A 72,089-nucleotide genomic window follows, 5' to 3' on the forward strand; every position below is an offset into this window, starting at 1 on the left:
GTACTTGCTGACAGGGAATTGTAGCTTGATAGGGCACTCAGGGGGCAGATACACTAAAAGCATTTTGGCACAGTGAAGTGTATTTCCTGGACAGATGTGTTCCATTTGTGATAGAAGGGCCTTGCACTTCTCACAAGCTTTAACATGCCAGTTACAAGTAAGCTAGGCCATGTTGTGTCAGCTACTGTTATCACAGGAAGCTCAATGTTGTCACCCACTTAAAGTGACATTGCTCCAAGAAAACCGGACCTGAGTTGTATTCTGAGAAAAAGGCAGAGATTCTATTGGTTTTGGTGTGGGTGCTTGGAAAATTTTTGACATAAAATTTAATTTTGATTTTTAAAATTTATAACACCAAAGCCACTTGCTAATGGCATTGGTATTATTGACGTTCAGCAAGGTTGGTTTATGATGGTATTACTCAGGAAGAAGGAAAATATTTTCTTATATTTTCAAGTGGAAAAGTAATGCTTAATGAAATAATGTTTAATACATTAACGAACTCAAAAAAGTAATATTTTGTTGTACATTAAAAATCTTGAAGATAGAAATTATTTTCCTCCAATTTTCATGCTATGCATATTTTCTGAGCTTTGTCCTGGTTTCTGTTATTTTCTTTAAGGATGAATAAGTAGATTTATATTTTCTTCACCTAGAGAACCCCTTTTCATCATAAAATCTTATAAAAAGGTCCCAAACATAACTACATTGTCCATTGTCCCAAGCTGCCCTTTTACACTAGCTAAAAGGTAAAATGAGCCGATCGAGTAACAAGCTACAAATTGATGCAGACAGTGAGAACAGAGAACTGGTTTTCTGCCCTGTAATGTCTACAAAAAAGCAGAAAATATGGTTAAAAACACTGGCAGCAGCCAGTTACCGTAATGGCCAGCACTTCCAGGAACAAATACATTCCTAATGAATTTGTGAACACTGCATTTACCGCAACAACAGCAGGTTTTCTCACACATGCACTCCACAGCACCTTCCTGCACAGGGTTTATTGACCTGCAAACACTGATGGAAGAGATGGCTGCCAGGGAGTGAAAGGCAGAGAGCCATACAAAACATCTTGGAAAGACCTCTGAGAAAATTCTTTTAGTGTCTAGGAGACAAACCCTTCTTCTCTCTGCCAAAAATCAGTTTTTTTGGTAAAAAGATTCAGAGAGAAAAAAAAATTATATGGTTTTCTAATGACATAGTCACGCAATCACTTCCAAGACCTATACTACCTGCAGAGATTTTGTTTCATTCTGAGGCAGCTCTAGTTTCTTGATTGTAGTATAAACATACATGCTGACTGACTGAGAAGGGGTTTTTGCTTTTCACTGATCATTGATACAAATCTTTGCCTTCTTCATGTGTATTAAACAGTAAGTCTAGTGTGAAGAAGGATGTTTCCACAGGACAAAACCTTACTTAAATACTAATAGTTTGGATCTTGGGAACCGGCCAGCATAATTTGTTTCACATCTAACTAATGCTAGAGTATCAAAAGTCACCAATGTATGAATATTTTAATCACTTCAATGTCCCATTGGTAACAACATTATTAGATGTTAATATGCCCCCATGAATACAAAACCATAATAATCTTCCTTGGAGGAAAGATTCTTTTTTTCCCCCCCAAGTTTCAGTATGCTGATTTATTGGAGGGACAGAAGGAAGACATACTTTCTGCTCTGTCAGGCTCTACTCCACTGACTTTTGTTATAAAGATGAATACCACTCCTCTGTTCCATAAAATTTTTTCACTTAATCTTCACAACACTGTAGGAAGATGAAAGTTGGGTTGACTTGCTTTTCTCCTTATGCCCAGTTCTTCACTGATTAATTAATGATCGAAGTCTCAAAACTAGACAGGGATGTCTCTGCTTGCACTGACCTACTGATTCTTTTTTCTTTTCTTGTCCTGGGTACCCTACAGTACATAATCTTCTTTGCAGGGCACTAGATCTCTGGATATTTGATGAAAGCTATAAAGCTTCCCTCAGCAAAACACACAGACATTGGACTCTTACTATTTCCCTTGGAGGAAAGGTTCTTTATACATGAAAATAATTCTTTTTCAGGAAGCATTGTTATGCTTGATGAATTGCTTAAGGCGAAAACATTGAAGGCCTAGTTAAAAAAGCATTACTATCTTATTTTTCCCTCTGTAAGACCCAAACTTCTTAGAAAATATCCCAGTAAATTCAGTAAATTTGTTCTGGTAAATGAATGAGTAAAATTTCCATATAGTCACCTTTTCTTTTAGGGTTTGAAGTTAAAGTCAGTCACAGAGATTTTCAATCAAGAAATGCTTCATTTGTGAATAATAAAAGCCAAAGTTGACATTACATGGTACGCTCCAGGAAAATGACTCAGTAGTTCACTGTGTTCTCTTGCTACCTCCCTAAATGAGACACAGATCTAGACACTGGTGCCAGTACAGTTTTAAGACAAACAGTCAATCCTTAAGAAGGTACACTGTATATATGGCCAGAGTAAGTAAATTATACAATTGACACAAATGTGCATTTATCATTTCATTTTGCCCCTGATACTACTGAATCAACTCAAGGCCAGATACAAAGAACCTGTTTACTACTAGCACCAGATATCATATTTATGTTATCCTGTTTTCTTGTGGCTGGTAATCTAACTACTGAAAAAATGACTCTTCCTTCAAAAGATCTTTTTGATTTGTTAAGTTAAAACTCTTTCCCATTAACTATGAACAATAACTGTCCAGGTGACATCAGAGAAATTGAGACATATCTTTAATGCATGATACAAGGGAAAAAAATTATCTAACAAAGACTTGGAAACATCTCAGAGGTCTAGCTCTATAAATTGTGAAAAGTACTTACCGCCATGTGTTTACCAAAACATTCCCAGTTCCTATTATTTGGACTGAAATGTTATCAACTCTTATCTTTACCTTGGCTATTGCTTATTAACCTATCACTCCGGTTGTTAGTTTAAGTAAAAAGAGTTATGCAGGAGAATGAGAGAGTCAAATATGAACCTAGTTGAATGACAAGAGATAAATACCCATGGATTTTCATGTAAATAGTGCTTCCAGATGACACATAATTGTAGAATATAAAGGGCACTGAAGAAACATATTAAACTTCCAAATATCTCCTATCTTAAAAATTTTATTTCTTAGAATGTGTTTGGTAGCAAACTTTCTCTTTCAATTTCATTGAAGAGTTTCAGAAATAATGGCGTGAGTTCTATTTTGAAGGCCTTAATTCTGCTGTGAATCCGTCTGGACCTGGGCTTTTCTTGAATAGGAGATCTCTTATTGCAGTTTCTATTTCAATGCTGGATATGGGTCTGTTTAGAGGTTTAAATCTTCATGGTTAAGTTTGGAGATATCAATTTTTGCTAGGAAATGGTCCATTTCTTCCAGGTTCTCAAATTTGTTGGTGTAAAGGTTTGCAAAATAGTCCCTTATTGTGTTCTGAATTTTGGTTGTTTCTGTGGTGATGTTACCTGTTCCATCTCTGATCTTTATTTGGGTGTTCTGCCTTCGTTTTTTGGTCAGATTTGCTAAGGGGCTGTCTATATTGTTAATTTTTTCAAAGAACCAATTCTTCATTTTGTTGATTCTTTCGATGTTTTTTTTTTTTTGACTCTAAGTCATACTTCCTTAACAAAGGCCAAGAAATGAAACAAATCAAAGAAAGGTTGGACAAATGGGACTGCATCAAACTGAAGAGCTTCTGCAGGGCAAAGGACAAGGACATAGCTTGAAAGATAAGCAGAAAGCCCACAGATTGGGAAAAGATCTTTACTGGCCATACAATGGATAGAGGTCTCATATCTAAATATGTGCAGAACTCAAAAAATTAAATTCCTCCAAAACAAAACCTAAAAGAACCAATAGCCCTCTCATCATGTGGGCTAAAGACTTAAAAAGAGACTTCTGTGATGAGGAAATGAGAATGGTCAAGAGACATATGAAAAAGTGCTCTACATCACTGGCTATAAAAGAAATGCGAGTCAAAACAGCATTGAGATTCCACCTCAACCCAGTAAGAATGTCCATTATCAGGAAAACTAACAATAACAAATGTTGGAGAGTATGCACTCCAAAGGGAACCCTACTTCATTGTTGGTTGGAATGTAAACTGGTTCAGCCACTTTGGAAAGTGGTATGGAGATTCCTCAGAAGGCTAAATGTAGAGCTCCCCTATGACCCAGCAGCCCCACTTTTGGGCATCTACCCAAAAGATTACTAACAAGAACACACTAAAGCCACCAGCACAATTCATTCATAGCAGCACAATTTGTCATAGCTAGAATCTGGAACCAACCCAGAAGCCCCTCAATAGACAAATGGATCAGGAAAATGTGGTACATATACACAATAGAATTTTATGCCTCTATCAGAAAGAATGACATTGCCCTATTCATGGAAATGGAAGGACATGGAAAAAATTATATTAAGTGAAGTGAGCCAGAACCATAGAAACATGGACTCTATGATTTCCATCATAGGGAATAATTAGCACAGGTTTAGGCTAGTCACAGCAGAGGATCACAAAAGCCCAATAACTATGCCCTTATGAATGCATAAGATGATGCTAAGTAAAATGAACAACATGTTATGGAAATGAGTGTTATATCACTCTTGTAATTACTTTCAACATGCCATATGAAACTATAGCCTTTATTGTTGATGATCTTCTTGTATCCCCTTCCTGTGGTTGTCCCCACATTATCATTGTATCTCATCTGAGTACTCTGGATTCTGTATATCCTGATATTAGAACTAAAGAAGTGAAAGGGAATATCAAAATCAAGAGACAAAGGATAAAAAGACAAACGACTACAAAAGCAATACTTGCAAAACTGTTTGGTGTAAACCAACTGAACAACTCATGGGGTGAGAGGGAAAGGGGGAGGGGGAAGCAGGAATGAGGGAGGAGGTAACAAACAGTACAAGAAATGTACCCATAGCCTCATGTATGAAACTGTAACCCCTCTATCCATCACTTTGACAATAAATAAGTAATTATTAAAAATTATATTTAAGAACATATGATAAAAAATTTATTTCTGCAAGTCTCACTATGTCGTAGCCTAATTTAACCTCTAACTCACAATCTGCTTGTTTCTTCCAAGTGTTAGAAACAGAGGTATGTACCACCACCTCTAACCAAATCACTTCACCCTCCACTTTTAATTTATTTTATTAAACGTAAAACACCTCTTTGCAGATGTATTTATCTCAGTGGTTCCTACCATCTTGGATTACTCATCTAAAGGACATAGTTTTAACAAGTATGAAATAGGTTTACTTTGTTTTACAGTTGTTTGTACTTCTTTATATTTCTTTTTTTTTTTTTTTGGTCTTCAAAGCCTGCTGGAATAATTATTCCATGAACAAATATCATTGCATGAAATTTTTCTTTCTTTAGTATTATTTATTCAATTGAGGTATCACATCCTACATATTGTTGAATGATAATAAACAGCACTGAGACAATTTACCAAGAAAGGAACGGGTTTCATAGAATATTTCTTTGTTTTTTGGAATATGCTCCTGTGCATCCCCTCTGGGGATGCAACATTAGGCCCCACAAAAGATTTCTTCTGCCAGGCACCAAGCACTCACACTGGTAGTCTTGGCTATTCTGGAGGCTGAGATTTGAAGATCAGGATTTGAAGCTGGTAGGGGCAGAAAAGGTCATGAGACTCTTACCTCCTATTAATAACAGAAAAAGCTGGAAGTGGAGCTGTAGCCCAAATGGTAGAGAAAAAGGAGCTCATATACAGTGCCCAGGCCCAGAGTTCAAGGCTCAAGATCAGCAAAAGCAAAAAAGAAAGAAAGAGGGCCTGAGAATATGGCCTAGTGGCAAGAGAGCTTGCTCTGTATACATGAAACCCTGGGTTCGATTCTTCAGCAACACACATATAGAAAAAGGCTAGAAGTGGTGCTGTGGCTCAAATGGCAGAGTGCTATCCTTGTGCAAAAAGAAGCCAGGGACAGTGCTCAGGCCAGGAGTCCAAGGCCCAGGACTGGAAAAAAAAGAAAAGAAAAGAAAAGAAAGAAAAGGGGGATAAAACTGTCTTCTGTCTTGTCTGCTTGTAGTTTTATTTTTCTTCTAATTAATTTACTCTTGTTATTATAGAGGTGATGTACAGAAGAATTACAATTACATGAGTCAAGTAATGAGTACATTTCCTTTTGCACATGGTTGCCTGTTCCCTCACTCATACATTATTTCTATGCAGGCCCACACTTATGGTTTCATTTTATAGACCTAGAATGTGATCTGTGTTTTGTGATCACATTTTTCCTTTTAAAAAATTGCTTCAAATATACTCGTTAAGGTTGTAGCAAGTAATTCAAATGAAACAAGTTTAATTAAGAATCTACACATAAATGTGCAAGTGAAGTGAATGCACCAAATCTAGTATTAAAGAGAAGGTGAACAGAGAGTAATAACATCTAAAACCATTAAGCTTCTTGGCAGGAGGATACAAAGGACTATGAAGGAAACTCTCTTGCCAAAGGCATGGTTTTTAAACAAGGAAAGATTCAGGAAAAAAAGAGTCATTACTTTCTCACACACCTGTTTTCTAACCACGGCTCCTATTTGCTGATTACTAGGAGAAGCCAATGGGCAAAGGAGCACAGAAGAGGCCCCAAGTAGAAGGTATTCTCTAGTGATACTGAAAATGGGGAAGAGAATAGAGAATATGTGAGAGGACATAGATAGCAAAAGCCAGCACACCAGGTAAAACAGTGTGTGCTTGAGAACTAATGCTGTTGGTAATGAGAGGACCAGAAGTCTTAGAATAATGTAAGCTGAGATTAATAAGGTAGAGTGGATTTTGATATGGTTTGGTCTAACAACTGTATCTTATATACTTGAAACCGAGACAAGAGAGCCATATACATCAGCTTCACATAATTAAGAAACCTCAGAGACACAAACAATATTATACTTAATTTGGGCTGAGTTACTAACATCTAGATAAAAGAGTTTCCAAGCAAAGATGATCAATTTAAATTTTCTTAGATGATTTAGGAAAAAGTGTTATCATGGAAGCAATAGTTTTCATCACTTATCATTGAGTGTTTAAATTTATTATTCTCTGTCCTGGTAGCCAAATCACTTTATTGTTTCTCACCCCTAGCCTTACACAAACTGAAAGTAAATGAAATTTAAAGGTAGGAAGTCATTTAAGGCTAATAAAACTACATTCACTACCAACTTCTAGATTTTACCTCTAAAACTCATCTTGTACAATTTTATTTGTTGACATGTTGATAGAGATGTTTGTTCTGAAAAAGAACTTTCCTATATAGAATAGTTTAATATATTTCTACTTTTCACCAACCTTCTTATATCAAAAACATTATGAAAAGGTAAAAATGTTACCTTTAGTAAAATTCTGAATTGCCAGAATATTCCCCAGAAGAAAGTAGTTTGTTAACAGCCATCTGGGAATGGAACATTTAATTAGAATTTCATTTTAAATATATCTGATTAAGTGATGCAATAACATTTTGAGAAGGGTAATTAGTATATTTATTTCCAAAATGACAATAGGTCTCCAATAGGTAAGTTGCTTTAAACTTATCAACTAAGCTGGGTGTCAGTGTCTCCCACCTGTAATCTTAGCTGAGATCTAAGGATTGTGGTTCAAAATCCCCCTGGCAGGAAAGTCTATGAGACACTTATCTCCAATAAACAACCAGAAAACAGAAAGGGGCACTATGCTTCAAAGTGGTAGAGTGTTAGCCTTGAGCAAAAGAGTTCAGGGACAGATTCTGGACCTTCAGTTCAAGCCCCATGACACACCCCTCCCAAAAAAGTTATCAACTACTTCTTCCTTTCATTATGAAATTAGTCCATCTTTATCATATTATCTTACCTTCAGAAAATCCAGTGATGACTCAGATATATTACATCTTCTTGCTTTTCATTTTTCATGCTTTTTCATCTATATTTAACTTTAGGCAATTATATTTTTTCATATCAATATTAATCTCTCTAGGCTTATGCTTCTATCTACATTTGTCAGAAATGTTGCATTTCCAAGAGTGTAAAGAGTTAGAAGCTTAATTCATTCTCTACTAAGTACACAATCTATTACTGAAAGAAAGACTGATGTGGGTATATTGTAACATATTGAAATCATGGTAATCAATTCTGCCAGACATGGATTAGCGATTAACTTTCCTTTTGGAGGGAATGCTATTTTGAAGATTTTGGTAGCTCTGAAGTTCCTGTGAACAAGGGGATACACAATCTGAATTATGGAAATTCACCTTCTACATTCAGTCACATTACTTTAAGACTTTATTCTCAGTTTCACATCTCTTCCTATTTCCAGATGAATCTGACTTCTGAAGAAATGTACGAATTTTGTGGTCCACCTACTCCTGAAGAAGTAAATTATAAATTGAATCAGGCAGTGTGATATTTCTATAGCCCACTTCTAAAGGTTTTCACAGAATCTTGAAATAGTTTTAAGGCACACTATTTATTCTTGCTTCATGATATTTATATTTGCATGATGTTATAAATATAAATTCAAATTCATTTTGAAACGAGACAGTGAATAATACCACCCAAACTCAACATTTTAGGTTTGGGAAGAAAGATGTCATTGTCTAAGGTGTAAACTCTCTATGCAGTTTGCTGAAGACAAGAAGTAAAAACGAATGATGATTTCTTTCAATGTAAAAATACTAAATAACCAAGATACTGACTAGTGGTCAGCTCAAAGTACGATGAAGGCATACCAATATTATTTCTGATAAAAATATGTATACATTGTGGTTCACAAATCATGATGGTTTCACGGCTGCTCTATGATTGTCCTTTGGATATTAATGTTTCTAAGGTTCCAAGCTTCCATTATTTTGGTGACCCATCTTGCACATATTGAATCTCCAAATGTTGAACTTGGACACGAGTGAAATATAGGAGATGGATAGAAGGAAAGAAATGAGGTTAATTTATGAGATTCATCATACTTTTGAAAGGCTTGTTGATAATTTTGCAGAGTTTTCTGCATGCTCTTTTATCCCTCTGCCCTCCATCTCTCTTGATCCCTTCATAATATTTTTTTCCTTCTATAATGTATATCTGAGGTAGTTGCTCAGGTCTGCAAAGAACAATCATTACAGTGGGAATGAAAGCATTATTATTACCATTACTATGAATCTGTCTATAGAATAAACCTCTTTCTTCCAGATTAAAAAGAAAGATCAGAGATCTATATATTATATGACTCTTCACATGGAAAAAGGTCAATGTAGAAAACCTAGAAAAGGTCATCCATGTTCCAAATTTGGGTTTGACATCAATCACATCTTTTTCACAGTTTTCTGTCTTTGGTTTCTTATTCTTGCATTTTGTTGTGGATTGGAAAAAGAAGAAGATGGAAAAAAAGGTGATGATACCATGTAATTTTAGGACACAATCATATATATATACATACATATACATATAACTACATACACACTATATATATACATATATATATACCATATCTCTCTATATATAATATCATACACATGAACACACACGCACATATTTCACTGACAACAACTTAATAATAAGATTCAGAATTTGAAAGTGATATTTGGTGTGGAGAATGCCAATTGAACAGGAAAGACACTGTATTACAAAAGAGAAGAGAGGGGAGAAAGATGGCGCCGACACAGTAGGGAGGCACCCCGACTCACTCCAACTGAATAGCGAGCTGGGAACTCTAACACCCAACACCCCATCAAGAACCCAGCAAAACCAGCAGCCAGAAGCAGTGGAGATATGCAGGAAAACACAAAGGAGTAAAAAAGAAGAGCTGAAAACCTACACAGAGCTGGAGAATCTCTGGGGCACCCTCCCCCCACCAGCTGACCCTGGCTCAAACAGGAACAGGCTGGGAAAGGGGAACCCGGCGATTGGCAGACAGGCTGCTGGGAGCGCAGAATTCAGACAGTGGGAGACCCCACGGTCACTAGGGAAGACGCGGACCAAGACATACGACGGCGGCAACAAGGAGTTCGGGTCCACACCTGGTTCAGACGGTCGGCGGCTGGGGAACCCAGCGCGGCAGAAGGGGGGAACTGGGGACGCCACCACGACACTTTGCCACCCCCTGAAGGACCAACAGCTGTGCGGGACACCCACACAATCCAGGATCAGTGAGTCCCCCATTACCCCCTCCCCCAACGGGAGACAGCTATCAGAGACCCAAGCCCTACAAAGAAGCTAGATCTCCCTCCCTCCCCCTCCCCACCCCGAGGGAACAAAGAACCCCAAATCAGGCGGGAAGCTCCCATCAGGCGCTGGGAAGTCAGTTTAGCAGGGGAAGGGTGGAGAAGCCCCAAGGACACACAGGATCCTGAACTGGCCGAATTGGCCCTGCCCTGTTCACAACAGGGGCCGGGGTACGGCCGGCAGTGCAAGCCCCACCCGAGGCGCCTGGATCTCATGGACTCTTACAAGTAAAATCACAGGAGCTGGTGTGCAATACCAGCACAGCAGGGACATCTGGGCCTGATCACATGCCCCCCTCGCAGCCGAGGTGGGCGGGGCCCCAGCGACAGCGCTGGCTCTGGTAGGTGTACCCTGCACAGGTGGGCGGGGCCACAGCGGCAGCACCTGCTCTGGTAGACGTGCCTACACAGGACAGAGGGCAGAGCTATAAACCAAACCTGAGAAGCCACCCACAGATCTCCAGATGTGCAAATCACAAAGAAACATAATACAGTTCATCAAAGAGCAAGCCAACTCGCCAGCTCCAAAAAGCAGCACAACTGAAGAGGAGATGGAGAATAAAAAAGCAAATGAGGCCATGTTAACAGGAATGAAGGAAAGCGTCAGAAATGAAATCAGAAAACAATTCCAGGAGTTTAGAGCAGAAATCTTGAAGGACACCCAGGAAGCCAAGAAAGAAATGGAAGCAAAAATGGATACAATGAAAGCCTTCTTTAAAAAAACCTTAACATCCTGAGAATTGACATGCATGAAAAAATAGATTTAAAATACAACTCTTTAAAGGAAGAAATTTCCACGATCAGAGCTGATCTGACAACCATAAATAGCTCTCTGATATCTATAAACTCCACAATTGAAACCATAACACAAAGAGTTAACCATATGGAATCCAGAATCTCTCACCTGGATGATGAAGCAGCCGACAACAACCAGAAAATGACCACACTCCAAGAAATGGTGAAGCTTCAGGGCAGACTAATCCAGGAACTAATGGATAAAGACAAGAGATATAATCTGCACATAATTGGAATAGAAGAAGGAGCTGAATACCAGAGCAGAGGGCTTAAACATGTCATTAATAAAGTTATTGCAGAAAACTTCCGCAATCTCACAGGGGACCCCATCCAGGTAACCGAAGTCTATAGGACACCTGGCCGGCCAGACCCCAGAAAAGCCACCCCAAGGCACATAATATTCAAGACTTCAGACCTCAAGATTAAAGAGCAAATTCTGAATTCAGCCAAAGTGAAGAAAGAAATTTTCTACAATGGGAAGAGGATTCGAATAACAGCTGACTTATCCACACAAACTTACCAAGCACGAAGTGAGTGGAAGAACACCATCCAAGTACTTCAGGCTAAAAATATGCAACCTTGGATCAAATATCCAGCGAAATTGGAGTTCACATTCAAAGGGAAAACCAGATCTTTCCATAGCAAAGAGGATCTAAAGAAGGATGTGAATAAAAAACCAGCCCTACAGCGAATTCTAAGAGGGGAAACCCTCCTAACAGAGATCGTACAAGAGACACAGATAGAAACAGAAAGAAACTACAATAGCCAAAGTCCAACAGAAAGAACAGCTCACTAAAGACAAGAAAAATAAAAAGAGGAAAAAGCAGCCCAACAAGAAAATGGAAGGAGAAAAAAACACTCATCCTTGATGTCTTTAAATATAAATGGTTTAAACTCTCTGATAAAGAGGAGCAGACTGGCAGGATGGATCCGCAAACAAAAAGTGGACATCTGCTGCCTACATGAGCCCCACCTTACAACAAGAGACAAAAACAGGCTCCCAATGAAAGGATGGAGCAAAATCTACCAAGCAAACGCACCTAGCAAAATGGCAGGTGTAGCCAGCCTGATCTCAGACAAGCTGGACTTTTCATTAAAATCAACTCAAAAAGACAAAGAAGGATACTACATATTAATACAAGGAAAAATCCAGAATCAAGACATCACAGTGATAAATGTATACTCACTGAACAAAATAGACCCTACATATGTCAAGCAAATTCCCACAGAATAACAGAACAAGATAGACGCAAACACAATCATCGTGGGTGACCTTAATACCCATTATCTCCAAGAGACAGATCCAACACCCAGAGGATTAGCAAGGGAGCTGAGGACCTAAGTAACACAATATCCCAAATGGATCTGACAGACCTATACAGAATCTTGCACCCTACAGAGACCCAATACACCTTCTTTTCAGCAGCCCATGGATCATATTCCAAAATAGACCACGTCATAGCCCACACAAAGAACCTCAGCAAATACAAAAGTATTGACGTCATCCCATGTATTATATCTGATCACAGTGGATTAAAGGTAACCCTCAACAACAAAGGATACCACAGAGGCTATACACACTCTTGGAGGCTAAACCCCACACTGCTATCTAACACTTGGGCCACAGACCAAATTAAAGATGAAATCAATGAATTCATAAGCCACAATGACAATGATAACACATCACAAAGAAACCTATGAGACACAGCTAAGGCAGTACTGAGGGGCAAGATCATTGCCCTCAGCACTCACATTAAAAGAATGGAAGCAGAGCAGGTGAATAACTTCACGATGAAACTAAAACAACTAGAGAAACAAGAAATGACAGAATCTAAAATGACTAGGAGGGGAGAGATCACAAAGATTAAAGAAGAGATAAATCTAATTAAAAATAGACCATTCAACAAATAAATAAGACTAAAAGCTGGTTCTTTGAGAAAATAAACAAAATTGACAGACCCCTTGCAAGACTTACAAAAAAAAGAAGAGAAGAGACTCATATACGTAAAATCAAGGACTACACCGGAAAAATTACAACAAGTACACACGATATTCAAGCAATCATAAGGAGCTATTTCCAAAACCTCTACTCAGCAAAAAACAATAATTTTACAGAAATGGATCAATTCTTAGAGAAGTACAAACTGCCCAAACTGAACCAAGAAGAAATAAATCAACTAAATAAACCAATAACTTACAGTGAGATACAGGAGGTAATCAAGAACCTCCCTACTAAGAAAAGCCCAGGCCCAGATGGATTCACCAATGAATTCTACAAAACCTTTAGTGAGGAGCTAATACCAATACTCCTCAAACTCTTCCGCGAAATAGAAACAGAGGGAGAAATCCCAAACTCATTCTACGAAGCTAATATCATACTCATTCCCAAACCAGGCAAAGACCCAACAAAAAAAGAGAACTACAGGGCTGGGGATATAGCCTAGTGGCAAGAGTGCCTGCCTCGGATACATGAGGCCCTACATTTGGTTCCCCAGCACCACATATACAGAAAATGGCCAGAAGCGGCGCTGTGGCTCAAGTGGCAGAGTGCTAGCCTTGAGCGGGAAGAAGCCAGGGACAGTGCTCAGGCCCTGAGTCCAAGGCCCAGGACTGGCCAAAAAAAAAAAAAGAGAGAACTACAGACCAATATCACTAATGAACACAGACGCAAAGCTCCTCAATAAAATATTATCTAACAGGATCCAGAAACTGATCAAGAAAACCATACATCATGACCAAGTAGGCTTCATCCCTCAGTCACAAGGATGGTTCAACATCCTTAAATCAATCAACATAATTCACCACATAAACAGATCTAAAATTAATAATTATATTGTTATCTCAGTCAATGCCCAAAAAGCCTTTGACAAAATACAACATCCATACCTATTAAAAGCTTTGGAAAGAACAGGAAAGATGGAACATTCCTCAAAACAATAAAAGCCATATACAACAGACCAACTGCTAATATCATATTAAATGGAGAGAAACTTAAATCATTCCCCCTAAACTCAGGAACAAGACAACGATGCCCACTCTCCCCACTTCTGTTCAACATAGTGCTGGAATCCCTAGCCATAGCAATAAGGCAAGAGGAGGACATCAAAGGGATCCACATCAGCAAGGAATAAATCAAGTTATCCCTATTCGCAGACTACATGATCTTATATCTGAAGGACCCAAAAAACTCACTACCCAAACTCCTAGAACTGATAAACCAATTTGGCAAAGTAGCAGGATTCAAAATCAATCCACAAAAGTCAGCAGCTTTTCTGTATACCAGCAATATACAAACAGAAAAGGAAATTATGGAAACAATTCCATTTACAGTAGCCAAAAAAAGAATAAAGTACCTAGGGATCAACTTAACCAAGGACGTGACAGACCTATTTAATGAAAACTACAAAAATCTAATAAGGGAAATCAAAGAAGACACAAGGAGATGGAAAGACCTCCCATGCTCATGGGTAGGCAGAATCAATATAGTGAAAATGGCCATATTGCCCAAATTGTTATACAAATTCAATGTAATACCTATCAAAATCCCAGCCACATTCGTCACTGAAATAGAGAAACCAATCCATAAATTCATATGGAACAGCAAAAAATCTAGAATAGCTAAAGCAATTCTAGGCAAAAAAAGCAGTGCAGGAGGTTTCACAATACCAGACTTCAAGCTCTACTACAAGGCCATCATAACAAAAACAGCAGGTTATTGGTATAAAAACAGATCGGAAGACCAATGGATTAGAATTGAAGACCCAGAAATAAAACTGCACTCTTACAGCCAACTGATATTTGACAAAGGAGCTAAAGACATACAATGGAATAAACATAGCCTCTTCAACTACTGGTGCTGGGAGAACTGGGCAGCCATATGCAGAAAACTCAAAGTAGACCCAAGCCTATTACCATGCACCAAGATCAACTCAAAATGGATCAAGGACCTCAATATCAGACCTGAATCCTTGAAACTACTGAAGTACAGAGTAGGAAAGATGCTAGAACTTATAGGCACAGGAAGGAACTTCCTGAATAGAGTCCCAGGGGCATAACAAATAGGGGAAAGACTCGACAAATGGGACTACTACAAATTAAAAAGTTTCTGCACAGCTAAGGACATAGCCACCAAAATAGAAAGACAGCCAACGATATGGGAAAGGATATTTACCAGCACAGCAACAGACAAAGGCCTGATATCTGTCATCTACAGAGAACTAAAAAAACTAAGCCCCTCCAAGCCTATTAGGAAATGGGCAAAGGAGCTAAAGAGAGACTTCACAAGAGAAGATGTAAAAATGGCAATGAAACACATGAGGGAAATGCTCAACATCCCTGGTAGTAAAGGAAATGCAAATAAAAACAACCCTGAGATACCACCTCACCCGAGTTAGAATGGCCTATACTCTGAACTCAGGAAACAACAAATGCTGGAGGGGGTGCGGGGAAAGAGGAACCCTTCTCCATTGTTGGTGGGAGTGAAAATTAGTACAACCACTTTGGAGAATAGTATGGAGGTTTCTCAAAAAGCTCAATATAGACCTACCCTATGACCCAGCCATACCACTCCTAGGCATCTATCCTAAACAGCATGTCCCAAGATATCAAAAAGACATTTGTACTTCCATGTTTATTGCGGCACAATTCACAATAGCCAAAATATGGAAACAACCCAGATGCCCCTCCACAGATGAATGGATCCAAAAAATATGGTACTTATACACAATGGAATACTACATAGCGATTAGGAATATTGTTATTCGCAGGGAAATGGTCAGAACTCGAACAAATAATGTTGAGCGAGACAAGCCTAGAACACAGAAAACAAAGGGGCATGTTCTCCCTGATATATGACTGTTAACAAAGGGAGACAGAGAGACAGTAGAGACCAAGTCTGTGAATACTGTATATGTTCTTTATACATTGTATATTGTATATATGTCTACCTGACCTAGAGAAGGGATAGAAAAACAGGACGTAAGATATCACAAGAAATGTACACACTGCCCTACTAAGTAACTGTACCCTTTTTGCACAACACCTTGTAAAAAAATTTGTGTTCAATTAATAAACAAATAAAAAAATTTGACCTCTCAGGGGAATACAATAGCTCAAAAGCTATGTTTGTATGTTCATATAAGACTACTGTCGACGTATGGTCTAATATCGACATTACATTTAAAGCCCTAGGCGAATATTCTTGGGCTTGGCCACGGGGCTACTGTATATGTTCTTGATACATTGTATATTGCATATACGTCTACCTGACCTAGAGAAGGGATAGAAAAACAGGGAGTAAGATATCACAAGAAATGTATATACTGCCCTACTATGTAACTGTACCCTTTTTGCACAGCACCTTGTCAAAAAATTTGTGTTCAATTAATAAATAAAAAAATCTAAAAAAATTAAAAAAACCCACAAACAAAAGAGAAGAGAAAAATAAATATAGCAAATTTGTCACCTCTGCTATAGTAACTATGTTTTAACCAGCTGAATTATGTTAACATATTAAAATAGAATAAATATAAGATATTAGAATTATAATGATGTAATGTAGCATATGTCATACAAGAGTATTAGGTAAAATACTTTAATAAAAATCAAGTGACCTTGTACTGAGAAAGCAATGCCCTTTCATATTTGTATCAGGCACAGTAAATTTTCTTGATGTCAACCCTAAAGATGTGACTTAATAAACATGTGAGTTAATAAACATTCACAAATTATTTTGTGGACATGCTTTCTGCTTTCAGTTTTCTGGATAAAAAATGAAAAGATTAGTTAGTTACATACATATTCCATTAGTTGGTATAAACACCCAAATTACTTAACCTAGTTTATTATCTCATTATTTTACTCTATCAAATACTACGCCTTAATAGATTATCAACTGCGGTGGATCCATACTACATTATTTATCACTAGTTGTTCTTTTTTCTCTTAAAAATATTTTTTTGTCAGTCCTGGGGCTTCAATTGAGGGCTTGAGCACTGTCCCTGGCTTCTTTTTGCTCAAGGCTAGCACTCTACCACTTGAGCCACAGAGCCACTTTTGGCTTTTTTTCTATGTGTGGTGCTGAGGAATCAAAACCAGTGCTTCATGTATGCAAAGCACTTTACTGCTAGGCCATATTCCCAGCCCCTTAAAATATTTTTAGTTCAATTTTATTGTCAAGGTGATGTACAGAGGTGTTACAGATACATACATAAGGTAATGAGTAAATTTCTTGTCTAACATTGTTACCGCCCCTGACACAATAATCACCCATGCTTGTAGGGTATCACATAACATTTCAATATACATATTTAAAGTATGACAGCCCAGTCTAGATAACTGGAAAATTTATTATTTCCCTTTGTTTTGAACATTTATAACCTTCTCACTATTTTGAAATCCACAATTAAATATTGTGAAACATAGTTATTCTACTATGCTATGAATAGAATTATTTTTGCCTATCTGTATCTCTGTACCTATTAACTAACTTCATATGTAAATGTTTCTAGGGTCTAATAACCATGAATCTAGTCTTTAATTGGATGAGGTCATTTTTTCAGCTTCTACATGTAACTCAGAATTCAACACCCATATCTTTCTGTGCCTTACTTATTTCTCATAATATAATCTTCTTGAGTCCCATTTGTACTGTATTAAATGGTAATATTTATTTTTATGATGGAACAAAACTGGTATATGTACCACATTTTCTTCTATTCACTCATCACTAGTAATATTGCATGCTTTTTGAGCCCTGTGTTTTTTTTTATTCTGAGATAAATGTATGAAAGTTATTTTTCATTGACTTGTGAAGTTTTCTTTCATAAGTAAAAGATATCCTCTGAAGAGTTTCAAGTATTGAAACCCCAGGTAAGCTATATGTTCACTTAAGCAGCAGCCAAGTTTTCCAAGTGGAATGGTTCTTATTTTATCTCACTTGGTTTGTCCCTTAAAAACAAAAGAAAGAAAATATTATCTTATTACCCTATGTTTAAGTTTTAAAAAGTGTTGAATATGGTTGTAAACTGCCTGGAGCCTTTGTAACTGAATTTTGGGTATATCAAGCCATCACTGCCTATATTGTCAGTTAAAGGGAATCCAGTAACCTCTATGGTCACACTTGCAAAAAAACACACCATTGGCAATAGATTATGGAATCATAATAATTAAATGATCTCGATCAAGTTCTTTTACAAGGAAATCAAGCACATTTTCTTTTCAGGAAACTTATTTCTAGGCACCAAACCTTTATATAGTGTTTCATAACCATCTGCAAAATCTTTTAGTACTGCCACCAGAAATCACTAGAAAAATATTCTCAGTTATGAAAAATAAATGCTGAATCAACTGGCTTGGGTGAAATTTCTATAAATTCACTATTTTCATCCTTCAATTCTGATTATTGACTATGATCTATACTTTGTTTTATTGTTAGATATACTTTAGGCTATCATCTCTTTTGCTATCACCTAGAGACAGCTATTTTGCTGAGAGCATTCTACTAAAATTGACAATCAGCTTTCCTTTTGTTGTTATTACTGCTGTTTTCTTTAATAACATTTAACAGATATCAGTTATAGACAATAATTTACTCCAAAGAGAATGAACACTGCATGCAAAAAAATAATAAAGAGAGAGAAGAAAAGAGAAAGAGAGACAGAATCTATTTGGGAGATAAAGGAAACTCCCCTTAATTCTTTTTTTTTTTTTTTTTGGCCAGTCCTGGGCCTTGGACTCAGGGCCTGAGCACTGTCCCTGGCTTCTTCCCGCTCAAGGCTAGCACTCCGCCACTTGAGCCACAGCGCTGCTTCTGGCCGTTTTCTGTATATGTGGTGCTGGGGAATCGAACCTAGGGCCTCGTGTATCCGAGGCAGGCACTCTTGCCACTAGGCTATATCCCCAGCCCCTCCCCTTAATTCTTAATAAACTTCCTCTCTATCCTACTTTGAATTTGAAATAAATATTTACAATATATATTGAAATGCTTCTTTGATATTCTTGAAAACAACCTCCCACCTATTTTCTTCTTCCTCTTTCCTTCTGCTTCCCCCTTTACCAGGTCTTCTGATTTGTGATATCTGGTTCAAGCAAGAAACATTAGTTTAGAGACTTCACTGGACCTTATTTATCATATTCTTCACAGAAAGGTCATAATACATGAGGCAAAGTTAAGGCTACTATTAAAATAATCCAGACACATTTGGAATGACAATAGTTGTTATCTTCATAAAGATAATAGTGGTTCACATTCATGAATATTTGAAAAAAATAGGTTTTAATTTTTACCAGAGAACTTTTGTGTCACATGGTTTTTACTTCTTAGAAGCATTCTAGTGTGTGAAAACTTACATTCACTAATTTCTCTTTTAAAATTTTAGTGGTATTAACCCTTCTTGATCTTGATCTTGATCATAATGTAGACTTTGGTAAAGTCATTCCTATTCTATTTTATATAAATTCAAAATTTATAATTGATGCATAAAACAAACTATAAATACATATGCATTGATATATACATAATATTAACAAAGTGCATGCATTAACTTTAAGACATTTGACTGTGAGCAACTCAGTGTTATAAGAAGATATTTTTAGGGCTGGGGATATGGCCTAGTGGCAAGAGCGCTTGCCTCGTATACTCGAAGCCCTGGGTTCGATTCCCCAGCACCACATATACAGAAAGTGGCCAGAAGTGGTGCTGTAACTCAAGTGGCAGAGTGTTAGCCTTGAGCAAAAAGAAGCCAGGGACAGTGCTCAGGCCCTGAGTCCAAGGCCAAGACTGGCAAAAAAAAAAAAAAAAAAGAAGACATTTTTATAAATCATCAAGCTCAATCTAAATGCCAATTATTAGTTCAATATATAACACTTGACTGTCCTGTGAATGATTATACCTGATCAAATTTCTTTTATGCAGTTCTTTTCATAGAATTCTTAGTGTGCTATATAGTATCAAACAATTAATGAAAGATAAGTTTAAATGGAGCTATACTTCAACTTTTCCTTGGATTCATCTAATATTAACATTTTAAACAGACCCCTAACTCGGTCAGTTTTGTCATTTGTGCTAACGTAAATTTTCTAAACTTTGACAGTCTTATCTGGGCCATATCTGGGAATTCACAAAGGGGCTTTCTAAAATTTACAAAAATATTTAAAATTTGTTGTTGTCATTCTATGTGAAGAACAGTTCCTCAAATGTCACTTGAGAATGAATAGTATTGCTGTTAGTTAAATATATTCATTTGTATGTATGCATGCATGTAAGTATGCATTTTATTGCTTGTTCATTAAACACATTTCTGATTTAGAAATACAGAACAGAAAATGGATTTTTAAATGTTTACTTACATGTATACCTTACTGTTGTATGTTTCCTTATTTTTATGATTTTACAGTATTTAAGAACATTACTGTTTTTGTTCAGCCAGTCTGCCATGTACATCTATCTGCTTCCATTTGTTTTTGGTAGTTTGATTATAAATAATGTTCTAATGAATATTGTTACCCTATACTCAGTTCGGTAGAAATAAAGAAAATATGGATATGTGTGAAATAATTGTTAGACTATATCACCAACAAATTATAATGCTTATTCTTTCTCTTAGTATGCATATATGTGTACACTTTCTTTAAAATAAATGATAATTTGTGTTTCTACACCCCTGTCCAGTAAAACTCTCATTACACTATATTCTTTGTACAGAATTATCTCTATATCATCTGTCCATTTATCTTTATCCTTCTATATGTCTCTATGTATGACTACTATGAAAGTGATTCCTTTGATACTTTTGAAATGTACAAAGTAACTATGTGTTGTATCACAAAGACTCATGCTTAATTTTTCTATATACAGAGAGATGTTATTAATTCATTTTTATAAATTATGAATAATTTTAGATCATCATTCTGCATTAGTTTAACTATATTCTGGTTTACTTAGGTCTAAATATTCATCTCTCTGCCCTTCCAAAATGCATAGACTAAAAGTGTGAACTCTGCTTTGACAAAACTTCTTCAACAATTAGGCCACTGAAGCTGAGGTGAATGTAGGGTCAGTGGAATTTTTCTTCATGTGTGTCTGTTTATCATTGAAGCCAGCTCAGTTGCTGTTATGTAGAAAGCTAGAATAATTCTGATTTTGCTACGGTTCTGAAGTAGGGTAGGGCTGTTATGAATTTTTCAGTCCAAAGGTTACAGTAACAACCAACTTAACCGGCTTGTGGTTACTTCATCATTCATATTGCTTTTCAAAACTTACACAAATACTTTTCCATTCCTAAACATGAACACTCTAATTACAGCAAGTATTTTGACCTGACTCTGCATTTCAGATTCCAAAAACATATGGGCACTTCAACTCCAAAAGCAGTACTTACAAAACCGTTTGATGTAAAGCAACTGAACAACTCATGGGGGGAGAGGGAAAGGGAGAAGGGGAAGGGAGGAAGTGAGGGAGGAGGTAACAAATTGTACAAGAAATGTACCCACTGCCTTACGTATGAAACTGTAACCCCTCTGTACATCACTTTGACAATAAATAAGTAATTATTCAGAAAAAAATAAATGAAACAAGCAAGCAATGATCTACAAACTGGATATGCCACAGCTATATAACACTCTAGTCTTTTTCCAAAGTGAAAAAGGGGATTCTTCCTTCCATTGCAAATGTTTCCTTCATGCACTTTATTCATATTCATTCTGGGCTGGGAAAGTTCATACTCCTCAGCAAATATATGAGTGCATGATTTCTACTGCTCAGTGACTACAAGGCAGATATTAAGAAACTGGGAATCTCAGACAGCAACTCAATAGCAGTTAATCTGCAGCCTTGAACACACATACCCCTCCACACACACACACATACACACAAACACACACAGAGACATAGAGGAGAGAGAGAGAGGCAGAGAGGAGAGAGAGAAGTGGGGAAGGGGGCTACATTAATTACCCAGGGCATCAAGACTCAAGCATTCAGGGTATCATTTATGAGAAAAGTCTCAATTTACTTCAATATGCTGATATTGAGGGAATTTATCCTTACTGTAAGGTATTCTAGGTATTCTATACTCACTTAACACTGTACAATGTTATACTACATTAATTTGAAGCCAGACCAGACAGAAAAGTGTATGAGACTTCAACTGGGCAGCTAAAGAAAGGCTAGAGACATGGTTCAAGTGGTAGATCACTATCCAAACTAGAAAACTAAGTGGTGTGAGGCCCAAAGTTCAAATTCCACGACTGGTAGATTCATAAAGAAAGGAAATTGTACAATTTTCAAAAATGTCTTGTCTTTTAATATAAGCAATATTGTTTATAAGAAAATTTTGTAACTATTCTAATGATAAATCAGGATTACTAGAAAAATAGAAGAGAAACTTAAATGTTATCAAAGCAAAATAATATTTAATTCTATTTTTGTACTATTACATATCAAAGACTCAGGCCTTCACTCTTTTTTATTCATGTAGAAAAATGAAGTTGAAAGATAATTTTTAAAATTTGAATTAAAGAAAGTATTAGCATAAATTAGTAGTACAAAGAGGCTTCATTGTGATACTTTGAATATGCATATAATGTTGAAATGAATTTGATGGTCTGAAATTTTAAAATAGGATTCAATTTTCTTTTGAACCCTTTATTACCAAAGATTCCACTGCAGATCACCACTAGTCAACACCCACAGTCCACGTTGAACTGCTCCATCAGCTCTAAATAAGATATGTATTATTTCATTAACTTTAATTACAGTATATGTGCTGCCCTATAAAGCACAATGGTAGGAATTGTTTCATACACACTAGTGTTTAGAACCACAAATGAAAAATAATGTTTCAATTTTCTTATCTCAAGGCACTCCAAAGGTAGTCATGAGATATAGCCTGGAAACATGGCATGCATATGGCATGTATATATTCATCTATAACCCCTCCAAAGTAAGGAATGGAAGCAAGAATAATAATCTCCAGTTCATAATCCAATTTCCTCCTACATATGTCCCTATTAGCTTTTCTTTCTATATTCCATGCTATCTATATTCAAATGTTCATATTATGAAAAGGGAAACCCTGCATACGTTATAGAATCAAAAGTAGAGAGAGAAGATGAGAGTTATTTTCTTCTCCATTCCCAGGAGACCTCACTGTTCTAAAGGAGAGAGACATATATTGTTAGTTTAAACCAAAACAACAACATCAAATATTCCACTGAGCATACAAAACCCACTGTATATTTTGATTTTGTTACTGATTAGCTAATCTTAAAAATAGAAGAAAAGAAAACAAACATAACAATCCTGTTTTCTCTCCTGATTCAGCAAATAGTCAGAACCCATGTATAGGAAGAATCACAGTCAAGTCTATTTATACATAGTATTCTAAACTAAACCATTCATTCACGTTTCAAAGGAGCTGTCATTTCCATAAAGGAGAATTTATATTTGGATCTTTATAGTCTTACATAAGCGATCACTTCTTATTTAAACTACCTTGCTCATTTTTATAAAACTAAAACCTTTTAGGAAGCCTTGATTTTCCTGGTGGACGAAAGTAGAGAATAACTATCCAAATTTCTTCATACTGGAATATACAAACTATATTCAGCAAACTGATGGATTAAAGAAGGCAAACATATTATCTGACTCTAGGCACAGGTTTTCAAAGAATACAACAATGACACACTTTACGTATATACAAGTTGATTTTTCTGTATCATAACTCTTCTTCATTACTCTAAATGCACACATCAAAATTGCTGAATTAGAATCATTAGTCTTTTTTCCCTATCCTCAAACTGATTATATTCTCATCCTTCTTACCTTCAAAATTTTCCACCTTTGATCTTCTCATTTCCTTCTTTAAAATATATTCATTGCATGCTTTCAATATATGAGTTTTACTGCCTCATAACACCTTGGAGCTGTGAAAGGAGGCAGGAGTAACAGATATCTATATATGATAAAGTCTAACACCTGGATTACAAAGAGAACCTTATCACTCTATGACTGTGTTATTCAAAGATGATGGATATACATTTATATGGAACATATAACATCCTAACCTTTAGGTACTCACTTGAGAGAAGTTGGCTCCTTTGTTCAATATTGGTTCTTAAATCTTAGTCTTGTATATTGAATTTCTTCCTTCATGGTACTTTTTTCTACTATTTAAAAAGGTTGTAAGATACAATCTTTCATATATTTAATATTCTTTATTTGTGATAAATCTTACAATTGATAGCACATCATGGTTTAACAGCATTTTTTATTTTATTGGTGGAAAATAAAATTTATAACATCATTTATCCAGTGAAATACAGTGATTCAGTTGCCAAGGCTGTATAAGAAGAACAGTGATCAGATTTTGTATGTATAAAAGTTTCATCATTTCATGTTCACTCACTAATTCTGAACAACTTTAATTTGACAAGCATTTTCCTTCAGCACATTGAAAACACTATTCCATCTGTCTCTGCTGTCTACTGATGCTGTCAGTTTAATTGTCATTTGGAAGAAATTTATCTATTATTTCTCATAGCTTTTAAGATTGTTAAGATGTACATGGTTCTGATTTCTCTATGCACTTTCTTTAGTTCTTAATCAAGGCGACTGCCCTGAGAAAATGATAATCATTCTTTAAAAAATTTCAAGATGAAATGAACCCACAGAACTATGCCAACTTAATCTTTGATAAAGGAGCTAAAAAAAAATAGGATGGAATAAAGATAGCCTCCTTAACAAATGGTGTTGGCAAAACTGGTTCAAAACCTGCAAGAAACTAAAACCAGATTCTTATATATCACCCTGCACCAAAATCAATTCCAAATGGATCAAAGACCTCGAAATAAAAGCAGATACCCTGAAAACACTAAAAGAAGGAGTAGGAGAAACACTTGGGCTCCTTGACACAAGATGAAACTTCCTTAACCAAGACCCAGAAATGCTACAAATCAAGGAGAGGATGGACAAATGGGACTGCATCAAACTGCAGAGCTTCTTCAGGGCAAAGGACATAGCTCACAAGATAAACAGAAAGCCCATAGATTAGGAAAATATCTTTACCGGCCATACAACAAAACAAAGGCCTCATATCTAAAATATATGTAGAAGTAAAAAAAAAATTAAATTCCTCCAAAACAAAACTGCAAAAAACCAATAGTCCCTTCAACAAGTGGGCTAAAGACTTAAAAAGAGACTTCTCTGATGAGGAAATGAGAATGGCCAAGAGAAACCTGAAGAAGTGCTCTACATCACTGGCCATAAAAGAAATGCAAATCAAAACAACATTGAGATTCCACCTCAGCCCAGTAAGAATGTTCTTTATCAAGAAAACTAACAATAGTAAATGTTGGAGGGGATGTGGCCAAAAGGGAACCCTACTTCATTTTTGATGGGAATGTAAACTTGTTCAGCCACCCTGGAAAGTGGTATGGAGATTCCTCAGAAGGCTAAACATAGAGCACCCCTATGACCCAGCAGCCCCACTTTTGGGTATCTGTCCAAAAAGTCACAAACAAGAACCCACTAAAGCTACTAGCACAACAATGTTCATCACAGCACAATTTGTCAAAGTAAAATTTGGAACCAACCGAGATGCCCCTCAGTAGATGAATGGATCAGGAAAATGGGGTACATATACACAATGGAATATTATGCCTCTATCAGAAAGAATGACATTGCCCCATTCGTAAGAAAATGGTAGGACTTGGAAAAAATTATACTAAGTGAAGTGAGCCAGACCCAAAGAAAAATGGACTCTATGGTCTCTCACTTAGGGAATAATTAGCACAGGTTTAGGCTAGTCACAGCAGCGGATCACAAGAGCCTATTAGAAATGCCCCTATGAACACGTAAGATGAACTCCATGTTATGGGAATGACTCTTATATCACTGTTGTCATCAATTTCAACATGCCATGTGAAACCATAGCTTCTATTGTTGATGATCCTTTTTTGTTAAGGTTATAACAAATAATAAAATTTATTAGAGTCAACACAGGTTGGTGCTCAGGATCCCTAAAATGTAATATAAGATCTGCCCCTTTTCTGATTGGAAGAAATTGGTTAGCCACCTGAATTATCTTAATTTCAATTTACTGGGCACTGTGTAGTTAAAAAATATAGTATTCTTTTTTCTATACTATGCACATACTAAGAGGTCAAACATAAAACATGTTTCAATCACACCTGTTAGAATATAGGTATTCTGACTTAGATGTTTTCACATGGAAGCAAAGGCAAGAAGCCAGGAGAGAGAAAACTCTCTCTCCTGCACATCATCTGTCAATAGTAGGCCGTAGGCAGATCATTTGGTATCTGGCACATGAATTTTCTCAAAGTAAAACAGGAATCAAATTTTTTAAGTCCACATTTCCTCTATTTTCAAGAGTTACTGAGATTCACTTTGAAAGAACATGAAAAAAATAAACAATTGCAGAAAAGCTTATAAGGATATCAGGAATAATTAACAGTGAAATTTAATTACCTTGAAATAAAAATATCTCACTGCTGGGTATCAGTGACTCACACCAGGAATCTTAGCTACACCGAATGGTAAGATTTGAGGATCAGGGTTTGAAAACAGCCCAGGCAGGAAAGTCCATGAGATTATTACTTCCAACCAACCACCAAAAAAGCTGGGAGTGAAACTGTGGCTCATTTGGCAGAATGCCAGTACAAAAGCTCAAGGACAGTACCTATGCCATGAGCTCAAGCCCCAGGACAAGCATCAACAACAACCAAAAAAAATCCCAAGGATGAAGTATCTATATGTGTCATATCTACCAATAATGTTACACGCTTCCTATGTTCATATTTATAATTTGTTTGCTATTAGCAATGAAATAATGTCATGTTTTGGAATTACATTCTGAGAGTATCCCCTTCTTGTGGTTGTGCCAGCACTATCACTGTATCTCATCTGAGTACACTGGATACTGTATATAGTGGTATTAGAACTAGGGAAGTGAAAGGGAGTATCAAAATTGAGAGACACAGGATAAAAAGACAAACAACTACAAATCAATACTTGCAAAACCATTTGGTGTAAACCAACTGAACAACTCATGGGGGGAGAGGAAAAGGGGGTGGGGATGGGGGGAATGAGGGAAGAGGTAACACAGTACAGGAAATGTACCCAAGGCCTAATGTATGAAACTGTAATCTCTCTGTACATTACTTTGACAATAAATAAGAAAAAAAATACAAAAAAAAATTTCAAGATGAATATGTCAAAGGTGTGGCTCTGTAGATGTTGGCTGAATTAACAGGTGATTAAGGGTGTTGTTCTTATGGAGATGAACAAAAAAGATGAAACTCTGATATTCAGATGAACTCTTGAGTCACCCAGATGATGGTAGAAGCTGGAACAAAGGCAAATGCGGGAACAACTTGAAAGAAAGGAAAGTTTATAAAGGAGGAGGTAACAAATTGTATAAGAAATATACTCACTGACTTACCTATGAAACTGTAACCCCTCTGTACATCACTTTGACAATAAATAGTTATTCAGAAAAAAGGTTGGTAAAATCAAGAAACAACGGGGTGAGTGTAATCAACTGTGATCTGAATTTGTAGGTTGCCTCTTGATGTTCTGTGGAAGAAGGAGTGATGATCAACATGGAGCTCTTCAAGGTGGTTTAACCCCTTTTCTGACTAGGACTTGCATAGGATAGATTTCTTAGATGAGACACTTCTTATGAAGGTTTTCTAGTCTAATATTTAACATTTTTTGAATCAATATAATTAGAACTTCAACTAAGACAAACTCAAGTCACCTTTTAACTTCTTAACTGAGTTGGGTAAGTCTGATCAAAATATATTATATGCATATATGGATATGTCAGAATGAAATCCGAAAGGGAAAAATGCTCTGACATTGAACAAAAGATGCATTGTACTCATAGCCTGAATTAAGGAACCTCTGTATACAAATACTTAATATGTAAAAAAAATGAAATCTCATTGTACAATTAATAGATGCTAGTAAAGTTTAAAAGGAGTTGGTATGATTATAATGCCTTATTTTTTGGCCAGTCCTGGGCTTGGACTCAGGGCCTGAGCACTGTCCCTGGCTTCTTTTTGCTCAAGGCTAGCACTCTGCCACTTGAGCCACAGTGCCACTTCTGGCCACTTTCTGTATATGTGGTGCTGGGGAATCGAACCCAGGGCCTCATGTATATGAGGCAGGCACTCTTGCCACTAGGCCATATCCCCAGCCCTATAATGCCTTTTTAAGAATTAGAAAGAGTAAACTGTGATAAAAAAAGAACATTTAATATTAGTCTTTTTAAAAATTTATAAAAATCATTATTTAATGTTAAGGTTTAAAGATTTATTTTAGCTCCCTGCTTTGAAATGGTTATCCATGTAAAATGGTTTAATTACTATTTTATATACTACACTGTATACATTTATACTAACAAAAGGATTTTGTATTACATCAATACCTAAATAAGGCAAATGGAACTTATTTATATTGTAAACTTTCTTACTAGTACTTATAAATTCGCTTTTGTTTTTCATTCATAAGGAGTCTGTGTACTCGAGTTTTGAGTAAGAAAAACATTCCCTTCCATCGAGAAAATTTTGTCTACTAAACATAAGGTTTTATTTATGACTCCATTTGTTTCTTTGAGTCAATGGTGACTATCAGGGATGCAAACTTGGGTTCTGTGAATGCATATCCCAATAGATGTGCTACTTTTCTTATTGGTTCTAAACTTTCTGTGGAGCATTGTTTTCAGTGAATCACTTGCACCTATTTGAAAATTTACTCAGGTACTTATTCTCATTTCTTGGTGTAATTGATTCAAATGCCAAGTGAATTCCAGGCTTGGCTATTCAGTGTGATATTCAGATTCAAAGTCACTTAAAATTTCTATTTTCATCCAAACAACATAATAGGCACAACTAGATATTGCTGAACCCACTCCTAGGTATATCTTTTATGTCTTAAATTAATACAAAGTGAAGAGTATCTGAAAATACTTTTTCAAGATCAGAATTTAATTATGTTTTGGAAGTGGCTTTTTTTTAAAACAGAGAAGTAAAAAGTTTCTCAAATTTATTCAAAAAAATATCTTTAATTATCCCAGCAAACTTCCTGCTAGTGTTTAAAAAATTAAATGACACAAAGACATATTTAAGGTCAAAGAGAGCCAACTGAAATGGTAATCTCTTGAGATTTTTGAAACATTTCTTTTAATAAACTCTATAAATATTTTTAATAAAAATTACAGAAAAAAATTGTAATTCATTTTAGTGTAATGGTTTTGGAACTCTTTCCTGTATTTTTGTGTTGTTTGTTGAGTGAGATTTTTGTTCTAGGAAAGCATATTGCACAGAGCCGCGTCGTGGCTATGGAGCTGTACCACTCACAAGATCATCCCGCAAAGGGGAGCTGCTTTGAGTTACCTGACTCCCTTCAGCTCACTCCCCTCAGGATCCACTACATTCAGTATGGTGTAAGCTGTACTTTTGCTCAGGTCTTGTCAGGCAATGACACTGCACTCTGTGGAAACTGGAGTCTAGCATTTTTGGACAATTCACTCCCCACTGATGTTCAGCTTGTGCTTGGAGGTCTCCATGGGTCTGGTCAAAACTTTTCTGGAACTACACATCTACCACAGACTGTTCTTACTGCAGTCTCTTTCTTTCCTCTCTTCTTTCATTGTGGCAGGCCTGCACACTGGTCTGAGAACCTTCCCTTCATTCCTGCTCATTCTCTCCTTGATCTTGCATAGATATTCACCCAACAATCCACTAGCACTTATTTTATTTCTGCTTCCCAATGATCTAAGTGGATCTACAAGTTCATTCATAATTATAATAGTCTATTTGATGAAATGTGTGCTCAATAATATTTAAAACACTGTATTTTTTATTTTGCATTCACTCAGAAACAATTGTCTTTGAAAATGTTAAGCAATTATGGTTGAAGTACTTTACGTGCATGTACGAAAATCAAATAATAAAACTCACTAACATTATCTAAAAAGAATGCACAAAAGAGCAATGAAGATGAATTCAGTTAAAATATGTTCCTGTGTGGACATATGACAATAAAAACTTTGTACAATTAATATATGCTAATATATAAGAAATATCAATAAGTGATAGAAGTAAATATTGCTAAAAATAAATGTGGTGCATAGAGATATGTAAATAAACTTTATCTCATCAACCAATAAAGCTTTCCTTAACAGCCAGTGAGAAATGACACTCAATTACTAAAAGAAGAAAAGATAAAAATAGATGTTTCTTGTATTGTAACTTCAAAACTATTAACTGCAGACTGAAATATAATGAACAGGAAACAGGTCTCAGCATCAAGAATTCTCTGGTCACCAGCCTTTTCACCATCTTTGAGCAGAGACATTAGGGAATCCCAAGTGTGGTGGTCCCAAACTACTATCAATTCCAACGTTTTTGTGGTCAAGGAACTCTTATTTCCTGTTTACAATATGAGAAGGCTATAAAGGTTTGGCAACCCAAAATGAGTTCTGCAAGTAGCCAAATTAAAACTATTAAAGATTTTTGGGAGGGTAGGAATATATTTCAAATGCTTCACACTTAAAGACACATTTAAAGGTGCATTAAGTCCATCAGGAATAGCTTTATTCATCAATATAAAATATATTTCATTCAGCAAATTGAAAAAAAAATGAGTCTCTACATGTAATAAACAGAATCACAAAATTCAAAACAATAGAAAAGTACAAACTCGTCTCAATAACTTTTAGTTCAAGCAAAAGATAAATGAGGGGATAAATAAAGACATAGAACTTGCAAAAATCTGTTTTCCAATCCATGCTACAGAGTTTCTTTTCTTTTTTAACCAAGTCAAAATTGCCTGTCAACTACTTTCCACATTCAAGTCAACTGGGATGTTGATCGGTGTTTCTCTCAGTAAATAAATAAAAGCTAATGGTTGAAACAATCTGGCTTCATCAATTATAAAGCTATGACTTTGATGTGTCACTCTTCATGTGTCTCTACTGACTGTCTTTACTCAGTGAACATTCGTATGGACACTATGCTTCCGTGGACTATGGAAATTTTATACAACTGTCTTGTACAAATTTCTAATGTATTTGTTATCAGACACAAAATAGATAGGTGTTTGCATTTTATTCGTCATTGCATCACCAATGTTTTGAGTTCCTGGCTGTCACTAGATGATGTGTTGCAATCAGAATCACTAAATTCCTATTTTTGAACCTGATGGTCCAAATTGTGAGTTCTTTCCAGAAAATATATCTCTAGCAAATAAATGCTATTAAGGAAGTCATATTATAATCATGCTTTGAGATTTACTACATCTGCATTTGACTTAACATATCAATTCACTGACTAACTTTATGGGTGTCACTGTGAAGACCTCACAGCAATTGCCTGGAAGATTTTTGAATAGATAGGAGTTTACAAGGAGGCAAGTGTCATCTTTCTACAATAAGAAAATGAAGAATCATTTGTCTAAAAATAAGTATGTAAAGAAAATAAAACCTGTTTAAAGTAAAAGATTTGGATAAAAAGTATAACAAGGGAGTAAATTTGAACAATGAATACTATAGGCATGTATAGAATAGAAGTAAGACAATAAAATCTCTTTGATTCATATACATTATAAAAAGAAAAAAAAAAACTCTTGAGAACAGTTGTTCCATATATACTGTTGGCTTTTCTTACAAGCTTTCTTATAAGTAAGTGCTTTCTATGAGTAATTTTTTCATGTAGAGTTTCTTGAGGAAAAAAATTACAAATTAAAAGTTACATTACTGTGAGACCAAAGGAGAGGAACACAAAGGCACAATGACTATGTTCATCTGGTCATTAAAATAACATTTATGAAAAAGAGCTCCAGGAAATGGAAACAAGAGGTTTTTACTTCATTGTTTTTCTTTTCTTTTTGTTCACTTTTGTTTGTTGCTTTATCTGTCTTTGAGAAGGTAAGAGTGGCACAGAAATAGAAGGACAAAAAGTGAACATATGTAGCAGTGGTTCTTTCTAGACACATGTTGAAAATTAACTATACATCTTGTGGCTGGGGATAAGAAGGGAAAACTGGGAGAATTTGAGGGAAGGAGTGACATTGTCTAAATAAATGTACTCTTAACCTTACTTATATAATGGTAGCCCCACTTTACATCACCTTTATGATAACAATATTTTTAAATTTTATTTTATTGTCAAGGTGATGTACAGAGGGGTTACAGTTTCATATGTAAAAAAAAGACAGTGAGTGCATTTCTTGTCAAACCTTCCCTCCTCCCCAATTCCTCCCCTTCCTGAAATTGTACAGTTAGTTTACAACATATTGTCTTGTAAGTACTGCTGTTGGATTCATTTGTCCTTTGTAAAATTATATTACTTTGTAGAAGGAATTCGATTTTTTTTTAGCATGGTCAACATCAGCAAAGTCTGCATGTGGATGTAAAGGTTGCAAATAGGAAAACAACTTCATTTCAAAGTTTTGTCCTATGGTTTTTTTTAAGTGTTTCAAGTTGAAATATCATAAGAATGATTCTTCATTGAATGATTATATTAAAATTTTATTGCTGTCACCTTGGAACAAAAGAATCTTTTAAATAATATTTTCAAGAAGTCACTGCCAAAGTTTGATGTTGAATATCAGGCAAGAATAGCGCTCTTTGATGAGTTATAAATCATTTTAATAAAGAAACTTCTGTTGGAAAAAATATCAATTTTGTGAGAATTTTGTCATAAATTCTGAATCAAATTAGTATGTTCAAATAATCATATTAACAAACATAATTTATATGACCTAATTATGTTTCCTATTTAACATATACATATATTAATGTTTTAAAATCCTCATGACATCCTTTCTAAAGAAATACTATAAAGCTAGAAATTTGAGGCTCTGATATTTAAGTGATGTGACCACCTTTGTCAGTAATGAAGAACTAAATTATGATTTAAATTTAAAATTCCATAAATCTGAAACCCTGTTGTCAATTCCTTGCTTCATAATTTGTGATGAAGTGTGAAATATAGAAACTATATTTCAGGAGAGCTTGGTCTTAGATAAGAAGTGAACATCGAAGGTATATAAACTTCTAAGTACCTTTAGCTGTTCTTAGCTCAAAAATAACTTTTGAAAAGCAAAATAAACTTAATATAAACTAGACTTACAGTTCCGTATAAAATGATGATTGTCAGTAATAAAAACATTAATTTTTTTATTATGTAAAAGTTTTAAGTTGTTCCCAATAGCAACCCTTACCAATGTGAACTAAAATAACTTCACATCAAAATGAAAGGCCAGATAGTGCAAAACTCAGACTATAATGGTTTAAAAGCAATGCATGGATCCATTCATTTTAAAAAGAGATTGATAATGTAAGTTATAGATTAAAACAACTGAAACACATTACTTGCAGCCAGTAAGCTGTATTTAAAAATATGAAACCTTCATAGTAAAGTAGCTTATATAAAAATTTTAGACACAATGGTGTAGCTATTAAAAGTTTTGAAAATGAATTCACCATTAATATCGATTTCTGCAATGTAGGATTTGGTTTCTTATCCAAACCCGTTGGGAAGTGTATTTTTCTGCCAAAACTATAGTGGTTAATGACATCTAGCATGAGTATTTAGGCAGAAAGGAGAGGTGGCTGAGGGAATTCACACAGATCCCTGTAGCAAGGGGAAAATGGCATACTATCACAAAAGGTAACAAGTACCGGAGCAGAGTATCTTATATACAAGAAAAATTCCTCAACAAGATATCCCACAGAGATTGTAGCCTTCATGTAACCTACAGACAATTAAAAAACAAGTTAGTATGGAGCATTCTCTATAGAGGGTATGACGTCCAGGAGAAGGACACAAATTTTACTCCTTGGCTACCTTGGTACAAGATCCACGTGCAGCAAGAACAAACAAAAGAGAATGAGCAAAACCTACATGGTTTTTCCTTCTTCACTTCACATTCATAAATACTTAACAAGGAACTGCTGGAGAAAGGTAGATTGATGGTGGATTTCCCCTCTCCAAAAATGTTTGTCAAGATTCTTATGATCGGAGAGATTTGAGAGTGTCTTCTTTGTAACCCTGGGAAATTTTCAATTCAGTTCTATAGAAGCTTAAGAAAATACATAGGCATTATTAAGTCATGCATTTCACACATGTAAAAACTTCTGCTCTTTCTGAGTTCGTTTTAGAAACTTCATCCAAATAGGAAGAAACAATGCTGAATAGCGTAAGACTCTAAAGAGAGGGGAGAGGCAAACATGAAACTAAAAATTTCATAACAAAGAAAAAGATAAAAGAAAATAGTTACCCTTTGTTTAGTCTCTGTTAGAGAACAAATACTCATAATTAAACTGTAACTGGAATCAAAATGTAGTTTGGGATAAACAACTGAAATGGCCTCCAAGATAAATTACAATGCTCATTTCTCTATTGTTAGTTTGTTCCCTCCAGTTTTACCAGGAAGCAGGGCTGTAGGGATTCTATACCTGTGTCTCACCATGGAGCAGGTTACCTCATGCCAGTATGCCTAGCAACTTGTTGGAATCTGACCACTTGCTCACCATCTGGAACTACTTCATATTATCATTACCAGCACTACTGGTAGTGCTACCATGTTTTCTTTCATTTGTAGAGTGTGATGTGCCTCTACTCAATTCAATTGTCTATTTTAACTGGAGATACCTACCAGCCACATCTATCTAACACTAGGGTCCTCCATATCATACCCTAGAAATTCATTAATTCTGGATCTTGTAATTTTCAATGCATGAGTTTTGTGAAAGTTTGGTCATTTTGTGAAGAAATATGACCAAGGAAACTTTTCTAAGGAAGAGCTGGCTTTGGTACATACTTTGGCTTATATCTCTTCTGAGGTAGGGATGAGATATAAGGACATGTGACACTGAGTTTGGGGTGGGAGAGTACATATTGTGTTTCCTTAGAGACTGATTTAAGCTCTATTTTAATTAGGGATATCATTTTCACCAAAATATTTGTCCGCAGTAGAAATAGCAGTTATTTCTTAAGATATATTGAAATGAATAATAATCAGAGCTCTTGAATTAAATCCATAAATGCTAAAAATTTGCAGAAGTAACACCTATTCAAGATTGTATAAAATTCTGTAGCTTTAGAACACATTCAACATTTTGATTTATAACTAACACTGAATAAATTAAATCTTACAGATTGTACAACACTTGTAGCATTAGGCATTGTATTGAAAATGATGGACCTCAATTCTTCTGGCAGATTTTAAAGTCTTTGGTTTTCCTACAGTGTTAGAAAAAAGGAGAGAACTCTATAGCTGACCTTCTTAGGTAGGGTCAGTAATTAAGGCAAACACGTGCCAAACAAAGCTTGACGACTTAGTTTCATTGGCGCGCATGCTGTGGTCTTCTCTTGACAGAATTATCACCAGCTGCCTTTTGTGACATGTGAGAATGTGTGGGTGGAATAACCACTTCCCCACTAGGCTTCTGCCTAGTCTCAATATCACTCTGCCCCACCTGGTTCCCCAGAAAACAGGTGCACCCATAGGGAGACTCACTAATTGTTTAAAGGACCCAACCTCAGTCTAGTACTTAATCCAGTATCAGAACATGGGACATTATACATTAAGAAAACAACTGGTTATTTGTGAACTTTATACTTTTGAGATGGTCTTTAAAATCAGAGAAATTAATTTACTTTTCCGGATTGATCCAGTCTGGTTTTTTTTGGGGGGTGAGGGCATTTGAAACTATGGGTTCTGACTGCGAGTCCTCCCCCACTTTAGAAGAAGATCGTGACTATTCTTTGTGAGAAATTTCTTAAACTGTTATCCCAGAAAGCCCTGGTCCCATGGCTGATAATTTGTCATGAAGAAGGTATCTTGTGCCTTGGTATTTAGAAATCTGAGTGAAAGTTTATCTCTCTCCATATAGGTCTCCATAGTACCTTTAAGATATTAAGGTGTGAACCTCACAGTCTGAACCATGTAGACAAGATCAGAATGGACAAATTTATTACCCTGCCTGTAATTTTAAATGGAATATCTGTCAGTACTTGATTGATTCGATGTCTAGTCAACTGTATAGGCACTTACTGTGTCTAGTAAGTTACCTTCTTACACTCAAATATTTGATTAATAGATGAGAAAAGAAAGATTATTTATATGTACAATAGAAAGTTTACCTTGTTTTACATTTGGATGTAACTTAGGTTATAATTCCAATTCTGGGGATTGAACCTCGAGTCTTATGTGTGCTAGGTAAGCACTACCATTTGAGCCACACTCATAACAGTTACATTTTTGTAGTGTTTTTGAGACAAGGTCATGGTGCTACCTTTGTCTGGGCTGACATTAAACTGATGATCCTACTTCTACTTTCAGAGTAGCTGAGATTATAGGCTTGGATTGCTTTGCTTTTGGCTTTCATAAAAAAATGTAGTTGGCACATCATTCTAATGGCAAAAAAAAACCCCATCATGTTAACAATTAATAAATAATTAAGGAGCTTATTTTTCTGTATGTCTGCCAAGTAGTGGGGCTTGAACATAGCACTCTGTGCTTTTTCTTGTTCAACATTTTTTCTGCTCCTACCATTTGAGGCAAGCCATTAGTTCCTGCTCTTGTGTTACTTTTTTTTTTTTTTTGGCCAGTCCTGGGCCTTGGACTCAGGGCCTGAGCACTGTCCCTGGCTTCTTCCCGCTCAAGGCTAGCACTCTGCCACTTGAGCCACAGCGCCGCTTCTGGCCGTTTTTTTTTCTGTATATGTGGTGCTGGGGAATCGAACCTAGGGCCTCGTGTATCCGAGGCAGGCACTCTTGCCACTAGGCTATATCCCCAGCCCTCTTGTGTTACTTTTGAACCATGATCTTCATATGTCAGTCACTTTCATAGCTAGAATTGTAGTTGTGAGCCATCAGCCCTCAGATTAAAGGATTATTCATGTAAATATTGCTTTACTGATTGAAAACTCTATTTAACCTGTTATCAAAAAGCATTTCATAGGGCCTAAATCCTAATTGATATAGAAAAGTACTTAGCGTGTACTTTAAGGGATTCATTGCCCAGATGAAGTAACGGGTTTTCTGTAAGTAAAAGAAATTCTTTTAGGGAGAAGTACAAGCTTATACACCTAAAGGAGATCTTATTATCTCATTGCCAATTGAATGATAATGCTATTATAATTTACTGAATAGATTTTACAACTTGCCATAATTTTCCTGTGTTCAAGGACAAAATTCTCCTTACTTCTAGTGTCTTTGGCATTAACTATATTCTTCTAAGTTGTAGCCAACTCAAAATTACATATTTTTAATTGGTCTCTGAAAGATATATACATGGTTCTCCTTTATCTGTCTCTGAAACTGACATATAGACATGGGGCCCACTGTCATTCATGGTAGTTTGAGTAGACTGTGCTTTACAAATGCAAACACTGAGTCCTACTTGTGTTTTCTTTCATCCTACCTTTTCCTTTGCATCCTCATGAACTGGCCCGTGTAGCCCATCAATGGCTTATGTGGTACAAATATACAAATATCAAATGCCCTTGATGTTTCTAATATGTCCTATCATGTGTACTGTTAATAACAGTAAGCTGTACTAATGCTCCATTCAAAGACACAAACTTATACATCGGGAATTCAGGAAGTGATGAAAAGAAATTGTAAAAACCAGGCACAAATGGCTCGTTCCTGTAATACTAGATATGCAAGAGCTATGATCTGATGACTGGAGTTTGCAGCCGGTGAAGGCAGACAAATCCATGAGACAACAACAACAACAACAATGCCAGAAGTAGAGCTATGGCTCTAGTAGTGGAGGTAGCCTTGAGCAAAAAGGCTTCGGGACTCCCAGATTCTGAGTTCAAGTCCCAAGACCAGCACAAGAAAAAGAAATAAAGGAAGGAAGGAAGGAAGGAAGGGAGGGAGGGAGGGAGGGAGGGAGGGAGAGAGAAAGAGAGCGATTGAGAGACAGAGACAGAGACAGAGAAAGTTTTAACTCCAGGAGGCCCAGAAAATGTCAATGAAAATCTCTTAAGCATCAATGAAGAATGAACAAGGACAATTGTGCAATAACATATTGCATTTGGTGGGTTGAAGGTGGGAGGACAATGTTGTTTTGAAAGAATCTCTTATGGAAAGACACAAAGGTGATTGGTTAGCAGCAAGCCCTTTACATGGTTAGAACATGGATAGTAAGGTAAAAATGCACTTGAATGCACCGAAATGCATGCATAAACCTGACAAGCAAGTAACTTTAAACAACACTTGTTAGGAGTAGCAAATCAGATGTAGATCTTAGCGCCTTATTCTGGCAGTGGCTTGGAACAAGACGGGGTTAGATTTGTATGCCCCTGTTTGTGATATGATAAAAGTCTGAACTTGCCAATTAAGCTAAGATGTTATCATTGGCCTACAAAAACGTCAATATTCGAAAACAGAATTATTTTTTGGCTTTATTAACAATTATTCCTTCAATACCTGGAAAAATACTTCTGACATAAAAAATGAAATGACTATATATAAGTAGATGTGAATTAATATTTACCCACCCAACCATCCACCCATCATCCAATACTGGACATCTGAGTTGGAATAATTGTATTCTAGGTCTTCAAATAAATACAAAAGAGAGAATAAAACACAGCGGAGAACAACAACATTAATATGTGAATATTTACATTGAGGTAAAGTTAATGATATCTATAAGTGAAAGAAAAACTGACAGTTCATCACAAAGAGAACATAATTTGGATAAGACATAATAGAGGACAAGGTGATTGCCATTATTTTAGTGTTGTTATAAAATAATGGTACAAACTTATCCACTTAGTTGTCCTCCTTTACTGATGTAATTTACAAATAAGGCAGACCATAAAAACATTGTAACATGAAATTTATCATACACTACAAATGCCATGCAAAGTTTTTCATCTTTCTAAAAATTTTTCTTATGCCTTTCCAGCCAATTCTCTCATCCAGTGGTCACCATGGGACAGATTTTTTTCCCAAATGTTGGCTAGTTTTGTGATTCCTACCTCATGTACTATTCAAAAATATTTAGACAGTATTAGTACTGTGCCACAACTCATTGAATTTCAATGATTTTTTAACCTTTGCTTCAATTTTGATAGTTTTTATTAAGTGAACTTATAAAATGTCTAATCAGTGGCTAAATGTATGCACTTGTAATTCTTATCTAATATTATATTAGTTTTTACCTCAATGTTTCTTTCTTTTAATGGTTTATATTTCTCTGTTGAGATTTCCTGTCTTGACATATTACATTTTTCTTTAAAATTTTTAATACATTTATAACTACTTTTTAAAGATATTTTGTGTGTATCCAATGCCTAACGTATGAAACTGTAACCTCTCTGTACATCAGTTTGATAATAAAAATTTGAAAAAAAAATAAAGATATTTTGTGCTAATTCCAACACCTCTACCATACCTGAATTGGTCTTATTCAATCAACTTTCTTCAACCTAACATTTTTTAAAATATTCTTTTCAAACTAGTTAATTTGAATTGGATTTTGTGTTTCGTGGATATGCCAGTGTTAAAACTCTGTATTACTTTGTCATCTTTAAAATATGTAGTAATTTGTTCTAGCAGGCAGTTAAGTTGCTGGCAACCCAGTTTGATGAAGTTGAGACATACTTGAAGCCTTTGGTAAGATTGTTCTAGAGTATCCCTTCCTGTAGGGATAGATTTGTGTTTTTCTTAGGATATGACCTCCCATGGTCTCAACTGAATAGTTGTGCCCCTCGGTGAGGCTCTTTGGCTAGTTGAATTCTGGTCTTTCACTAGCTATGGTTTTCTAGGTTTTGAAGATTTACTATGTATATGCATAATATCATTTTTCAAATACCTAAAGAGAAACTTTATGCAGAAATATGGGGCTCTTCCGTTGCTCATTGCTTCTTGATATTTTATTCTATGCTTTCTGATGTCGTCAGTGATGCTGAGCCTCTATTTCTCATCTCCTTGAAATTAGTGCTTTCCAGATTCTATTTCCCTGTTCTTCAATCAGAAAAAAAATGTTTACTAGTAGAACTCTAGCATGAATATAAAGCTAATATTTTCTGTTTCTTCTTTCTTAAGGAGCACATCTCTTGTGCATATTCTCTGTTGTACGATGTCTCAAATCAATGTCTCAAAGTTGATTTTTCCTCAATGGTTGGATGATTCTCATATCCAAGAGTTGGCAATCACAAGGAACAGAGGTCTTGTTCTTTGGAGTGTTTTTGGTAACAAGAATAGTTTCAGCATCAGAGAACCAAAAATAACTTTCTGTTACCACACTCCATGATTTAGTTTGCTTTACCTTGAGCATCTTGTGAAGATTTGTTGTACTTAATTCTTAAAGAACTCTGCAATTTTTCATGGAAACTGCCTTTACACACTTGATCATGTTCTTTTTATTAGTATATCATAGCCTTGATTTCCACATACTTTTCTCAGCCACAACTTTTGTTTAAGTAGATGGTATTTTTAGACCACCTAGAGACAAGGTAGAAAAGGAACAAATAAGTAAGCAAACATGTTTATTGAAAAGTGGAGTCAATCAAGGCTCAATCTGAACTGTGTGTCATTGTCATGACCATAAAATCTTTGGCTTCATTATTTTCCACTTCCAAATAGTTTTTCACAGGGATGGACAATTTGTATTCACAGTTGTTTTGGAGTCACACACACATAGCTTTAAGTTATGCGTAACAGTGCACCCTACCAAATGACTGCACAGCTGGAGAGTTCATTGGGGGTAGCAGCTGGGTGAGGCTCCTCAAAAGATGGGTGGGTATGGAAGGAGATCCATCTTGCTTTGGTACCCAGAAGCCTCACTATTAGCATCCTGCAAACACAAAGGAGAGATTAGAGTTTATTGTTCATTTTCTCCCATAGGGAAGCCATGTATGTTTATGCCCTAACGATTGAACATTTGAAAGAAACAGCCACTTTGACTAGGAATTAACCAAATTGACTATCTTCTCAGTTTGAATTCAATGAATAAGTATTAATCCCCACTTCACATGGTGTTCTAAAGATTTAGTCAGAGGATTTTGAAAGCCTGAATTTTCAGGTTTTCTCATCTATAACAAAAATAATAAAAGACTTAGTATCATTTTATGCTACTTTCAAAGGGCATCTAGCAAAGCTGGCTAGCATTGCTGCAACATTTTAATTACTGGTGGTTACTACAATTTGCAATAATTACAGTTCATTTAGTGAGCTGGGTCTTAATTGCAGACACTGCTAAAGTAACAATTGAATAAAAAATAAAGTGCACTTTCATATATATGTGTGTGTGTATGTGTGTGTGCATGTATGAATGATTGAGAAAGATGTGGGCTTATAAAGAAATAAAAGTAGCTAGAATATTCTAGTAGGCCAATTTCAAAACAATGGTATTATAAGTAATTTTGTAAAACAAAGTACCAGAACTAGATCTAATCAAGACAAGTGTCTTTATTATTTCTGGAATATATCTACAAGCATAATTCCTTGTACATATTTTTCTAAGATTATGGAAAGGAATCATAGATAACAAGTAAATTCACATTTCACTTTCAGTCATCGTTAGGTGACAAATCCACTAGACACAACTTCTCTATAGATGGATTTCAATCTAACAAGAAAATAAAACATTTTTAGGAAACCAAAGACTGTTCTCATTCTTCCTTTTTGGTATCAAATATCAAGAAATTCTACCTGCTACAAATACAGGGTAATAAATACATTAGTAGATGAAGAAGCAAAGGAGATGCTAAAATAAGCTGAAGTGAAGAAAAGATTAGTAACAGAGAATTTGTGTGTGTGTGTGTGTCTGTGAGAGAGAGAAAGTGAGAGAAAAGGAGGGGAGGGAGGAAGGGAGGGAGGAAGGAGAGGGAGAGAGAGGAAAGGAGAGGAAGGAAGGGTGGTACCAGCACCAGAGCTTGAACTCAGGACCAGTTGCTTAGCTTACTGCTCATGGCTGAAACCATTTAAGCTATACCACCATCCTAAAATTCTCCTGATTAATTGGAGATAGAGTCTCAAAATCTGCCCAGGCTAGCTTTGGCCCACTGTTATCTATGTCTCAGCCTCCTAAGTAGCTAGAATTACAGGCATGAGCCAATGACATCCAGGGATAGGTATATTCTTGATTAGAAATAACTACATTAGATTCTAATTTTTGTATTAGTCATATTTTTTTCTGGATGCTTTGGAGAAATTCTTACAAGCCATTTATGTTTCAGTTATCTTGAAGGCAAATAAAAGACAATAATCACTTCTCTCTCTGTCTGGACATACCTTGGTATTTCGAAGACATATCTCAGAGCACATGGGAATAGGGAGAAAGGCTGGTAGCATGTGTTTCAATCAGGTTACTGCACTACTATTACATATATTACATACTATTACATAGGACTGTTTTGTCCTAAACTAGAAAGACAAAATAAGGCTAGGGTAATAGTTGTGACAAAGGACAATTCTCCCAGGTGATTAAGTTTGAAGATCAACTTCTAATTTGTGAGATTCTGACTGAAACCACATCATTCTACTCAAAGTGGTTTGGAGAACGGAAGCAATAAAAAGAAACCAAAGGAAAAAGAAGACATAATTCCCTTCTGCTCTCAGGAAACTTCTGCTGGAAGGGAAACACGAAGTTAAACCCTGAACTAATTTCATGAATGTTTTCCAATGTCAAAACATTCTCAGTTCATTTGGTATAGTGACTCATATATTCAGTTAATGTCAAAAGTTATAATCAACCAATTTTCAAAAAATTTAAGAATTTTGAACATTAAATAACAAGAACTCTGTCTGACTTAACCAATAAAATATGAAAAGGAACATTTTTATCCACTGGGCATATTTTCAAATTTCTTTGCTGATGTGAACTTAAAGAGAGTAGCTCTCTTTCAAAATATTTGCCTCTCTTTTAATAAGGATTCAATTAAAATTCTAACTTTCAGCAAATTTTATCTTTAACTTTCAGTAGTCTTTTTAAAATCATGAATTAACTTTCTTGTTGTTACTGAAAAGTATCGGTAACATCTTATTAAAAAGCAAACTCAATCAAAGCATTCAATTAACTTTCAGTGTTCTTAAAGGGAACATTTTAAGGCAATGCAACACAGCAAAAAAAAAATCCTCCTCCAAATTTCAGTTTTTGAGTAGGCAGTTTTGATTAGACCCGACTGTAATTTGAAAAATGATACATCTTTCAAAATAAAGAATACATTTATCCAAATTTAGACAATATTATATTTATATAAAAAAGAAGCCCATCGTGGCCCTCAGAGAGAAAAAGGATTTAAATTTTATTATCTTAGCATTTAATGGAGCATTGTGAGTGAGATGATTGGCTCAGTAGTAAGGAGTCAGGCTGTGAAATCTTAATGGCTTTTCATAGCTGTGTGAGCATGTATAAGTCAACTTACTTGAGTTTATGACCTCTAAAATTAAATGTCATCATTCTTTTTCTTATAAGAAGTAAATGAGCTTATACATATGTGCTAATACATTAATTTTCATTAAGTAAACTTTTTCAGTTGTTTACAATAGCAAGAGCTTATGAAAGGATATTAGATACATTAATGGATTCATTTTTCTTATAAGGACTCTCCATCAATGATAAGTGCTAATGTCTGATCTTACCCAAATGTTGCAAGCAGGATTCAAGATATTATGCTGTGGCAATAAGTGACTAACAGAAGTGGCATATAATGATTCATTACTTTTTGAGCTTCATGTACCAATTGCTACTATCTGTAGTAAGTTAATGTTATCAAAGTTAAGCTGTATCTATCTCTTTTTCGTTTGTTCTCATTCTGGCATTTGGAATGATGTAAACTGTCTTTATATGGATCATGGTGTTCTCTAGGCCAGGGTCAGAGCAAAAGAGCTAGCAAACATATGTAATGACTCTTACAGCATCTGATCAAGGTGGCTTCCTTTGTATCCACTCACATGCCATTGGCTAAATCAATCCAAAAGGTGAAGTCCAAAATCAATGAGTACTGATGTTAAATAGGAAGCAGAGTAAAGAGTAGGAAACAACAATGCAAACTGTTAGAATTTTCAAAAGTCTCTCTCAGTAGTACTTGGAATTGTGAATGAGCCAGATCCTTCTAGACGTAATTCAAATAGTTTCTTTTATGTGGTTTTTCTTAATTTCTCTGTCAGCAGTTCATTTGTAATCCAATGGCATTTCATACATACCTCTTTAATAACACATATTGTAGCTTTATATTTAGATATAATATAATATAGTTAAGTAATTATGGGCTTAATAACACTAATTTGCCAGTTTGGGCAGTTTCCATGATATACTCAACTCTGGTGAATTTCAAGTAGTTATGGTGTCAAAACCATGGAATTGGTAAAGGATGTGCAGCAGAATATTACATAGTATTTCTAGCATCTAGAAATAATAAGGATGTCAGTACACATATAATACATTGCAGAAAAATAACTGATATGGTGGTGAATTTTGGAAACATGAAATGTATTTCAACCTAATTTATTTGTCTGTAAATATATATGATTTGATTATTTATCTGTAGCAGTATTTAGTAACCAGCTAGAAAACTTTCATGTTTTAAATAACTGTTTCTCATAGAAAATGGCCACATCTTACCGCTGAGATTTTTATAGCAGGTATATCACTTTTCCAAAGACTAGATACACTTTAAAAGACATGGAAAGACTTGGAAAAAATCATATTAAGTGAAGTGAACCAGCCCCCCAAAAATATAGATTCCATGCTTTCCCTCATTCGTAATAATTAGTATCTTTCGGGACAGTCCTAGCAGAGGATCACAATCTCTCAGTCGCTATGTACATAAGATAACATAAGATGATGCTAAGTGAAATGAACTCTAAGATATGGAAATAAGAGGGTTTTCTTATTTTTATTTTTTATGTGAAATTCTTTCTTTTTTTCTTTCGTATGGTTTATTTCCAGTTGTCAAAGTATTTGATATTCGTACCCTGGGTATTGTATATATGTTTATCTGAATTAGGAAGGGAAAGGGAACATCAAAATGCTGATATAAAAGATGAAGGGTGAACCAATGCAACCCTGATATTCACATGAAAATATTTTGGAAATTAACTGTACAACTTGGGGTGGGGAGTTGGGGGAGAGGGCATAGGAGAAAAATGAGGGAGGGAGTAACAAGTCTAACAATCACGACCTTAAATATGTGTCTGTAACCCCTCTGTATATCAACTTGACAGTAACATTTAATTAAAAAACAAGGCCAATAGTTTTCTTCAATTACATGATCACAGTGCCTAGTGTGGTGTCTGGTATTTGACTATTGTCAGTCAAATTCAATTGAGTAAGCAAGTAAATAGAAAACATAGGCAAGGATTATACAGATCAATAAATAGAAATTCCATCACTACACTTGTGTTCTCTGATGAGGTGAATTCAGGTCATCTCCAATTCTGTTCACACCTTACTCATGAAGATGAGACTAAGCAAAACATAAAAAATTCCACTATGAGGGGCTGGGGATATGGCCTAGTGGCAAGATTGCTTGCCTCATATACATGAGGCCCTGTTCAATTCCTCAGCACCACATATATACAGAAAACGGCCAGAAGTGGTGCTATGGCTCAAGTGGCAGAGTGCTAGCCTTGAGCAAAAAGAAGCCAGGGACAGTGCTCAGGCCCTGAGTCCAAGCTCCAGGACTGGCAAAAAAACAAAACAAAACAAAAAAATTTCACTATGAGATAGATAACTCATAGAAAAACTGAACTGTCCTCAACATTTAATTATTATTATCTTATTTGACGAAATACTGAGCATTATTGGATAATTCTTAGTGCTAATAATACCAGCCATTAATTATCCTCCTCCTTTATTTGCATAGCAATATTATAAAATAAATTTCATCATCTCCATTTTATTTTATTTTTTATTTTTTGCCAGTCCTGGGCCTTGTACTCAGGGCCTGAGCACTGTCCCTGGCTTCTTTTTGCTCAAGGCTAGCACTCTGCCACTTGAGCCACAGAGCCACTTCTGGCCATTTTCTGCATATGTGGTGCTGGGGAATTAAACCAACGGCTACATGTATACAAGGCAAGCAGTATTGCCACTAGGCCATATTCCAAGCCCCCATTATCTCCATTTTATAGATGAATGCACTAAGACCTAGAATGTTCCCTAAGTATTCAAAATCAGAATAAATCAGAGTCAGAATTTCATTTCATTTGCTTTTTTTGTTTTTGTTGTCAGTCCTGGGGCATGGACTCAGGGCCTGAGCACTGTCCCTGGCTTCTTTTTGCTCAAGGCTAGCACTCTACCACTTGAGCCACAGCACAACTTCTGGCTTTTATATATATATTATATAATATATATATATATATATATATATATATATGGTGCTGAGGAATCGAACCCAGGGCTTCATGTATACAAGGCGAGCACTCTACCACTAGGCCATATTCCCAGCACCCATTAACTCCATTTTATACATGAGTGCACTAAGACCTAGAATGTTCCCTAAGTATTCAAAATCAGAATAAATCAGGGTCAGAATTTCATTTTGAGCCATCTGATTCTGTCGTCATTCCATTCTCAAGGATCAGTGTTTGGGAAAATTTTATTTTCTTATTTTAAAGTGCAAACCATGTGCTGCTTTAACAAACTCCTCTGTTGTTACTAATACTCTATTTATAGAATAGAGACTTTTGTTTTGAAATACTGTGCTGCACTTCCTCTGAGAAGACCTTTTTTAAATTTTTATTATCAAACTTATGTACAGAAAGGTTACAGTTTCATACATTAGGCATTGGATACATTTCCTAATTCTAATACCAGTATACACGGTTTCCAATATACTCAGATAAGATACAGAGATAGTGTAGGTACAACCATAGGAAGGGGATACAAGAAGATCATCAATAATAGAAGCTATAGTTACACATAGCATGTTGAAAGTAGTTACAACAGTGATTTAACAATCATTTCTGTAACATGGAGTTCACTTCACTTAGCATCATCTTATGTGGTCATAAGGGTATGGCTATGGGGCTCTTGTGATCCTCTGCAGTGACTTGCCTAAACCTGTGCTAATTATTCCCTATAAGGGAGACCATAGAGTCCATGTTTCTTTGGGTCTGGCTCACTTCACTTAGTAGACCTTAATTTTCCTATGCCCTACTGAGCAATGCCTCTAGGCTCTTGAGTATTACTGTAGTTTTCAATATATTGGGAGTTTTCCATTTATTGATTTCCTGATAACACAGCTCAGTTTCATTAAATAGAACAAAAAGTAAGTCTAATTTTTAGTGTATTAGTAAGAAGAAAAAAACTCTAAGCTGTTTTCATCAAAACAGAAAAATTTTATTTTGTCTGATGTCTTTCCACTTGGTTCATGAAACCTCCCACAGTTTGAACATGCTAGTAATTTTTACAAACACCATTAATAATCCAAGAAATAATATTCATGAGAGTTGAGGAAAGAAAATTTTGGTGATATGGCCATTGATAAGACTCAGCTGCCCATTCCTTAAGAGAAAAATATAATTGAATATGAGAGTAGAGCCAAGGATCAAGATGCTAACCTATGGATAGGTTTCAACATTATGAAGAAAGAAAGAAGCCTAATTCACAATTTGAAAGAAAGAAATAGATCATCGACCTGCTAAGCTTTTTAGTATCATAAACATCACTACTTATTGAGTTAAAGGCACAATGCTGTACTAAGGTAATTAAGAAATAATTGTCCAGTAATATCAGGATTCTATTGTACCTTGGCTTCTCTACTGAACCATAACTACTTTTGCCCTGTTAACCTTAAATAGTATTATAGCCATTCATACCTACGTTACCTTTCCTCAAGTAAATAAAGATATATATGTATATATATATATACACATATATATAGTGTATGTGTGTGTGTGTGTGCACGTGTGTGCATGCACCAATCTGGGCTTGAACTTAGGGCCTGGGCTCTATCCCTGAGCTTCTTTGGGTCAAGGATAATTTATGCTCTCCTACTTGAGCCATAGCAGCACTTCCAGCCTTTTCTGGGCAGTTTATTGGAGTCTCATGGAGCCAGCCTGCTTGGGCTTTATTTATTTATTTATTTATTTAAATTTTTATTGTCAAGGTGCTGTAAAGAGGGGTAATAGTTACATATGCAAGGAAGTGAGTACTTTTCTTGTCAAACTTGTTACCTCCTCCCTCATTTTTCTCCCACCCTCTTTCCTCCCCAACCCTCCCTTACAGTTTTGAACTGTAATTCTTAGCTCTCAAGCTCCTGAGTAGCTAGGATTACTTGTGTGAACCACAAGTGCACCGTGGGAATATTAGTTAAATCGAGTGATTTAATTAGTATTAGGTTGGTAGTTTATCTTTTTATAAGTATTTTTATGCTTAGTGTAAAAGATCATAGATAATATGAAGAGCAGACTGCAAGAGCTAAATAAAAGAATAGTTTATATAATTTTTGCATGATACATCCCATACATACCATTGCATACTTCTGTGTTTAACTGGTTTATAACATGTCTCATGGTTCTTGATTCACAGTAGAGAGAATAAGTGCAGTTCATTGCTTTTCTCTGTGATAAAATGCCAATATAACTTCAAAAGGTGGAGGGTGAATATGACCAAAATACTTTATGTACATGTGTGAAGATGGAACAGTGTAGTTAGGTAGGATTGGTTTGGGAAGCAGAGGAGGGGTCCTGAAGAGAGACATGGAAAGATGTCTGATCAATGCACACTGCATGTGAATGTGGACATGAAAAAATAAACACTGTTTACAAGTAATTGATGCTAACAAAAATGTGGGGAGAATTCTGGAATGTGTTGAGCAGCTCTCTGAGGACTATGAAGGAGTGAAATAACAAATTGGAAAAAAAGATCAAAATTTAAAATATTTCAAACCAGCAGCAAGTTTATAATGTTTCTAAATTATTATTTAATTTTTGTTACATTTTTCTCTAATCCCTCCAACCTGGTTTCAACTCATCCCTAAGTATTTTAACTCATATATTTGGAGGTTCAAATGCATAATATAGGCTTTGCAAGAGGCACCTTTTCTGTCTACCTTGTGGTACCTAGTGGATGACAATGAGGAGGGACAGAAACAGTAAGAGGATAGAGGAGGGAGGAAGGAAAGGGGGAAGGAAAGAAGGGAGAGCTAAATTCAGCCTTTTATGACAATCCATTCATAAGAGCTACCTTCCAAGGAAATATTTTCAATGATGTCAAGAATTTTCCACTAGATTGTACCTTCCAACAGTTCCACCACAGGTCAATTTAATGTTCTTTAGTTAGAAACAGTCATATGAGATAATAGCACATTCTGGTCAAAGAAGATATAGCTCAAGATGTTTATGTAAATTTGAACTTGTGTTTCTCTGTGTGTGTGTGTGTGTGTGTGTGTGTGTGTGTGTGTGTGTGTGTTCCTGCATGGCTTAATTTCTCTTTTCTACTCTTGCCGTGGCTTAGCTCCAGTATGAAAGTGTATTAAATAATACAATACAACACAATAAACCCTAGCTTCTCAGACAACTAAATTCTGAAGATAGTAGTCAAAATTTGTTGGAAAGTCGACTGTGTTGTTTATAATCCCTTGGTTTTATTCCTGAGTTTTATATACAGTGGACCTGAATAGTAACTTTGAAAACTTAAATAAGACACAGGCCACCATCAAAATCTCAGACTGACCACTGGGCGTAACAAGTACAGGACAGATATAAATAGTATTTCAAAGGCTTTGAAAATGGAAATGACACTAAAACCACAACCCTCAAAAGGCTTGTCAGAATCCGACTGAGTTGATTGCCTGCTAAACAAAATATCAACATTTTCCTTAGGATTTAACCAAGACTCAGACAATCATAGCATAATATTTAAAACGTGCAGAACATAACTCAAAATTTCTCTAAATAGGATGGAGAAAAATATCTAATGTCAAAGGAGAAAAAAAAGCAACACAACAACCTACAAATGATATATGAGTGGAGTTATGACAATGACTTTAGAACAGCTATTTTCAAAATGTTGCAAGTAGTAAAGGCAACTACTGATTTTGAAATGAACAGGAAGATAGAAAATCTTAGCAAGGTAATACAATGTGAGAAGAACCAAGTACACATTGGAATTAAACAAAACTCTCACTCTTATTGGATGTATTCAGTAGCAGAAAAGAGATGACAAAGTAGAGGATCTCTGAACTACAAGAAAAATCATTAGAAATTATCCACTCTAAACAATAAGAGAAAGTAGAATGGAAGATAAATGGAACTAATTTCAAGGATATAGAAAAATAACAAAAGTTTTAAGTTATTGTCCTCTCAAGAGGACAAAAATGACAAGGAAAAATATTTAGTTTAAAATACATATCACTGAAGGAAAAACGATTTTCAGTAGAACAAAAGAAATAAGGAGAGAAACAAGTAATTTTTAAGAAGCTAGATAATATGCAAAGAAAAAATGTTAAACCTAAATATGTTTTTTCTCTCTGTAACATATAATATATAACATAAAAAGTGTACATATACCACTTAAAAATTAACAATGGCCAGAAATACCTAATAGTGATGGTTAAGTTTTTATATTACCTTGAATGGTTCCGAGAATGCACAGGTATTTAGTTGAATGGTATTCTGGATATGTCTTTAAGGAGAGTTTTTGATGAGGTTAGTATTAGAATTAGTAGACTGAGTAAAGCAAATTACTTTCTTCAATGTCTGTGAGTCTCATTCTATCAGTGAAATTGCATCATTAGCTCTCCCACCTTTTCAGACTTGAAGACGTAGATGCAACTATACCACTAGATGCAACTATACCACTACAGTATTACTCAACATGGGTTGGCATAGGAGAAAAACTGGTGGATTAAACAACAGGCATTTTATTTCACATAGTTCTGGAGCCATAAGTGGAAATAAAATACAACCTAAGTTGTCTCCTCAGTTGAGAATTCTTTTTCTGGTTTGCAGATGTTTGTCTCCTGCCATAATGAAGAGTGGAAAAAAGCAAGCTTTTTGTATGTTTCTTCTTATGAAAACACTAATATTATCATTAACGCTGCCCCCACAACCTCATCTAATTCTAATTATTTCCCAAAGGGCCCCTCTTCAAATATTATCACTATATGGATTAGCATTTAAACACATGAATTGTGTGAAACAGAGTTCCATCCCTATCAATCAGCTCTTCTGTTTCTAAAGCTTTGGGCTTTAAACTGAACTATAGAAAAACCTTTCCTGGGTCTCTAGATTTAATAAATTCATGTCTGGGGATTTGTAAGCCTCTATGATAGCATCAGCCAAATTTTTATTATGAGTTTCTTTCTATAAATAAATATATCCTATCAATTATGTTTCCTTGGTGAGCCCTAATAAGCTACAACTATCCTATAAGAAACTTAAAGTATAATGATATAGTTAGGTTAAAAGTAAAATAATGAAAAACTTGTATACCATATGAATGCCAACAGAAGGAAAGTTAAAGTGATTTCATTAACATAATAAAATTCAAATAAATTTACATAAACATGATCTTTATATAATAAAATATTATTTCAGTAAGAAAATAATTATAATTACATATAAATATTTTATATTTTATAAAACAAAAACTTGAGGAAAATAAATTCCCTTGTCCAAAATTGATAGTGCTACATCAAACATTTACAAGAACTGAACAATCAAGCAATTGTAACCATTTATGCAACATTATCTGAAGAAGAAATGTCCATTGTTTTCAAGTATATATGGAATATTCAACAAAATAAATCATATATTGTGTCCTGTATTAAACTTTATCACATTCTAAATAGTTTAAATCCTACACAACACATTCTTTGACATTAGTGAAATTAGGAGTTAATCATAGAAAGAGAAGACTAGTGTTTGCAAACACTGGAAAGAGACTACATGAGACCTCAAAGCAAATAAATATTTTAACATTAATAAAAACAAAAGATGGCACATATTCTAACTTGTGCTGTGTAGCTAAAGAAGTGCTTAAAGACATATTCACCTCATTGAATACTTATATTAGAATAAAAGAAATGTCTCAATTTATCAAGTTATTGACACCTAAGTAAATTAGAAGTAAAAATTTTACTCAAATTAAGAATGAGAAAGGGGTCATAATAAATATAACTTTAGAAATCAGTGAAATTTTTAAAAATAATGAAAAACAATAAAAATCAAGCTTATGCTCAAAGTAGCAACAGATTAACAAAATTCTAATATGACTAATTAAAGAAGACTAGAGATGGCATACAATGATTACTAGAAGTAAAAGATAGTCTATTACACAGAACTTAATAATTTAAATAAAATGATGTGGAAATGCTACTAATAACTACATACACATGTGGTAGTCAATCTAAATTAAAAAGAACAATTGCTTGAAAAGCATTTCTCCTACTATCTGAAGGGATTGGTATATGTAAAATTCACTCAAGTTTAAATGCCTAGTACTTGTTATGGTATTACTTAAGAATTTTAACTCATCGTTAAACTGTTAAGAAAAAAAAGAGTTTAGGCCAGATGGCATTACTGGAAAAATTTACCAGACATTTGAAGAAGAAATAACACATATTTTACAAAAATCTAAAAAGAAAGGAACATCTCCCCCACTTATTTTATAGGTTACATTACCCTGAAAACAAAATAATTTATTGAAAATACATGGGAGATGTACGCTGTTTTTTTAAACAAATAAGAAAATATCCTCAACAAATGTTAGTAAATAGAATCACTACCCTCTAATGAGACTTAATCGCAAGAAAGTTTGATTCAAGACTCAGAAATATATTCCACAATTAACACTACAAAGAAGAATGACTGTATCAATTAATGAAGAAATTCATTTTAGAATATTCAATATCCTCTATAATAATTTTTTTAGAAACTAGTTGTAGAAGAAAATACATTCAAAACCACTACAGCTAATGTCAAACTATGTGATGACAGATTCAATGCATTTTTACTCAATTTAGGAAAAAAAGTAAGAATTCCAATGTTTATCATTCATATTCAATATTTTATTAGAAGTCTTACCTAAAGCAGTAAATCCAGAAACTTGAATAAAAGATAGTTAGATAAAAATAAAATGGTTTCTATTCATGCATGAAATGATTGTAGACACTGAAATTTTAAGAAATTTATTAAAGACATAGAAATCATCAACACAGTGCAAGGTCAACCCACAAAAATACACTTTATTTGTACATACTACTGAATAATATTAAAACTCAAAGTTAAAAAGTAGCAGTTATAATAAATTTGGTCTGAATGCTTACATATAAATTCAAAAAAATTGGACAGTATTTTGATAAGGAATTCTACAAAATGTTGATGAAATTGATCAAAGGGGGTCAAAAGAAATGAAGAGGTATCATGTTCACGGATGAGAAGTTTTAAAGGGTTAAAGATATCTCACTGCTCTCCCTACCTCAATTTAGATATTTAGGATAATTATATTAAAGTTTCTGGCAGGAATTTAGAGATACAAAGTAATTTTAACATTTATGTGAATAGGCATGGGAATTAGGATAGTACAACATCTTTTAAATAAAATGACATTGGAAGAAATATTCTACTTGATTTTAAGATAAATCTATGGACATGAGTGCTGGAAATCATGATGGGATTAAGCAAAAGAGAAAAGTGTAGAACTAGAAATACAGATATTCAGTCATTGCTTTATGTTTTCAATGTTACTGAGATATATTTCACACCACAACATTCACCCATTTAAACTATGCTATTTAGTTGTTTTTAGTGTAGTTATGTATTCACATATGTAGCTATCACTAAAATCCATCTTTGAAAAGAGTCTCAGAGGTTTTGTCATTGTTATTTTTAATGCATTACGTGAATTTATTTCCTTTTTCTTTTGTTTTTCATTCATATGGTCTATCTTCTGTTGTCACTGTGTTTGATTTTGGTACCCTGGGTATTGTATATACATTTATCTGAATTAGAGAAGGAAAAGGAACATCAAAATGCTGAGACAAAATATAAAGGCCAAACCAATGCCACAGCAATATTTACAAGACAATATGTTGGAAATTAACTGTACAACTGGGGGGGGGGTCATGGCTGGGGGACAGAGAAGGTGGGAAAAATGAGGGAGGGGGTAACAACTATGACAAGAAATGTACTCACTTCCTTATATATGTAACTGTAACCCCTCTGTATATCACCTTGACAATAAAATTAAATTTATAAAAATAAAATAAAGTATCTGGCTTGGGAAATTAAAAAACAAACAAACAATAAAAGACAGTGTCATTCAGAAAGGATACTATATCCCATTACAATAACACTTGTCTTCCCTCTTCCTTAGTCTTGGTAACCATTACATTCTCAATCTGTAGATGTGAAAATTCTGAGCATTTCACACTAGTAGATTTATAAAATGTGTGGAATGGAGAGGAGCAGGTATGTCTATGAAAAGGTGACCGGGGAACTATCATAATAGTAATGTTTTATACCTTAATAATGCCAATGTTACTGTTCTGGTTACAATTTTATGGTATATTTTTGCCAACTGTTATCATTAGAAGAGACAAGGGACATCTCTCTGAATCATTTCTTACAACTGCATGAAAATCTATAATTTTACCCAGACATCAGGAGGAAGGATATTATATCATTTGCAGAAAAATAGAAGAACCAGGAAAAATGTATATTATTGAAATAAGTTAAGCTCAGAGAGACAAAGGATACATGTTGTTCACTTTTAAATGTAGATATTAGGTTTAAATTGAAATATATATGTATATATATAAAAACATATACAGGATAATATGTATAAATATGTACACAACTATATTAAGTTAAGTATGGTATATGCAGGCATGGGTGATTCTAATGCAGCAACTCCTTACAGTTTAACAAAATGAAAACCCAGAAGCTGGAAGATATACTGTTACTGGGGGAGGGAAGGTCAAATAGAAGTTAGAGGAGAAGAGTGGGTAAATACAGTAATAATATTCAATGTACTTAGGTGAAAATTGAACTAGGTAAATTGAAAGGTTGGGTGGGGCTGGGGATAGGCAAGAAATAATTATGAAAAGGCAACACTAATCAGGATGCATTGTGGTCACAAAGTGACATCTTGAATTGAAATTCCTTTTGTACAATTCCTTAAGGATAATTTAAAAATGAGTAACACTTGAAGATAAACCCTTGCTATCATTGCCTAAATGTTGAACTGAATTCTCCACTTTGCTACTAATCATTTGTGTTGGATAGTTCTGTGTTGCAAGGGGTTGCTTATAGTTTCTAAAATGTTAACATCACTGTAGGCTTTTAACTTCTAGTTGCAAGTGGGATAACTCAGAACACGTCCAGACCCTGGCCCATATCTCCAAGGGCTAAAACTATTCTACTTGAAAGCCACTGTGTTGAATATCGCTACTAATTTGTGACCCATATTATTATCAACCTAGCATTACTATGAATGTATGATATGTATTATTAATAATAATATTATGCTGTTATTACTAGGGGAAAATAATCCTGACATATTTTCCTTACAATACCTTTTAAAGAAAAAATAAACTCATTGTAGAAGAAACAATGATTTTTTTGCTGCTGTTTATGTTTGTTCCTTTATCTGAGAGGAAAAAGGGAGGAAAAATGGTCGAATAAAGGGTGAACAAATGAATCAAAGATACTCATTAGACATTAGATTGAAAGTGAACTATAAAACTTATGGGTTGAGCCAGGAGGGAATAATTGGGAGAAGGAGGGAAAAGGGTGATTTTGTTCAAAGAGAAATGTACTCATTACCTTACTTATGTAACTGTAACCCATCTGTGTATCACCTTTATAATAAAAATAAAAATACAGGGAAAAAATTTAAAAGTGAAAAAAGAATGATAGGTGCATTTAATCTTCAGAATATACTCTTAGGTGTGTTAATCAAAACCAGCTTTGAACTTGCAACACTTGAGAGCTTCCTTGTAGTTGTCTACTGTGCAATGATAACATATTACAGTAAATGCTAATTTTATGGTGATAAATAACTAGAAAGGTTAGCAAGATGTTATTTAACACTATTTAGCAACAAACAGGCTATGGTTTCAGCACTTTTGCTATATTATATTGGTTTATCAAAAAGAGTTTTATTTTTACCATTTTTTCAGAAGTATGAATTTTTGTTAAATGGTGTAATGTCCAAATTTGACAAAGACAATGAATAGTACCTCTCCCTAGGTTTCTCTAAAATGAACCGATACCATTTATCTCCTAGTCCTTTCCTCCTTTGAGAAGAAATGCATGGGAGAGGTTTTGCTGTGGCACAGTGGCAGCAAATCCTATGCTGGATTATTCATAACAGACACTAGGAGGGTGACTTGTTCGATTATTTTCTAAAATATTTTCTAACTTTTCTTCGCTCGTGTCACTTGGAATTCTAGGTCTCTGCTGTTTTCTGCTTTGTTTGCTTCCCCTTGGTACTGTTCAAAAGATGAATTTTTGTTACCAAAACTCTCTAAAATGTACTTGGATGGAAAATATCTTCCTATGTTCAGCAAGCACAATAATCCCCATCAATTAGATATATTATTCCTAAAGTAACAAATTAATTCCATGAAACTCAACTGCTCACAAGGATACCCTTAGAAGCACTGCCCAGCTTCCAGAGCTCTCTCAAGAATTCCCTTTTGATGGTAAGTCAAATTTGCTCCAGATGTCTGCATTTTTTTCTAGGGGACCACATGATTATGTAAACTAATTACTAGCTTAGCTTCCCTACTTTATGGTCTACTGATTACTAACCTTAATTTCATCACCATAATCCTCTTGCCATGTAAAGTTTTTTTTTTCTTTTTCTTCTTTTTTTAAATGTAGAGGTTATTATGCTCTCAAGCTGGAATCCTTGGAACACTCACCATAGGTAGCCAAAAGCCCTCTTCTATCCTCAGACAATCATACTGCATCTTAAAAGTTTTTGTTGAGCAAAACCTGCTCCAATATATTAATTCCTACTCTCATTTTTTTTTATATTCTCACCCCGAATCTTGATTCCACTGAATACATTATTTGTGTGACCCGGATATGCAGTTAAGAATGCAGATTATTCAACTGTGGACCCTAATTTTGTATTCTATGGTCATACACACAAATAAATTACAAATTTGAAGCAACCAGGGTAATATTTAAAGCACTGTTTTGTTTGTTTGTTTGCCGTGTATTTATGTGCTCACCGTTGTAGTTCTATAGGCACTTTAATACATGGAAAATGGGTAGGCTGAGTTAGACAAAAAGCTGTATGCACAGTTTTAAACAATTAGTTTAAAATAGTGACTAAAGGATAAGGTTTTTCCCAGAGGGGCTGAGGGAAAAATTGAGTTCTACCATTTAAGAGAAGGCCCTCAATAGCACTTGATAAGAAATGCCAGAACATTTCTGACTCTCACAAGAGGCATTTGGTTGAAAGCACAGAGCCTGGTTGCCAGGTGATGATCAGGCTGTATTCACCACCTGCACAATCAACCTGGAAATTTTCATTTTTGCCAGGCAGCCATTTTTAGAGTGGCTAGACCATAATAATGCACCTGGCTCCAGAAGAGTACCCAAAGTACAGTCCATGTCTGAGTCTGGGTCATCCCAGTAGGAAACCCTGAGCCAAGGATTTGAGTGCAAGTGATTTATTAAGGCAGTGCTCCCAGGAGAAACTGATAATGGAGTGCAGATTAGGGAGAGACATGAGCCAACAAAAGGGGAAAATTCAGATGAAAACCCAACCTCAGCCAAACAAACTTTGTAACAAAAACTGCAGGTCAGTTGGCCAGATCTCAAAAGCAAAACTACTGGCTTTTTATCTGCTTACCAGGCAGTCAATGGGTCACTCCAAGAAGATAGAAACTCCTAGATATTTTATTCTAGCTTATTTAATCTCTGGTGACCTCCCACTGGGTCATGTAATATGAGCCAAAAACAAATCACACTGACCATGGAACACACAAAATGGGAAAAGAGATCAAGGGGTCTGACTTAGGTACCAACTGCACTGCATTCTATAACTCACTTCCATTGGTCTGTGGGTAAAAACTCATTTGCCTCACAAAGTCCTATCTTCCAACCTTATGATTTCACTGCTCTCTCTCTATTTCCTTGAAGCTCATTCTATTGTTTTTGTGAATTTTAAACATGAAAAATGAGGAAGAATTCATCAATTCTGAGACATGGTACAATGTTATAACTATTAGTGTAAATAAATATAGATATAGAAAATTTGACAGCAAGGTAAACCTCGGCACACAAAACAATTTGTTGATGAGTTGTATATATTTTTAATTTAATTTTATTTTCAAGGTGATGTACAGAGGGCATACAGATACATAAGTGAGTACATTTCTTTTTTTAATTTTTTATTGTCAAACTGATGTATGGAGAGGATACAGTTTCATACATTAGGCATTGGATACATTTCTTGTACTGTTTGGTACCTCCTCCTTCATTCCCCCACCCCCCTCCCCCTTTCCCTTTCCCCCCATGAGTTGTTCAGTTTTTCTCCCACTTTCTCTCCCTCTCCATCCTCCCTTCCCAAGTTGTACACATAATTTCCAACATATTGTCTTGTGAATATAGATAGTGCATTGGTTCGCCCTTTATCCTTTTTCTCACCATTTTGATGTTCCCCTTCCCTTCCCTTATTCAGATAAACTTATAAAAAGTTATATATATATGCATATATATATAAAAGGAATTATAGATAAAATAATTTGGAGGATCATGGGGCAAGTAGATAAAAGAGCACGAGCTTTGGAGTGATGAGACATCACAGGCTGGCAGAATTATAAGATGACTTTCATGACCTGTGCCCCCGTGGTCACCCCTGGTGAATATGTTACATGAAAAATAGGGATTTGTCAAATGTAATTAAAATTACTTATGGGTTGCTGAACTGCTGATAGAGAGTTAAGGCAGGTAAACAGAACCTGCATAATCTACCTTTATGAATCTTAAAATGTTAACACTGATTTCAGCCTTCAAGAAAAAAAATCTCAGTTGAATACACCTGAATGTTTAGCCTAAAGAGCTGTCTTAACTCAGAGTGGCTCACTTCTGCCATTCTAGATACTCAAGAGGCAGAGACCTGAAGAGCAAGGTTTGAAGCAAGTCCCATTTGGAAAGTCTAGGAGACTCCAATTTTCCACCAAAAAGGAGGAAGTGGATGGAGTTTCACTTAAGTGGTAGTAATTAGTAATTAGTAATGGGTTTCATTTGATAAATTATAACAACAGAAATTTCCTTTTACACCATTTTAGAAACCTGAAATCATTATATCAAGACATTTCCAGGGACTCTGGGGAGACTCTGTCCTTAACTTCTTTTGTCTTCTCTTTGCTGACTAGAATTTTTAGTTGCTGGCTGCATTACTCCATATCACTCCTTCTCTATATTTCTGCAATTTCCCTCTTCTCACTCCTTCTTCCCCACTCCATATTTCTCCTTATATTTTTGCCTTTTCTTTCTCTTCTTTTTCTTATTTATTTATTTTTGTCATAGAAATTTTTTCTCCTATTTATTTTCAAAGTGATGTACAGAGAGGTTACAGTTTCATATGTTAGGTCTTGGGTACATTTCTTATACTGTTTGTTACCTCCTCCCTCATTCCCCCCTCCCCCCTCCCACTTTCCCTCTCCCCCCATGGGTTGTTCACTTGGTTCACACCAAAGGGTTTTGCAAGTATTGATTTTGGAGTCATTTGTCTTTTTATCCTTTGTCTCTTGATTTAGATATTTCCTTTCATTTCCCTAGTTCCAATACCAGTATATACAGTTTCCAAGCTACTCAGATAAGATACAGTGATAGTGTGGGTACAACCACAGGAAGGGGATTCAAGAGGATCATCAACAATAGAAGCTAGGGTTTCACATGGCATGTTGAAAGTAATTACAACAGTGATATAACAGTCATTTCCATAACATGGAGTTCATTTCACTTAGCTTCATCTTATGCATTCATAAGGTCATAGCTATTAGGCTCTTGTGATCCTCTTCTGTGAGTAGCCTAAACCTGTGCTAATTATTCCCTATGAGGGAAGAAAGATAGCCTCTTTAACAAATGATGCTGGCAAAACTGGTTCAACACATGCAACAAACTAAAACTAGATCCTTATATATCACCCTGCACCAAAATCAATTCCAAATGGATCAAAGACTTTGAAATTAAAACAGATACTTTGAAAACACTAAAAGAAGTAGGAGAAACACTTGGGCTCCTTGGCAGAGGACGGAATTTCCTTAAAAAAGACCCAGAAATGCTACAAATCAAGGAGAGGATGGACAAATGGGACTGCATCAAGCTGCAGAGCTTCTGCAGGGCAAAGGACAAAGATTGCAAGATAAACAGAAAGTCCACAGATTGGGAAAAGATCTTTACTGGCCATACAACAGACAAAGGCCTCATATCTAAAATATATGTAGAAGTAAAAAAATTAAATTCCTCCAAACAAAACTGCAAAGAACCAACAGCCCCCTTCAACAAGTGGGCTAAAGACTTAAAAAGAGACTTCTCTGATAAGGAAATTAGAATGGCCAAGAGAAACCTGAAGAAGTGCTCTACATCACTGGCCATTAAAGAAATGCAAATCAAAACAACATTGAGATTCCATCTCACCCCAGTAAGAATGTGCTTTATCAAGAAAACCAGGGCTGGGGATATAGCCTAGTGGCAAGAGTGCCTGCCTCAGATACACGAGGCCCTAGGTTCGATTCCCCAGCACCACATATACAGAAAACGGCCAGAAGCGGCGCTGTGGCTCAAGTGGCAGAGTGCTAGCCTTGAGCGGGAAGAAGCCAGGGACAGTGCTCAGGCCCTGAGTCCAAGGCCCAGGACTGGCCAAAAAAAAAAAAGAAAACCAATAATAGTAAGTGTTGGAGGGGATGTGGCCAAAAGGGAACCCTACTTCATTGTTGTTCCTTCATTTTTCTTTATTTTTTCTTGTTTGTACACACACAGAAACACACTCATAATGTCTTGTCTATTGTTTCATGTTTAGAGATCATCTTTTCTTCAGTAGTTGTAGTCATGCCTCAAAGTCTGTAAAGTTGATTATCATTTTTAAATCATATAAGGTAGGACATATAGATTCCAGAGATTTGTTTATAGATGCCTTTGGATTTAGAGGAACATCTGTACTGTGAGTAACCACATAAAGCCTTTTGAAATGTAGTATTATCCTTTCAAAACAGGATGAGATACACATACTTCCAGAAGCTAAGGTCATAAGGAGTAAAGATGTAAATAATTTTACAGCACAGAATATGCATTGTTAGGAGATAACTTACAGAAGCTCTTATCACTAATGTTGAAAATACATGGGTATTCAAAAATTCAAGTTAAAAATACTAGTATTTTCTAACATAAACATACAAGTTCCTTTTACTTGATTCCTATTGCATTTTAATGCACAAACAGATAAACAGAGTTGTCCACTTACTAGCTGTGTATATTTCAGAGAGTTTTTCAAATAACTTCTGTCTCAATAGTAATATAATTTAAATGGATTCCATTTAAACTCTGCAAATGATCCCTGATTCTGCTACTTACAAAGAACTCTGTTGTTCTATGGAAGACACAATCTGTGACTTGGATAGGCTCACAATCACTCAGAAGGAAAAGAATTCTTGACATACTTACTTCTCAGAGTACATAAGTTATCATAGAGTGAACATTAACTCAATTGGTCTCTATGTATAAGGTCTGTATCCAGACTTTAAAACAAACATCATCAACAGGGAAAAGTCCACTTATTCAAGAACTCTAGTTAATAAAGAAAATTTCATAGCACTAATAAATGTTACAAAAATACCTTGTTCCAAGAAAAATTCACATAAGAAACATATGCAAATATTCATAATCATTTTTCCTTTGTTAGCTATTTAAGTCAAACCTGTATGTCTGTATTCCCCACAAAACTACATGAAACAGACCAGATATCATGGAGAAACAATTGTATTCTACATTCAGCTTTCAATGAGTCCTTGTAAATGTTTTGTTTAACATGGGATCTTCAATGTCATGAATGACTGAATGTTTTCTTTACTTTATATATTTTGATATTGTTTCAGTAGTGTTTTGAAGAGTACATTTTTATAAAATGAATAAGAAGACAATGGATCATTAGTCACCTTAAAGAAGACAGAAAATCAGATAGAGTAATAAATAGTCCTAAGGTTTATTATTTTTCTCCTTCTTCCCAGCATTCTTCTCTTCTCTTCCTTCTCCTTTCTCTTTATCCTCTTTTCTTTCTTTTCTTCCTTCTCCTACTCCTTTTCTGTTTCTCCTCTCTGTTCTCCTTCCTTCTTCATCCCTTCCTCTTTCGTTCTTTCATTCCTTCTTTCTTTCTTCCCTTCCTTCTCTCCTTCCTTCCTTCCTTCCTTCCTTCCTTCCTTCCTTCCTTCCTTCCATCTCTCTCTTTTTTTCTTTTTCTATCTCCCCCTTCCTCCCTTCCCTCCTTCCTTCCCTTCCCTTCTTCCTTCCCTCCCTCCCTCCCTCCTTCCTATTTTTTAAAACATTTTTTTCTTTTAGGTTTACTTTCACAATTAAATTCACCTCAGGAATTTTGTGCTATTACAGTTTATTTCTGTCACCAATCAATTTTTTTCTTCAAAAGACACAACTTAAGCTTTGCTCTTTCAACGTTGTCTTTTGTTCCACAGACATATCTTATAGTGACACCACAAAGGAACCAGAGGAAAATGCAATAAAATAAAGATTTTTGAAGATTTTTTTGCTTTGGTGTAAGAAGCATGTCTTTTCAAAGAGAGGTCAAAGGCACCTAAAAAACAGCGTACAATCTGAGAAGATGTTGGATATTATCAATAGTAGAACTATGATAGTTTAAAGGTGATAGGATGGAATTCCTTTATCTTTCCCATTCCATATTATCACCTCATAGAACATATCTTAGTAACTGTTCATTCAGTGCTCAAAAAAAAAAAAATCCTTTAAGCCAGGCTTTGGTGGCTCACGCCTATAATCGTAGCTGCTCAGGAGGCTGAGATCTGAGGATCCTAGTTCAAATCCAGTTTGGGCAGGAAAGTCCATGAGACTCATATCTCCAACTAACCTCCATAAAACTGTAAGTGATGCTTTGGCTCAACTGGTATAGCTAGCCATGAGCTGAAGAGCCCAGGCCCAAAGTTCAAGCCCCAAGACTGAAAACAAAAATGGTCTTTTATGTATTGGTAGACAATAAGACTGATAGGTACAATAGTTTTAAGTTAGTTATGAAAATAATTAGGTTGATATAGAACTCTCAATGCCAGATATACTTCTGTGTTGGATTTACAGTTGATACAACACAACCAATTCATAATTTGTAGAAATACAAATTTTAGGAGCAATATATTTATCACACATGCATATATCAAAATCAATGTTACCTTTTGAAAAATGGAAGAAAATACTAAAAACCATGTTTAAATTGTTTAGCTTTTTTTTCCTACTTTCCCCGGTTAGATGCATTATGTCAAGATTCAATATGACAGAGGAGTGTTTATAATATAAGAAATGATGATTTTGTGATCTTAATGTGTGTCTCATCATACTATAATGAAAAAGTATCCTATATATTTTGCTAGGCTTCTCATGGTTTAATGATGATACAAGAAAGGAGAGTTTCCAGCTATCTCCAGAGAACCATAAAACACTGTTTCTTGCACTGGTGATATTAGGCTTCTCTGGTTTGATCTATCTTTTCACCTACCTCCATCTGTAAGGGAGACTAGTTAAGGGAAGATAGAAAGAATGATTAAATATGTCAACTTTCTTTTCAGAAAGCACTTTCCTCTGGTGTACTGGGTGCTTTGCTTTTCCTAGAAAAACAAAGACATCTTGTAGTTCATTTTGATTTTAACTTATTTGAAGAAATAGATCTACTTAATGTAATAATTAAGGATTGCATGGTAAGTAGCTCATTAATTCAAATTCTCTTCTTTTAAATAAACCATAATTTTACCACTGACCCAAAAGTGGGCCATGATAAATGTGTTCATATTGTATGTGAAGAAATATTGACTCGAACCTGGAATTAAAATGTAGTTCTATAGACAAGAGCCTATAGGGACCACTGGCCTGACATCTATCAGAGGGAAACTTTTTTTTTCAAATTTTTATTATCAAACTGATGTACAGAGAGGTTAAAGTTTCATACGTTAGGCATTGGATACATTTCTTGTACTGTTTGTTACATCGTCCCTCATTCCCCCCACCCTCCTCCCCCTTTCCGTTTCCCCCCATGAGTTGTTCAGTTCACTTACACCAAACCGTTTTGCAAGTATTGCTTTTGTAGTTGTTTGTCTTTTTTTTACCCTGTGTCTCAGAGGGAAACTTCTAAGGGTTTTAGGATGGAAGAAAATTTAAAACCTACAATTTCAGAAAATGTTATCCCTCTCATTCTGATCTGAGCAGTAACTAGAACCATGAGCTCTGACGAAGATTGGTGCCATGGCTATATGATATATTCTCCTTTTCCTTTGCTACACACATGTTCTATAGTCATAAAGGTTTCCAGCCAAAATACAAAGTAAAAAGGACCTATTCCAAGTAGAACTTTGGATTTTGGAAGTTGCTGCAGCACTGGATTTTAGAAGGTGATAGGATACATGATGAGTGTGCAGCCCTAGTGGCACCTGACTCTGGAACTTTGCCATGTTATGAACACAGAATGCTTGTTCACATGCACTGGAGGAGAGTATGCCAGTGCTGCCATGCACACTGGGTATTCCTTTCTTGTCGTTTAAGACATGAATGGCTGCCTCGGCCACACAGGCAATTGTTTGTTCGCTTATTGCTCATTACTGACAGTGATTGCCTCAGATATGCAAAAGTATGTGGGCTTTGCTCATATTTAAAACTCTTACTTGGTATACAGAATGAGTGCTGAATATTCAGTTAGAGCTGGATTTTAAGTGGTTGGAACCAATTCTAATTCATTCCAATGTAAATCAGTAGACTTTCCAATGCATCTTAGATAGCAACTTGGAGTTCTCTGCCGGAGGACTAGTTAAGTCTATACCATTATAACTCATGCCTAAATAAGTAAGTGATACTGCATGTTAGTTTAGACTTGATAAATTTTGTGACTGGAATTAAAGCACAAACTGCAGCTTCTTAACCAAGAACATCTATTATTTTGTATACCTGTATATTGCAGTCTAGAGAGAAGCACTTGGAATGCAAATTTGAGAAACAGAAGTACTTAAGAATATTTGTGTTAATCTAAGAAAGATTTTGTGAGGAAGTTTCAAGATAATTGTGGACAAAGGCAGATCTATTTGGAATTAAGTCTTCAAATCCCAGTCTTAAAGGAAACTTTTTTTTTCTTTAAATATAATGTCACGAGTATAAAGCATCACGGCAGAATGGTTATGCCACAGGAGAAGATAACTAGACAAACCAACACTTAAGAGGATGGCTGATTGGCTGTAATGCTAAAGATAAATGTTTCCTCTTCCAAATATTCTGGAAAAAATAAAGTAGACTAATAGCGAGAAGTGTAGTGATTTGCACATTATCCAAGCCATTGAGTTATTCCTGCCTGTCCTCATTCTGGTTCTTGATTTGCAGGCCAGCTATGCTCTGCAGCTGGAGCAAATTATATCAGCAGAAGTGCTGATGTGACCACAAGTTGACAAAAGGACATGATTTCTAGTAGCAGAAAAGCAACTAGATTTTATGAAATTGTATCTAATAATGTTGTTTAACTCATGGATCTTGCATCTGACGCCTGCTTTTTATCCAGTCCTTTCAGAAGCCCTTTGTTAGCAGTCACTCAGAAGAGGAAATAAAATGTAGCCATTGAAATAAAAATTGCTCTACTCTTTTTAATAGCTCAGCTGCAGGCTCTATTGTTTTATTTAATGGATTGTATAACTGAAGTCTCTCCTTCTGATGATTCCTATTTGGCTTCTGGGTCCCCAAACTCTATCAAAATCTTGGGAGTTCCAGAAGGTGTCTGGTGTGTTCAGAATACAAGTGTGTAGTGAAAGCATTCTTTTAAATGTGATTTCTTCTGTGGACTCTGTAGTACTATGTGCAAGAATCTCAGGTTTTCCATCAAAAGAAAACTCAATTAGTCCACAGATTCCATAAATCTAGTTTAAGATACGGAGAAGTTTCCTGGGCCTAGGTTTACAGAAATAAGAGAGAGAGAAAAGGAAAAAGAAGAACTAGAATAAGACATGTGCCTTCTTTGTTGTCAAAAATCAAAGTGCTGCTGTGTTCTAATTGATAGATGTCATCTCTGCTTTGGATCACTGGAATAGTTCTCTCTCCTCCAGACTGCTCATTCATTGCAGGTTTGGGAAGTATATCTGTGGCTCATTTCATTTCGGGTTATGTTATTCTACATAAGATACAGGGATATTTTATTTTGAATTATTACATGAGTTTTGTTTCTTCAAAGCTGTGAAGATATGTTTATCATTTGTTAGAAGAATTAGATTTGACTTAAGATCTGTGTTCTTCAGCTTTTCTAAGATGAATTGCATCATGTGCATTTTCAAAAGATCACAGTTATAAAAGGAAGAGGTTCTTCAATATATAGGCTAGAAGGATCAACCCCTCCTCCACCAACTAATGTTTTATGTATGAGTGAATTGGAGAGTTAACCTGAATTAAATAAAGGTTGTGCTCTGATACTTGGGGGGAAAACTCATGCTTCTTTTCTGGCTTATCTGGATAAGATCAGCTAAAGCAGATCCCCTGTTTTAGAAAGAGGAGGGAAAAGATGTGTTAAATCATGAATTGCTAAGGAATCTTTCAGCTGAGAAGGATACACAATGTACAAAGCACTTAAAACAAATCATACAGCGTAACCTGTTAAAGATGTAATTGAGATACATGCAATCATTAACCTTGGAACAGACAGGGAATCTGTTAATGAATCAAATCAATACCCTCTCCACTGATCCATAATAATTTGAAAGAAATGAAAAATTTAACTGTTACTGTATGGGAGGTTATCCTGGGCTGCAATTAGCTAGCCTCCAGGAGATTATGTTACCTAGTTACAAGAAGTTGAGTATAATTTCAGTAGATCTTCTGCAGAGATTGTCATAAAGAGAGATGCCAGACATAGAAATGGGTCAGAAAAAGATACTGGGTATGACTCTAACCTGGGTCATCTTTCTGTCATTTCATTCTGCATTTCCTTCTTATGACATTTCATACTCCCAGTTCAAATAGATATATTGCTTTGAAAATACATTACAATCAAATTTTATCAGTTTGAAAAAAAAGTGATTATCTGTCTTTTTATATCCTATTACACATCTAGAGCTTACATGAGAGGGCAAAAAAGTCAAGGCAAAAATTCTGCTTTGGGGAAGAGAATAATGAGTTTTTGCTGCAGGCAGGACATTTTGTATGAAAATACTTCAAGCTTATACAACATCCTCATCTCACACTCCAGTGTGCCTATCATTGCCAGTCAAATTGCATGAAAGGATGGTGGGAGGAATGAGTGCTTTGCTTCTATTGAGTCTCCACATTTTTTAACCCCCATTTAGCAAGTAGTATATAGAAAATTATGTAGAAAGAGGAAAACAATCTCCACGGCCTATTGCTTTTACATATATTGCTTGCATGTAAATTGTAGTTAGAAGCAGCAATCTTGATAAGTGAAGTTCCACAGGAAAAAAAATCTCAATTTGCAGGAGATATAAAAAGCAATATTGCCATTCTCTAGGGAATCAGTAAATAAGACAGAGAACAGAATTTTTTTTTGAAAAAAATTCATGTAAAATATATGCGTATGGAAATGTTAAGAGCCTTATTTTATAATGCCAAGGAGGGCACAAGATAAAAACTGTTGTCATTTGTTTCCAGGGAAAGCAGTCGGTGAGACCAGGCACAGTAGGATAGTTAGTTAGCTACCACATGTAAAGCTGAGAGCAGATGGTTGCGTTGATATAGAGCACAAAAATGTGCGTGTTTATGCGGGTGCGTTTCAGTGCGTGTGCCTGTGGAAACCAGCAAGGAGTTTGACACTGATGTACTTCATCAAGTCCAGTTATAAAGAACAAGTAGATAGAACAACATTCTGTGCATCTGGCAGCCTAACTAGCTCTGTCAATCTGTGGATACTGCTGACATTGTACTATAAGCTTTGATTCCATCTGTGTTGTTTATTTTGAGCTAGATTTAGTGCACACTATGTGAATTGATGATGGCTAGAAGGTCCAAAAGATTCAGTCTGTTTAAAGTTCCAAAGGTGTCAAATTACACAGGATCGTGTCACGAACATTATGAAAGGGTAAGTGGAGAGGCAATCTGATTTCAGTATTTGTGAGACGTCCAAGAAAAAAAAATTGCTGAAAATATAGATGAAGAAAGTTTATGAAAACATCTAAAGAGTACATATGAACTACTGCAGTCAAATGTTTCCTTTTCAAGTTGCATTGTGTCATTTAAAAAAATTCAAAATATGTACAAACAAATAGACAAGTCAAATCAGCTCTCCACTTTGAGGTTGTGACATGCATATTATTCAAGACTTCCTGATCAGTCCCATATCAAATTTGCCAGAATAAAGGAATGGACTCAGTGGATGATGGTTGGGCTTGCTTTCTTCCCACATGGCTAGAACTGAGGAAGAAATGAATTTCTGTAAGTTCACTATTAAGTTGTTCTATGGCATTCCTTTTGTTGCTGCATTTCTTTCTGTAAAATATGATATTTATACTTATTCTTTTATACAGTTATTGGAATAGACTTTATCTTTCTCGAGAAATAATCAAGTTAAAGATGCAATCTTTATGAAAATTACATATATTTACGTAATCTGGTTCATTGTTATGGAGGATTGCCTGTTTTAATTTTCAAGGCAATGTGCAGCTGAATGCTGTGTCTGTACAATCTTCTTATGTTCTTAGAAATAGAGAGAAAACAGATCAAATGATTCAAGGTAATATAGCTGCATCTATAAATCTGATGTCAATCAATTCATGTGTTTACCCCTGCTTGTTTTTGTGGTGAGTAGCCCAGACAGCAAGTGATATACACTAGACTATACATGTTCTCATATATAGACATTGAATGAATAAAGCATTTTTTTATTTTATAGAAATTCTAGTTTATGCTTTCAACCTCTAGTCATGTAGTGGCTTAGTGTTTGTTTATGGTTCAATTATGTCATTGAATGTGTGTGTGTTTGTGTATACATAAAAATTTACTATTAAGTCATTCTGTGGGTGGCATATCTTTTGGTGTTTTATGTATATATGCATATACATGTGTGTGTATAATTATATGTGTGTGTCATTTTAAAAAGAAAAAGAATTGTTCCTTTGTCCCTTATTTGGCTCAAAACTAGGATATCCATTAACATCTATTAAATCATTCATTTTCTTGTTTAATAGTTGTTTTATCTTATTCATAATATAAGCTACTAATTCAAGATACAAATATTATTACAACATGTAATCTTTATCTCCAAGGAACAGGTCCAGCATGGTAGTTAATTGATTCATTCTTAGCTACTTTGGAGGCAGTTATAAGAGAACAAGTCAAAAGTTGGCCTGTGTGTGTGAAGTGGGAACCTATTTCTAAAAAAATAATAATTTTTAGAAAGCAAAAAGGTTTTGGCTCAAGGGATCAGGAGCTTTCATAGCAAACATGATGCCCTGATTTCAAATCCTCATATTGCTAAAAAGTACTCTAATATCTGATTGACTTAGCTATTGCATTCTCAAACATCCCATCTCAAACATCTCAAACATCAAGTAGCAATAAGAGCCATTTATGCATATTTATAATGCCCAATGAAAAATGCGAAGATAATAGAAAGTAGGCAAAAATTAAGTCAGAAAAATATTCATTTGTCTAATATTGGGAGCTTTGTCTCTTCTAGATTTATCATTTATCACCTCAGCTCTAATATCATCCTCCCCTTCTCAGAAGTAGACAGAAACAACAGTGGATATAACTTAGCCACATAGTTACAGAGCCATTAGTTAACTAAAAAAGACTCTGATTACTTCTTTAAACACAATAAACATCTTTTCCGCATTGTGTTTTGATTTGGCTTTGGGATAAATTAAATGTAACTTGGTTTCAATGATTATATGTGGTTGTAAAAATTTTTGTAATTTAATACATGTAGAGAGGAATTATGGCATGTACTTTGGAAAGCAAATGGAACTAGGTGGAGAAACACATGCCAGGATTCCAAGAAGGATATTGGCATGAACAAAGGAATATGGACAAGAACAGTAGGAGTAGAAGGAAATGAAGCTTTTACAAGTTACCTAGGAAGCTCCAGTCAGGAAAGCATACTTTTCAGTCATTGCAAGGAGTGATCCCAGTGGGCTGCAGAAATGAGGAAAGGAATGAGGATGCTTTATGCTGACTCATGAAATTTAAGTAGATTTTAAATACATGAACAAATACTTTGAATTTGATAGTAAAGAAGCATTATATGAAAAACAAATGAATATTAGTATTTGTCTACTTTCTTTTTTTTTAATTTAATTTTATTGTCAAAGTGACATACAGAGGGGTTACATACAAAAGGTAGTGAGTACATTATTTGTCAAACTTGGTACACCCTCCCTAATTTTTCTCCCAACTTTCTTCCCCCTTGCTTCTCCCCCACCTTGTACATATTGTCTTGTGAGTATCACTGGTGCATGGGTTCACCCTGTATCCTTTACCTCACAATTTTGATGTTCCCTTTCCCTTACCTAATTCAGATAAATGTATATACAATACCCAAGGTACCAAAATCAAATAGAGTGACAACAGGGGATAAATGATAAGAAGTAAAAATGAGAAAAAATAATTTCACAGAGTACATGAAAAATAACATCAACAATAGAAAACCTCTTGTTTCCATATCTTGGAGTTCATTTTGCTTAGCATCATCTTATATGATCATATGTACATAGCTATTGAGATATTATGATCTTCTGCTAGGACTACCCTAGACATATGCTAATAGATGAAAGAGCTCAAGGAAGCAGATAACCTGAAAATATTACAAAAATATTACAAGAAGGACTTCTTGGAACAGGTGGAAATTTTCCGAATAAAGACCCAAATGCTCAACAAATCAAAGAAAGTTTGGACAACTGATATTACATGAAACTGCAGAGCTTCTGCATGGCACAGGACATAGCTAACAAGACTGGGAGAAGACCTTCACTAGCTATACAACAGACAAGGACCTCATATCTAAAATATAGATTTCAAAAACTTAAGTCCCTCAAAAATAAATCCTCAAACAACTTCTCCTTTAATAAGTGGGCAAAAGACTTAAAGAGAGACTTCTCTGAAGAGGAAATAAAAATGGCTGATTGACAAATGAAGAAGTGCTCAACACCTCTGGTAATAAAAAAAAATGCAAATCAAAATAATATTGAGATTCCACCTCACCCCAGTTAGAATGACCATTATCAAGAAAACTAATAACAATAGATACTGGTGGGGATGTGGAAAAAATGGAAGACTACTACACTGTTGGTGGGAGTGCAAACTTGTGTACCTACTCTGGAAAGCAATATGGAGGTTTCTCAAAAGACTAACCATAGAGCCCCCTTATGATACAGCAACCCCTCTCTGGGAATTTACCTAAAGGATCACAAACAAGGCCATATTGATGCTACCAGCACAACCATGTTCATTGAAGTACTATTTACCATAGCTAAAATACAGAACCCACCCAGATGCCCCTCTGTAGATGAATGGATCCAGAAATTGCCTATTTCCTTCAATATCAGTATTTCATATGGGTATATTACCATTATGTCGCTATAAAGAAACACCAAAAGACTCACAGTTCAATGCAGGAATTATTCATTTTGAATCCTGGTTACACAGATTTCTGTCCATAGTACTTGGCCCAAGATTACCAGGGCCAGACAGCAACGAAAGGGAATCCTGATTAAGGGGGTGAGGATTAAAGAAAAAGAAAGATACAAGACAAGAGACAAAAGACAAAAGACAAAGGATGGGGTTCAGGAGGTCTGCAGCTCAAGATAGTAACTCAAGACTGAAGCCCAATTTATTCGTAACTTCCAGCTTATATACAGTTTAGGAACCAGGGAGTGGCATAGGA

The sequence above is a fragment of the Perognathus longimembris genome, chromosome 22 (genome assembly GCF_023159225.1).
Source record: "Perognathus longimembris pacificus isolate PPM17 chromosome 22, ASM2315922v1, whole genome shotgun sequence".
NCBI classification, from domain to species: Eukaryota; Metazoa; Chordata; class Mammalia; order Rodentia; family Heteromyidae; genus Perognathus; species Perognathus longimembris.